General features: G+C 41.9%; 6 protein-coding genes across 8 annotated transcripts in view; 2 read left to right on the top strand and 4 right to left on the bottom strand.

The window, feature by feature from the left end:
* The first annotated feature begins 429 nt into the window (after positions 1 to 429).
* Positions 430 to 7,258, top strand: LOC117445713 (mitochondrial import inner membrane translocase subunit TIM44-like). The gene is made up of 6 exons (XM_034081535.2): positions 430 to 578; positions 1,991 to 2,115; positions 2,303 to 2,353; positions 2,478 to 2,567; positions 4,565 to 4,675; positions 6,636 to 7,258. Exons 1-6 carry the CDS (start codon positions 497 to 499, stop codon positions 6,753 to 6,755), a joined length of 579 nt encoding a protein of 192 aa, XP_033937426.1. The 5' UTR covers positions 430 to 496; the 3' UTR covers positions 6,756 to 7,258.
* Positions 7,259 to 22,602: 15,344 nt separating this feature from the next.
* LOC139432830 (uncharacterized) lies at positions 22,603 to 24,527 on the bottom strand. The gene is made up of 3 exons (XM_034081739.1): positions 24,419 to 24,527; positions 24,134 to 24,220; positions 22,603 to 23,118 (listed from the first exon to the last, which is right to left on the bottom strand). Exons 1-3 carry the CDS (start codon positions 24,468 to 24,470, stop codon positions 22,637 to 22,639), a joined length of 621 nt encoding a protein of 206 aa, XP_033937630.1. The 5' UTR covers positions 24,471 to 24,527; the 3' UTR covers positions 22,603 to 22,636.
* Positions 24,528 to 27,213: 2,686 nt separating this feature from the next.
* Positions 27,214 to 30,835, bottom strand: LOC117445147 (uncharacterized). Its single transcript, XM_034080588.1, has 3 exons — positions 30,727 to 30,835; positions 30,442 to 30,528; positions 27,214 to 27,758 (listed from the first exon to the last, which is right to left on the bottom strand). Exons 1-3 carry the CDS (start codon positions 30,776 to 30,778, stop codon positions 27,526 to 27,528), a joined length of 372 nt encoding a protein of 123 aa, XP_033936479.1. The 5' UTR covers positions 30,779 to 30,835; the 3' UTR covers positions 27,214 to 27,525.
* Positions 30,836 to 33,217: 2,382 nt separating this feature from the next.
* Positions 33,218 to 35,089, bottom strand: LOC117445145 (ribosome-binding protein 1-like). The gene is made up of 3 exons (XM_034080584.2): positions 34,981 to 35,089; positions 34,696 to 34,782; positions 33,218 to 34,352 (listed from the first exon to the last, which is right to left on the bottom strand). Exons 1-3 carry the CDS (start codon positions 35,030 to 35,032, stop codon positions 33,559 to 33,561), a joined length of 933 nt encoding a protein of 310 aa, XP_033936475.1. The 5' UTR covers positions 35,033 to 35,089; the 3' UTR covers positions 33,218 to 33,558.
* A 2,336-nt stretch (positions 35,090 to 37,425) lies between these two features.
* Positions 37,426 to 39,034, bottom strand: LOC117445146 (trophinin-like). The gene is made up of 3 exons (XM_034080586.2): positions 38,939 to 39,034; positions 38,654 to 38,740; positions 37,426 to 38,310 (listed from the first exon to the last, which is right to left on the bottom strand). The coding sequence occupies exons 1-3, from the start codon at positions 38,988 to 38,990 to the stop codon at positions 37,817 to 37,819; spliced, it is 633 nt and encodes a 210-aa protein (XP_033936477.1). The 5' UTR covers positions 38,991 to 39,034; the 3' UTR covers positions 37,426 to 37,816.
* A 30,770-nt stretch (positions 39,035 to 69,804) lies between these two features.
* Positions 69,805 to 71,546, top strand: part of LOC117445148 (cortexin-1-like) — a 36,378-nt gene continuing 34,636 nt past the window's right edge. Inside the window, exons 1-2 of one of the 3 annotated variants that reach the window (XM_034080590.2) lie at positions 69,863 to 69,891; positions 70,962 to 71,048. The gene's annotated coding sequence lies outside the window, so the exon portion shown is untranslated. Of the gene's footprint in view, positions 69,892 to 70,961; positions 71,049 to 71,546 lie in introns of all 3 variants that reach the window. The other 2 variants (XM_034080589.2, XM_034080591.2) reach the window with 2 other exon arrangements.

Below are 71,546 nucleotides of genomic sequence, written 5' to 3'. Positions count from 1 at the left end.
GGTGGCTACGCCACTGACCCAAACATTGATGCATTAACTTATAAAGACATGCACGTGGTTTGTTTTAGCTCATATACACATTATTAACTTGCCATTACTGCGTTTCAAATTAAATCATACATTTCCCAGATTTCAGATTTTACACCACTTTTATGCGACACATACTGTTGTCTTTTTGGCCTTTAGAGCTCACCTTTGCCAGCGTCTCGCTCCAACATGGACTCCATCGACTGGAGAAGTGCAATGGCTTTCTTTAAGGCGACCTCATCGGGAGACAGATCTGTAGGACACATTATTATTAAAGGTTAGTGTCAGACAGAGAAAAGAAACACTGCATACAATCAAATGTTTTCAACTCTCAGTCTCCTGCTTTCCATTCGTTCAACTCCGCTGTTCAACGTCTGCGAGCCAACAACGCAATAATCCTGCTGTGAAGGGAAACCAGAGTTGTGTGTTAACGTGCTCTCATTCTGTGTCCTCCGCAGGGTTCTTTGAGATGAAGATGAAGTACGTTGAGAGTGAGAACGCGCTCGTCAGAGCCTCTCGAGCCGTCGCCGAGAAGATGACTGATGTTCTGGGTGAGATACCTCGGTTTGTTAGTCTGCATTAATCACTGGGAGTCCAGCCTTACCGACAGATCACAGTCGGGAGCGAATCTTCTCGGGGAGATGTTTCTAAGGCAATTCCTATACAGACGTAAAGAGTAACAATTTGTCCAATTCTGAGGTTTTCCACTTTTTCTTTGTTGTTTTTTATTCCCTTTTTGTGCCGAGGAAGCAAATAAATCGTCATCATAGCAAAACATTGAACTGTTTTCAGCCCTTCATTACCCTAACTTTAAAGTAGGGATGGGAGTTTGAAAGCAAATGTATATTCGAATATTCGACCCCCCAAAAAACGGTTAACCGAAATGTACATATCCTATTTGTGCCGCATTTGGGCCTAAGGTGAGGTTTGAGTCTGCGTGGTCTGCGTGTGGGGAGGGGCAGCAGCCGTACCATCGGCTAGCTAGATCTGATGGTTTTGGACACGAACGCGAGGGAAGTATAACCGGACGCGAGAGAGAGATCAGCTGCAGCTCTGCCCGCTGTGAGGGACCGGTGAGCGGAGCAAAACACACCTTTAGACCTACACATTTAGCTATGGCTCTGTCGTATACATTGAATTATTCCATTTGATAATATGTAATCAACTTAGGCACCCCTCCCAAAAATAAATAAAATATATATTAATAACCATATTCGACCTGAATAATTTCGAATATTCGATGAATCGTTCCCATCCCTACTTTAAAGGAGTTCAAATAGAATGAAACAAAGTATAACACTTCCTTTAATCGATCATTCTCTCACAAAGTAACTGTAACTATACACTTACTTGATCAATGACAATCCTTTCAAAGTAGTAACAGGTGCTGGATCCGCTAAAAAAAAGTTTCTAAAACTCAACTTGTTCAAACAAAGGCGTCCAAAGCACATCTCTAGTCTCCTCCTGAAATGCCTCCTTAAGTGCATTAACAAAAAGGTGAGAAAGGAAGCCATATTTACAAATGACTGATATTGATATTTTCCTAACATACTAAGTTAAAGGTGGGGTAGGTAATTCACTTCAGAAACACGTGTTATATTCCATGGAATGCTCTTAACATCCCGATAGCAATGAATACATGAAATGCTTTGACAATAAATACATAAAAAAACATGATCTGTAGAAGCCGTGGCGCTGTAAAAAGCACGACCAATCATCTGAGCCGGCCCGGCTAAAGTACCTGGATGGCCTACCTGCCTGTCAGCCTTCCATCGGGGCACAAACTTATCTCGTGCCCTCATTGGTCATTGCTCAGGGGCTCTGTGAGGAAGTCTGAAGGAAGGGGCAGATTTTTTCCGGCTGCATACTTTCAAATTCTAGCACTCAAGCTGCTTCCTCCATTGTTACCTAGCCCACCTTTAAGCACACTAAAACTCCCCCTGTGTTTCCTGTCTGTGTTCAGGTGGGCTGTTCTCTAAGACGGAGATGTCTGAAGTTCTAACGGAGATTTTAAAAGCTGACCCATCCTTTGACAAGGACACTTTCCTCAAGCAGTGTGAAGGGGATATCATCCCTAATGTACTGGAGGTATGTCAGACTCAAGACAACGCTGGTACTCGTGTCTTTGAAGAGAAATGAGATGAGCTTCGGACAAGAAATATTAACATTTTTCTAACAGTCAGGATAGACAAAGACTTCACATAGGTTGCCCTCTATTATCAAGTCTTTATATACCCTTGAACAGGTTTTTAAACTCAGATCTGTCTCCATGCAGGCGATGATCCGAGGGGAGCTGGAGCTGCTGAAGGACTGGTGTTATGAAGCGGTGCGACTTTATCACACCTGAGCTTAAGTGTCGATGCACACTTACTATACGCCTGTTCTTACTGATTTGTTAGAGGATGTTAGTCATGCTTTTATTGAAAGTCCTTCTCTCCTTATCGATTCAGACCTACAGTCAGCTGGCACACCCAATCCAGCAAGCCAAAGCCATGGGACTCCATTTCCACTCGAAGATCCTGGACATCGACAATATTGATGTGAGTTCCTCCAGACTTCACTCCGCACTGCTCTAATGAAGCCTGGATCCCATTGACTCACTCGTGATGCAAATATAGTTTATCGTGCGTTCAAAACACCTGAAATAAAAGTTGTGTGTGTCAGAGGTCGCGTTAACCGAATATTTCCACCTATGATGGATTTTTTTTAACAACGACGGACAAATCTGAAAGCAGTCCGTCATTTTGACAGATCAGAACAAACTCGGAACAGCGCCAACGTGTCCCCACGCGAGGCTCCGGTGTTCTGCCGTGTTGTGCATGCCCTCCCAGACTAGCAGTTTTTTAAATTGTTTCGTTTATCAACGCGACAACATAGCGTTTCGTGAGGCGGTTGTTGTTGGGTGAAAAGCAAACGGCTGTTTTTGCTGCGGAGCCCAGCGCGAGCAGGCTCCTTCACGACAGACTATCGCGCCACCTAACCATTCGCCAAAAATGTTTTTAATACCAGCGGTAACCGGCCAAGCGCCGGGCAAAAAACTATCTTCAAATAAAAGAAAGTCACCGGAGGAGTTAAAGGAGAGTGAGAGGGAGAGGAGAAGAAGAGGGAGAGAACGTTTCAGCTTGATCGATGGAGTTGGCTTCAATATGATGATATAAACAAGGTCTTCAGTCGGCTCCGTACATCAATGCCGACCTATGCTGACAAGTAAGTGAAGAGTAGAACAAATAAAAGCTATTCGCTATCGGGAAATGTCCCGGCAGTTTAGGAGAATGAAGGTTCTAATCTAATCTACAGCCATTACATTTCCAACTCCTGATGACAGGACGGCAGAAAGCGCATTATACAAATAATAATACTCATAGCAGAAAATGTCACCCTCCTTTTTTTCTTTTAACAATGAACACAATATAATTACCGTACTTTTCGGACTATAAGCCGCGACTTTTTTCCCCATTTTCTTTGTACAGCTAACGGCCACGAGGGAACCTCCTAAATCTATGGATTGTACAGGTAAAATTAACCACCTTTAACGCTATGGGCTCTAGGACCGGTCCGCGCCCGCCACCTTTAAGCTGGAGGCCGGAAAAGAGTGAGACTAGTAGCGCGCCAAAGTAAAAGTGGAACCGAGAGACAGAACGAGAGCAAGACAGACGGACAATTTAGCTGCTGCGGCTTATATGCAGGTGCGCTTTATAGTCCGAAAAGAAAATATGAACAATTGAGGGAAATGAGGAAGAACTGATGAATCAAATGTTGTAGTACAAGTAGTAATGTAAAGGACTATTGCAACAAATGTGTTTATTTCCTTCATTATTAGTAGATTTTTTGAACGAATGCTCCGGGCCGGTGGAATTTTACCGCGAGTGCAGCAGCCATGCATAACACGGCGCATGTGAACTGTCTCCCCCCCCCCCCCCCCCCCCGTTGACAGTTCACCAGCATGCTCCCCCCGTCGTCCCCCGTCGTCAGTGTGTAAAGGCCGACGGGTGATTCTGGATTTTGACAGAAGTTTTACGATCCTGTCCGTCTAGCAAAAAGTCTAGCGCAACCTCGTGTGTGTTGGTGTGTGTGTGTGTGTGTGTGTGGTGTGTGTGTGTGTGTGTGTGTTGTGTGTGTGTGTGTGTGTGTGTGTGTAAAGCTAATGGCTGGTTGCAGTGTTTTAACAAACCAAACATAGTCTTAGAAGTTAAGAATACTTCTGAGTATTAAAAGATGCTGCTTATTTGACGCTTCCTCTTTGTATCTTTGAATTCCTTTTTATGCACAACAATTGTTTTGCGCTGGTTTGAAGAGCTTGTTTTTAGAGTGTATATAGTATTCTCCAAAATCAAAACGTACAAGTATATGTATGTATAAGTCAGGCAAACGTCTTAAAGTCACGAGCAAGTTTTCACTGCTTTCACTTGTCCATATTTTGTGTCTGGCAGAAACCGGTCCCAGACTTTGACACTGTCTTATCTTTGTCTCGATCAGCCAGAACTGAAATGCAGAATGCGTGTTTGTCAGTAATGTCTCTGCGTGTCCGTCACTGCAGCTGGCCATGGGGAAGATGATGGACCAGGGCCCGGTGCTGATCATCACCTTCCAGGCCCAGCTGGTGATGGTGATCCGAAACACCAAAGGAGAGCTGGTGGAGGGGGACCCTGTAAGTCACACACACACACACACACACACACACACACACACACCACACACACACACACACACACCACACACACACACCCACACACACACACACACACACACCAATTGTATTTGATGAGTATAAAGTCAAAGGATATTTTGAATAGAACAAATGAATTGCATTTGTGGCATGTCGTGTTCTAGGAATTATAAAAGTGTCATAATTGGAGATGTTTTGTCGCTACTTATAAATAGTGCACACAAAGAAGGTAATGAGGAAAACTTTGAATTTGGGCTTTATTTAGATCCACAACCGAGACGAAAGCTTGATTTGTTATAAATCAAGCGTAGAGGACTCTCAGCTCCAGGGACAGTGTGATGGTACAAGGTGAAGACACACAGTGTTCAGACTAAAGGCTGCTGCAGAGGATTAATGGAGGGTGTAGTGATTTATCATCCGGATCCAAATGTCTGGACGTCCTGTGGCTCTGCCCTGATGGACTAAAGTATTGAATGTCTCCTGCAGTTAGACCTCTAAATCTTTTCCTACTTTAAAACGTTGTTGGTTTGTAGAGAAATGGGCCATCTGGGTATTGACCAGGCGTGGCAGAAATAATGCCAACCCGGTCGCTAACAGCTTATGTTACCAGCTCTGCTGCCGATTTGAACACAGATTTGTTTTTGACAAAGTGGCCTACGGCTTTGATAACATCTTCATACTGTAGAAAAGCTGCGTTCCCTTTCCTGTGGTGTGTAATATAGGTTTTAGTTTAGTGCACGTAAATGGTCTGCAAAGGCTACCATCCCTGTGTTCCTCCAGAGGGAGTTTCTCTCTCTTTTAATTATTTGATTTGATTTATTTCGAATGTGTAAAACAATAATAACAAATTTAAAAACTAATAATGAAATGAAACATGAGAATGATTATACTATACAAACGGTGTCAAATTGATAATCAAAAATATTACTGATTACAAATTATGTATAAACAAATGAACTATCTAATTACACATCCGAAAAGGGGGTGGAGACGTTTACACTTATTTAATCCCACCCCCTTCTCCCAAAAACTGAATTATTAAACAACATTTTTGATTAAAAAACAAAATAATTGTTATTGAAAAACAAACATACATCACACGTTACTTGTTAGACGCTTTTATCCAAAGCGACTTACATACTCAGTACTCAGGGTGAAGTGTCTGCAGGGACACAACGACATGCTGACTGCAGTGGGACTCAAACTTGCTATCCCCTTTTCAAAGTCTAGCACACTATCCACTGAGCCACAGCCGCCCCAGGGACAAAACAAAAACAACAAATAAACTCTAGATTAAGTGTACCGTCTATTTAATCCAGGGGTGTCAAACTCAATTTCATCGCGGGCCACATTCGCATAAAGGTTGCACTCAAAGGGCCGGTTGTAACTATATAAATATACAATATATATAAAATAATGTATTATATTACATTATTGCCTCTGAATTTCATTATTATCGGATAGGATAATAACTTAGTAATTAACTACGTCTGAAAGCAGAAGTGCAGGGCAAATAATTGCTAGTCAGTGGGCATGTCACAAAAACAAGATGCATTGTGGGACATGTAGTTTATGGGCAACCTGCTTCTGTAAAGTGGCATGTAACCTATAATAAACGTATTATATTCTTTGCAAGCTCTTGCGGGGCCACATAAAATGAAGTCGCGGGCTGGATTTGGTCCCCGGGCCTTGAGTTTGAGACCTCTGATTTAATCCCACCCCTTCTCCCAAAAACTAAATTATTAACATGTATATGGAGGCGTGTGGTGCAGTGGGTTGTGCGTTGGTGTTGGGATCAGGAGAGCACAGGTTCAAACCCCACTGCAGTCAGCATGTCGTTTGCTTAAAAAAATACATTTGTTACAAAGCCAAACCATAAAAACAACAAATAGATAATAAACTCTAGATTAAGTATACCGTCTGTTCCCCCCCCCCCCTTCAGGAGAAGGTGATCAGGATGATGTACGTGTGGGCTCTGTGTCGGGACCAGGAGGAGCTGAACCCGTACGCCGCCTGGAGACTTCTGGACATCTCCGCCTCCAGCACCGAGCAGATCCTCTGAGACTCTCTGAAACACTCTGAGAGAGAACACTCTGTACCCGAAGAAGCCCTGGAGCATGCTGGGAAGGATCGAGATGAGAAGTGATGCGAAACACTTTTTTACATCACTGGTTTATGGTGTTTTCTTTGAAAGCCTGGCAGTGATTTCTCTGGCTCACACTAGGCGGCGACACACCCCCAACAACTCTATCCGTATTCCTGCAAGGCCTCGATGGCTGTCCCTGTGACGCAGGGAAGTTATTTACCTCTGTTTTATCACGAGTGTTATAAATTAGGTAGAAACCTACGGGGCTGATTTGAAGCTTAATCTTCAGGTTGAAAAAATGGCTGCCATACTTCTGTCCCTCACACTTTCTCTTCCTCTCTGAGGCGTTGTTGTCGTGGTGATGGCCAATCAGTGCTTTCCTGGATCCATGTCTGTATGATAATTGTCCACTGTAATTGTTGAAATGTGAAAAAAGTCTATATTTATTATGAAAAAATAAAGATGACCCTGATACTTTTCACACTTCCTGCCGATAGCTAAGCTTCTTCTCGTCCTAGTTGCTGATTGTTTATTAATTAAAGCGCGACTTCTGATTGAATTCATACACTCGTATATCCAAAGCGGAGTTAGGGCTCTCGTTTGTTTTGAGTGACATTCAGCTTCCTTTGACGTGAACAGGATCACATACCTCATTCACACCAACGGTGTTTCGGGGCCGGTTCGGAGCTTGAAAAGCACCGGGTTTTCCTGTTCACACTGCAGCGGAGCCGCCACTTAGCTCCGGAATCCGGTTCATAGGCTAGACCGAAAGCACCACATACGTCACGCTTACGTCGAGGCGGGGGCAGGGGCGGGATCAACTCCTGAACAACAACAAAAAGCCGGCGTTGTATCCAGTTTGTACACAACGATGGAGAAACGTAACAAGCAGCAGTCCACAGAAGACACCAGCTACCTGCTCGGAATCTGGTCTTCCGAAGAGGTACAGAGGAAGCTGGAGCGCAATCGGCCATTGTTGTTGTTGTCGGTGTGAGCTGTGAGGGGTTTCCGCGCGGTTTGGCTTTATGAAGCAGGCACGCAAACGGTTACGTCATGACGCAAACAATGACGCAGCACCAGTCGGACTCTGGGCGGTGTGAAAAGAGCCGGAGCTAAACCGAAGAACCGGTTCTGAACCTGAAAAGCTCTAGCACGGAGAGTGAACCGGAGTTGCGTTGGTGTGAATGAGGTATTTGACAGCTTTCAGTCCTGACATTAACACCATGTGGTTCAGTTCAGATGACGTGCTTTGACCTTCAGTGTTGTGGAGGATATACATCTGCTTCATGTGTTCAATGGGTCATGTCATGTCGCCATAAACACCAACGACAAAGAAGTCCACTCTGGGACGAATCCATCCGACTAAATGGCAATCATTACTCCAAATCTGACCAATAATCTCTTAGGTTTATCATCACATGTCCATTATGTCTTTAACACATCCTCTTTTCTCTCAATAGCTTCATGGATTCATCAAAAGGTCAATTACACCACAGGAAAGCAACCTTTTAAAAAAATTGTATTAATTCATCTGTCAAATACTTTAATTATTAAATGAATAATTTAATCTATAAAATGTCAGAAAATAGTGAAAAATGTCCAAGGTGTCTTTCAAATGTCCTGACCCAAAGATATTCATTATAATATGATAAACAGAAAACAGCAGGAAATCTTCATACTTGAAAGCCTGACAACTGCATAAAATAAGTATTTTTCAGTTGTCCAACTAATATTCGTAGATAAAAAAATACATTTTTTTCTGCATTTAGACTTTTTCTACTGTGAAGCCCAAAGGGGATTGTGTAGCTGTGTTTTGCTCAGGTTCACTCTAAGATGATCATGTCACTGCCTCAATCAAAATGTCTGAACTTTTATTTTTACATTGTTCAGTTGTATCATGTTTTCTATTGGATCCCCGCTGGAGGGTCTTCTGTCTCCCCTGCTGTGTGTGTGTGAGGGGCTTCAGGCTGCAGGTGGTCATGCAGAGCAGCAAGCAGCGCTCTCACTCAGCAGGATGGATTACAGCAGCCTTGGGTATGACGAAGGGGGGGGGGGGTATGTTGTGTATTCATGCATGTGTATGTGCTGTACGTCAGTCTTTCTTCTTGTTCTCGTATTATTTTCATGTGGAGAAATAGGAAAACTGGAATAAATACAGAATAATAAAAAAGTACCCTAACTAAGAAGAAATCGTGCCTTTTGAAGTTTGCTGCTTCAATGCCCAAGTGGATGTTAAGGACATAAAATATGCAAAGAAGCAAAACGCGTAGGCTCCTATAAACTACCATCCTTCCATATTATACCTGATTTAAACTGAAATGTAAAGCTAAAGCCTGACCTGAATACTAAGTCAAGCATTCTAACAAATCAAGTTTTAGCCCAAAGACTAAACCCAGAAATAACCTTTACTGGAACAGATGTCCTCTCTTTGTAGGTTGACCTCATCTGACTGACTAACATTTGGTCCTCAAACAAAAGTGGATACACTCACACACGTGTCCACACTTTTAAAAAAAAGACTGAACAATTAGCAAACACAAAGACACACACAGACACATGGGGGCAGGGTCACATTTCAGTACACATTTTCGGCTCAGTTGAGGCCCCCTCGCGAGGTGAGGCCCCGCAGTCTGCATGATCGGCCTGTAGGGAGTAGCATGAAGCTGCAGCGTCGGAGACAGCAGTTTAACAGTGTTGTTTCGTCACCCAAAACTAAATTAACAGTGTTTGTTTAATATACATATAAAATACATAAAAGACTATCTTTTTTAAATTCCGTCACGTGCTCATTCATGTGAACGTCCGTTGACCGTCACGTGCTCCGTCGGACCTGTGTGTGCGGTTCTACACGTGCGGTCCTGTAACTGCTGTCTCCGACGCTGCAGCTTCATACTATTGCCTGTAGGGAGGGACGCCCCTGCATGGGTGGGTAAGAGTTTCCTGCAGGGAACTCAAAAGGGGTATTTTCACTTACTGTCTGGAGAGTGAAGAAGGTAAGAGTCATGCAGCTGGCCACTGGGGGCTACTCTTACATGTACAGCAGGGGTGCCCAACACGTCGATCGCAAAGGTAGTGTGGGTAGATTGCATGGCATTTAAAAAAATAAATGTTTTTAAGTTATCCTTACTATGGCATTTGCCACTTGATTAACGTACAGGTAAGCCAGTCTGAGATCTCGTCTTTTCGAACACGCAGTTCACCACACATGGGCTGCAAATCACCGACGAGCTGATTACCTAGTTAGCCTTCCAATTTATACAATACTAAAGAAAGGGTTTAACAATTACCAAAAATGTACTGAGTTGTATTGTGCCACACGGGTTCATGCAGTGATGAGGGGGCCTCACCTCCTCATCTGAAGCCATTATGCGCTAATGCGGGGCAATTAGTGTAAGCACACCACATTTTATCCGCTGCTGCGACACGGATTGCGCCCAAGCTGAAAAAGTGTGGACACCCCTGGTCTAGCATGTAGAAGTGCATATGGACTTCAGACTATAAAGGCTGTATTTGGAAGGATGGCAAGGTTTTCTAATGAACATTTCTCAAAACAGTGCACGTTTAATCTTCTCCCTTTTACTGACATGGCCAATGTATGCTAATCCTATGTAGCGAGAGTTTTTTTAAAGACTTCTCAAGTCCAGACGAGCTTTGATTGGACTGTTAAGGGAGGATGTATGCATGATAAGAGCCAAGCATTGCAAACATTGGATTGACACGCTGTTATTTAAGAAATGTATACACGTTTTATTATATTGCTACCAAGATAACATCTCAGATATCAAGCGCTTCAAGGCACTGAAAATAGACGAGATCATTCTATTATATGCAGTAACGAAAGTCTCCTCGCTCATCGTCCCGTTCAACTTGTGCTCGTCGCTCATCGTCCCGTTGAACTTTGCCTCTGCGCTCATCGTCCCGTTCAACTTTTCCTCGTCGCTCATCGTCCCGTTCAACTTTTCCTCGTCGCTCATCGTCCCGTTCAACTTTTCCTCGTCGCTCATCGTCCCGTTGAACTTGTGCTCGTCGCTCATCGTCCCGTTGAACTTTTCCTCGTCGCTCATCGTCCCGTTCCACAACTGCTCGTCTACTTCATGGAGTACTGAAAAAACATTCGAGTCATAAATGATGGACGTCAAGACAATCAATGATGTTTTCTAGACTGAAATCACAGCATGAATTATTCTGTAATAGTTCCTCAAGGGCTTGGTTACTTAATAAATCCTGTTTTTGTAAAAAATTAGCGACGTTGGCAGCAAATTCAGCACCCAAACCAGTAGCGTAGGCAGAAATGTACTTTAGGGTGGGCCTGTAAAATAATAGGGTGGGCCAGATTTTTCTTCTGCGCATCAGAAGCTAACAACAATCCCCGCTGGTACCGGTGGCAGATTACTTTTAGAATACTTTCTTTTTCCATAACAGATGGGTATGTTTTAGTGAACAGGAGACACGTATTTTACCGTTTTAATGGCTTATCAAGAACTCAAACGCAACATCCTGGTGTCATTCTGGACAGCTCTCTCATCTGCACCCCACATAAAAAACATCACCCGGACTGCATTCTTTGTATAAAACATTTCCTTAGAATATGTTATGAATTGTAAGGTGTCCTTGGGTGCTTTGAAAGGTGCCTCTAAATAGAATGAATTATCATTATTATTATTATTATTATCTGAAACGATGTAATAACTTTTAAAACTGTTTCCAGTCACTTGCCCCATGCATTCAGCAGCAGCAGGCCATTCACTTTTAGCCCGTTATAAATGTCATCATTTACGACAATAAAGAAATGCTACATAAACGTTATCTTGCACATTTTATCTAACCATCTCCGTTTCTAACTTTCAATATATTTTAAAAGAGATCTCTCTCTCTCTCATCTGCGTGCGGGGGCGGGGCCTCACAGACACGCTGCATCTCTCTCTCGCTCACAGACATGCTCGTATAGATCGCTGCTAGATGAGGGCAGTGGGGGCTCTTCTTGGAGTCTGGCTTTTTTTTTTTTTTTTTTTAAACCAAAGTTCATCAGTGAACTTTGAGCCATCATTTATTTTGCAGGCAGCTCTCTGCCTCTCACGTTATTATGGCGCACGCCGGAACCAACAATCAGTTTTTACTGCAAATGAGTTCGGTTCAGAGGATAAAGCACATACAACATTAATTTAACTCGACATTTGTTCACTTGGATATTCTCAATGGGTCACCCTGGCCGTATGGTGGCTACGCCACTGACCCAAACATTGATGCATTAACTTATAAAGACATGCACGTGGTTTGTTTTAGCTCATATACACATTATTAACTTGCCATTACTGCGTTTCAAATTAAATCATACATTTCCCAGATTTCAGATCTTTTACACCACTTTTATGCGACACATACTGTTGTCTTTTTGGCCTTTAGAGCTCACCTTTGCCAGCGTCTCGCTCCAACATGGACTCCATCGACTGGAGAAGTGCAATGGCTTTCTTTAAGGCGACCTCATCGGGAGACAGATCTGTAGGACACATTATTATTAAAGGTTAGTGTCAGACAGAGAAAAGAAACACTGCATACAATCAAATGTTTTCAACTCTCAGTCTCCTCTGCATTATATCCGTTAGCGCAGCTAGCTAGCACCAGATGCTAACAGCAACAATACACGTAACCGGTGCGCACGCTTTATCTCACTCGCTCGCTGGAGCCACACATACACACACCCTCCCGAGCTTGAATGACACACAGAGATCAATCGAGGGCATTAGTGTATGGTCTGTATGAAAGTGGCCATGTCGGCAGGCCACATCATGGAGACAGCCAGTCACCTTCTGTGAGGCAGAGTCAGACCCACATTTGCGCAGCGTTGCGTTCACAATACATACATAAAAAAATCCTCAGGCCAGCAGGCCAGGCCATCGGGAAACCTCCCGGTCCTCCCGATGGCCAGTCCGGGCCTGGCCTATAATATTATCTCCTTATCTGAGTCAGCTGAGCCGTATCTGGCCGTGCAACACTCAGTGTCACATACTGTATGCAGAAGTATTATTTTAAGCAACACATTAAGTTGACGAAACACTCAACTCAAATGTAATTAAAATCAGATCCACTCGTGTCTTAGATGGGGCAGTGATATCATAAAACTGTTACGCTTTCAAACACTCGGTAGTTTATTTATTTTTTAACCAGTTGTTCTGTATCAGCAAAAACACGTGGGTTTGCTATCCTGGCTCCAAAATGGTGGAATGAGCTCCCCATTGACATCAGGACAGCAGAAAGCTTACACACCTTCCGGCGCAGACTGAAAACTCATCTCTTTCGACTCCACCTCGAGCGATAGAATGACTAACAAAGAACTGCTAACAGAGCACTTATATACTAATAAAGGACTGGCTTATCTAAAGCCAGTTGAGGAGCACTTGAAATACTTGGCTCTATGAAACCTGATGGACTTTATGATTCTGTTTTCTTCAAGGTTGTGTCTTCCTGGTCGAATGTACTTATTGTAAGTCGCTTTGGATAAAAGCGTCAGCTAAATGCAATGTATTCACCTTGCAGGTGGCTTGTATCCTGGATTATTATGTTTAAGTCATGGATGACTAATATTAGACAAATATGAACTTTAAAGTTCATATTTGTCTAATATTAGTTTACTTTTCATTAATGAAGTATGACGCTGCGCTGTCAGTACACTTGTCCCTGTTTGTGATTGGTCAAATGTTGCTAACCCCACCCCTTTCACATGAACGCGCTCTCAGCGGGTGAGAGAAGCCCTGGCTTGATTTACCGAGTTGATATTAACCAGTCGAGATCTCGTTTGTTAGGGTTAGTTTAGATAACTCCAACATATCCAGGGTTTGAACTGGCTTCGTAGTACAGGGCACACCTGGCTGCATAGCAGTGCTAATGTCAAAGACACAAACATTATATTTTTATTTTACCAGGATGCAGTGACAAATATTTGGGAAGGCTTAGCCTTCCCTAGCCTACAGCACCCGCCGCCCCTGGTTACAACCCAACCCTGTGTATATCTCTCCGGACTGTCCACCAGCAGATGAAAAACACCCACCAGAGGGAGACGTGGGGAGAGGGAGGCGGGGCCATTTCATCGTTATCAGAAAATGATCGTATAGATCGCTGCTAGATGAGGGCAGTGGGGGCTCTTCTTGGAGTCTGGCTTTTTTTTTTAAACCAAAGTTCATCAGTGAACTTTGAGCCATCATTTATTTTGCAGGCAGCTCTCTGCCTCTCTCACGTTATGATGGCGCGCGCCGGAACCAACAATCAGTTTTTACCGTAAATGAGTTCGGTTCAGAGGATAAAGCACATACAACATTAATTTAACTCGACATTTGTTCACTTGGATATTCTCAATGGGTCACCCTGGCCGTATGGTGGCTACGCCACTGACCCAAACATTGATGCATTAACTTATAAAGACATGCACGTGGTTTGTTTTAGCTCATACACACATTATTAACTTGCCATTACTGCGTTTCAAATTAAATCATACATTTCCCAGATTTCAGATCTTTTACACCACTTTTATGCGACACATACTGGTGTCTTTTTGGCCTTTAGAGCTCACTTTTGCCAGCGTCTCGCTCCACCATGGACTCCATCGACTGGAGAAGTGCAACGGCTTTCTTTAAGGAGACCTCATCGGGAGACAGATCTGTAGGACACATTATTATGAAAGGTTAGTGTCAGACAGAGAAAAGAAACACTGCATACAATCTAATGTTTTCAACTCTCAGTCTCCTCTGCAGCTCATATTCACCAGCTGGAAAACCAGAGACTGTAGACAGGAAACATGCTGTCAAACCAAACATTATTCCTTCATCTTCAACACAATGATCAAACAGGTAAATACCTCTGGCCAGACAAACAGTCAGCACACAGACGAGCATCCAAACAGCTGCCATCTCTGCAGTTTCCCAAGAGAGTGTTGCCTGAGCACCAGCCGGCTTTAAAGAGGGAAACCTCCAGCAGCTGCTGCTGATCAGACTGATTGTCTCTCTGCAGAGGAACACGCCATTTATCTGAGATTAAACTCTGAGGATGAGGAGTTTTTCATGGAGCTTGTTGTGCATTTATGATTAGTAGAGACCATCATTTTAAATTCACATGTAAAAGAATATTGCATTTGAGAGGGTATAGCAACTACAACAACTAACAAGCCCTCCCCCGACACACAAAGATCTTTATTAACATTTTATATTGTTAGCTAAAAACAATTAGAAATTATATAAATGATCCCAAATATCCCTCCTCTTCAGAAAACTAAAAATTCAATTGAAACCTTTCACAACCCCCTTCCCAAAACACATATTTTGTAGAAGAAGAAAAACAGGGTTATTCTGCTTTACAGCACTTTCAATGTTTTTCCTGCACTATAAGTTATTTTTGCCGATTTTATTTTTAATATTTTGCAAGGAATAAGCAAATGGACATGTTGTGTTTTACAGCAGTGTGTGGTTCTCAAATGGGGGTACGTGGACCCCTAGGGGTACGTTGGAGTACTGCAGTGAGATTTATTTTATGTTAATGAAAAAAACAACACAAGTAATGCATTTTTAAAAAACTGCTAATAGGAGATGAACTACTTTATTCAAAGGTTTTCAGTAACTCTGGATAATAAAATGGGGAAAAGAAATGGGGTGCTCTCTTTTCCTCTCCCTCTCCCGACAGCCCGTCAGGCTCAGCAGCTCGCTGAACCTGTAATAAGTGACCCGACAGTAAATAAACATATTTATAACTAGTTTAGCTAGTTCCAGTCAGAGTACATCAAATAGCTAAGTGTGATGTTCTAACGGCCCCTACACACGGCGGCGTGCGTTACCGCTTGGCGGTGGGCGTGTCTTGAGCTTGGGGAATCAACGCGAGCAGCCCGACCAACAACCAATCACATGAATTTCCCGCCCCGGACATACAAAGCAAAGCATTCATGCTACATCCATGCTGGCTAAATATACTGTCTATGCTTGCTAGCTGTCCATTCAAACGAAATACACTGGATATAAACTCCCCAAACAAGCGAAAACCTACCAGTTTCCCCCACTGTCTTTGCCACCTCCCCCCATGCCTGGCTCCTCCGGTTTGTATCCCTGTAGGTAAAGAGGGACTGGTCATAGAGTACCGGGTGATTCCCTACCGCCACGATCATTTTCTCCCCCTTTTGTTGACATATGGGAAATAACTGCGGTCTGGCTCTCCCAACATACACCCGGTTTGATTGGCTACTGCTTGTACTGTCAGATTTACATACGAGGGATTTGATTGGCTGACGCCTCCGTCGAGGCGGCAAAAGTAGAACATTGCTCTACTTTTGCAGCGAGCACCGCGAGAGAAGCTACGCTTTGCTCCCGCAATGCAGTTCGGCGAATCGTGACGTCACCCCATTCAAAGTGAATGGGCAGAAGCGTTGAAGCGGCAACGCACGCCGCCGTGTGTAGGGGCCGTAACTCTTACGGAGCGTCCACACTACAACTCCAAAAATAGCTTGGAGCTGGGCGTGTCTGGAGCTTGGGGATTTTATTCAAGCAACACGACCAACAACCAATCACATGAATCTCCCGCCCCCGACATACAAAGCAAAAACCCCCGGGGATTTTATGCGAGCAATATATATATAAACTCCCCAAACAGGCGAAAACCTACCAGTTTCCCCCACTGTCTCTGCCCCCTCCCTCCATGCCTGGTTCCTCCGGTTTGTATCCCGGTAGGTGAAGATGGTCTGGTCATACAAAACCGGGTGATTCGCTACGGCGATAGTTAGTTTCTCCTCCGACTTTTTTTGAAATATAGAAATGAACGGCGGGATATCTCTCCCAGCTTAGACGCGGTTTGATTGGCTACGGCTTGAGCTGTCAGATTTTGGGAAACGGGATTTGATTGGCTGGCGCTGGCTACTCCGGCGTCTCAGGCGACAGAAGTTGAACATTGTTCAACTTCTGTCGCCCACATCACCCCACATGTTTCAAATGGGGGGTGATGTGGGGATGACACCAGGGCTGGTTCTGAGCAATGTGCTGCCCTATAGGCAAGGTTTGAGCTGGCAATGAAAAACCTACAAAAGACCAATACACTACAAACAGAGAGACATATTGACATGGTGGACAGCTTATATAAAACGGCTTCACATTTATTTAGTATTATAACATGTTTTAATTGGGGGGTGGACTTCACATCCTCTAGGCGGGTCCGGGGCGTCCCCCGGGAAGATTTTTTAAACATTTTATAGTAAAATGCTTCAATCTGGTGCAATTTGAGTGCCCAATTACTAAGAGACTGATCTGGGGGTACAACTCTAAACACCCATATGAAAAAGATCGGTTTGCATTTTATGAATCAAATAAGTATGTGAACATTTCCAATAACCCACCATAGCCAATAACAAATAAATGTAACTTATTTTATTTTTGTTGTTCATTCATATCTTATTTTACCAGTTAACATTTATTTATTTATGCATATTTTTAAATCTCTCCAGTTGTAAACGATATTTTTGGTTTACTGTCCTATAGTACACATTGGAATGATTTCAAACCTGTTTTTATTTATCCTAATAATTATAAAGGAGTGCCTTGGAAATATTTGTTTACATAAATTGTGATCAAAACGTTTGAGACCCACTGAGATAACTTAGACTAAAGTGAACTATCTAAACCAGTGTTTCTCAAACTTTTTCATACCAAGGACCACTTAACCAATCAAAAAACACTCGCGGACCACCTAACTCCACAAATATCCAAAAACATATCGTTTTTTACAACTCGCCTGAAAATGGTACAAACAAGTGGCAACATGTGTGATTAAGGTGTTTATCTGGGCTATTTCATGCAATCGAAAGTGAAACTTAAGCTCGTTCCATTGCGGAGATATTGCCGCGAGAGTGGGAAAAACTTAAATAAATGTATTTATTTCAAATGTGAAATGTTACCAATATACTCACGGACCTCTAGGGGGCGCTCACGGACCACCAGTGGTCCGCGGACCACACTTTGAGAAGCACTGATCTCAACCCTCAGAGTCCTTTCTTTTCTTTCTTTCTTTCAGTCTTTATTTCGAACAGATTAAAAAATAACAAATAACAAATGTGAAAAACAGAATACCGTATTGTTATAATATAGTATTTATCGACATTCATTTTTATATTTGTATATTCAACAAAAAAAACAAAAACAAGTCTTCATATTAATAATAATAATAAATCACATGTGTCCGAAAGGGAGTAGGAGGAAGCAAATGCTTATTAATTCCCACCCCTTACTTGATCAATGATTGTCCTTTAAATCATTATGCAAGTTATTCCTACATACATTTATACATACAATAATTTCTCATCTTCAATCACCTTTCTTCATTCTCATATTTTTCAAAAAAGTGTTTCTGTACATCCTTTTAAACTGAATTATGTTTCTGCTTTGTTTTAACTCCTGCTCACCCCACAAATCACCCCACAGATTGTTAAACTCATACTTCTCAGAGATGTTCTGACCTTGAGTTGTTTAAAATGTAGATTTCCTCTCAAATTATACCCACCCTCTCTGTCTATGTACAATGTTTTTAATTTCCTAGGAAGTAGATTATGTCTGGTGGCTCTGTACATGATTTGTGCCGTTTTAAATGTAACCAGATCAATGTGTGTGACTTCAAAAATAATACATTAGTGTGTTCAAGATATCCAACATTATTGATAACTCTTATAGTGCTTTACCTCACTGAGCCTCTCAGTCTGACAGGAGAGAGCTCTCCCTCCACATTATTGTAGAAACAGCTTCTTATATCCGTTAGCGCATCAGAAGCTAACAACAATCCCCGCCGGTACCGGTGCACCCCCCCCCTCTCTCTCTCTCTCTCTCTCTCTCTCACGCTGGCTGTGAGCTGCGGGCGCCTGATAAGCCAACATCCCCCACTTTCATCACTACAGCGCCCATCGTACAGGGCAGATGGAAAATGTAACCGGGGTGAAAAGGGTGTTATCTTTACTTAATTATGAATGTTGTGTTGCAGTTTCTTTTGTATTATATTTGTATTATATCTTGTGGAACTGCAGATCCCCTGTCCTCCACCAGGGGGTGCTGCAGCACCCTCAGCACCCCTACTTCCCACGGCCCTGGATCTAGCTAATGATATGACTGCCTGCTTATCAAAGGACACCTAAACAATAAGCGTTGCTTGGCAACAGGGTGTGGCCGCAAAGTATAGCATTATGCATTATGCATTATGCATATGCATTATGCATTTGTTTATATGAGCGGTTATAGGTATAAATGCTCCTATGTTTTTTCTCTTCATTCCACACGCCCCAAAATTAATAAATAAATATACCAATTTTAGGAAAAGTTACGAAGTTTGAGCAGTGTGGGTTTTATATGAACAGAGTTACACATATTTCAAAACGCCAAGTGTAATAACTGCAGTTTGCCTCCCTGTCAGAATGACAAAGCTCCTCAGTGAAGCTCAAGCCCATGTTTCACTACATTATACAACTTATTAAAAAGATCAGTTCAATGCAACTAATGTCGTCTTAGTGTTATTGCATGATGTTAACATTGGTTTGCCATGAATTTAGTGATGGATTGTAAACCTTTGAAATGTAGCATTTAAGTTTTTCTCATGTTGTTGTTTTAATAAATCAGACACTGATGGTGCAGCGCTGTACGTCTTTATATAGGCTTTTTTTAAATTGTGTTTGCGCTGATCAGGGGGTACTTGGCTGAATCTTTTTTTCAAAGGGGGTACATTATTGAAAAAAGTTTGAGAACCACTGTGTTAACAGGTATATAAACAACCTCTGAAATGTTCGAATCGACCAATCAGAATCAAGTATTACAGGAGGGAGTTGTTCATTTAATTTTAATTTTTTATTTAATTTTTTGTTTTCTGAAGAGGAAGGATGTTTTCAAAACATATTTAATCGAGTTTTTACCTAGTGTCAGATTGTATATGTGTGTCTAGAGCAGTGCTTCTCAAAGTGTGGTCCGCGGACCACTGGTGGTCCGTGAGCGCCCCCTAATGGTCTGTGAGTATATTGGTAAAATTTCACATTTGAAATAAATAAATAAATGTAAGTTTTCCGCACTCTCGCGGAAATATCTCCGCAATGGAGCGAGGTTCAGTTTCACTTTCAATTGCATGATATAGCCCAGCGCAACACCTTCATCACACATGTTGCCACTTGTTTGTACCATTTTCAGGCGATTTATAATCTGTTCAAGAAAAACGATGTGTTTTTTTTGTTATATTTGTGGAGTTAGGTGGTCGGCGAGTGTTTTTTTATTGGTTAAGTGGTCCTTGGTATGAAAAAGTTTGAGAAACCCTGGTCTAGAGATATATATGTCTAGAGAGGTATGGCCCTAACCATGCAACATTTAATACCGTCCTGTCGGGGATCAATGATAGAAATAATCACATTATAAAGCACTTAAATTATACGTAATAAAAGCTATTAGGTACTGCAGTTTACCCGTTAAAGATTTTAGTTTGCATTCAACTTCCAATCAATCCAAAGCACTGAACAACTAAGTTTCCTGATGTGCCAACATTGCAGACAATTCTCTATTAGATGCTATACATACTCAACTCCACTGTAATATAATGTATGTATTTTAAAAGAGAAACTTCATTATTTGTCAACCCCAAATGTATAATTGGTTCATTATTGAGTGAGAGTTACCGTTCAAATGTTTATTTCAGGGTGTCTTTGCTCTAAAGGGCCCCTCTTATGCTTTTTGTTGCGTACATAATACTGGACTCATTTCAAAAACTGGCGGGTGGGGGTGGGGCAGTCCATGTAAACATTTATAAATAAAGCACATACTTTTAAAAGACTTAAAATGGTCAAAACTCAAGAAATTGTGTTTTTCAAGGACGGTACAGTGGTGGTATGAATGTGGCTTTCTGTCAAACACCTTGATGGCTCTCTTCTTGAACAGCTGTTCTATCGGTTTCAGGTTTGTGGCTCAAGCAAACGACCGGTTTGTCAAACAGTATTCAATGTGGGATAGAATCACACAGTGGAGGCATGACTTTGCAGCATTGACAGTTAAAGGTGGGGTAGGTAAGTTTGGACAAACCAGCTCGAGTGCGCTAGAATTTGGAAATACACAGCCGGAAGAAATCTGCCCCTTCCTCACAGAGCCCCTCCTCCAACACACACGAACGCGCACATGACCAACGAGGGCACGAGATAAGTGTGTGACCCGATGGAAGGCTGACAGGCAGCTAGGCCGTCCAGTTACTTTAGCCGGCTCAGATGATTGGTCGTGCTTTTTACAGCGCCACGGCTTCCACAGATGACGTTTTTTATGGATTTTGTGTGAAAGCACTTCAGATATTCATTGCTATCGGGATGTTAAGAGCATTCCATGGAATATAACAAGTGTATCTCGAGCCGGTTTCTCAAACTTACCTACCCCACCTTTTAAAAAGAGTCTAATTTGTTTAAAATGTTGCAAGTTGAATTGAATTGATATTTTCTTAATATGTTTCTTAAAAGTCGAGTTTGAGTCCATTCAGACTCCAAGATACTTGAACTGGGAGACTAGTTCTATTTCTGCTCCGTTTAGAAACACATTAGATCCTTCGCTTTTGACTGGTCGTTTACTGAACGTCATGCATACTGGTTTTTACATTTAACTGTAAGCACATGTTGTTCAGCCAGTGTTGAACCTTGTCCAAGATGAGATCATTTCAGTGTTTTCCCCGTGTATAAAGATGACCGCATCATCGGCATACGTTTGCACATTCAACTCAGGACATACATTAGGCGAGTCATTCATGTACAGTGAAAACAGTGACAGTCCAATGGAACCTTGTGGAACCGCAACAGGGTTGACAACGTAGGGCGATGTTGCACCGTTGACCAGAACACACTATTTTGCCGATGCAAACGTTGCTGCGATTATCAACCTGCAGTCCTCCAATCTTCCAACTGAGCTGTGGAGATTGATGCGGAAAGTAATCCTCAAACAACAGTTCACTCTACTCTACTCTACTGACTGACTGAAGAGCTCTTTGAGTAACTCGAGGAGCCAAAACAACACATCTTGGGCCGCAGCCAGGTTTAGGAGAGGTGTGGTCTGTTGAGCACAAAATGGCCTCTACTCATTTCAAAGGAAATTGTTCCGTTTGTTTCAACCAACGATGACCTTGGCGCATACTGGTGCAGTTTTCAGTTGAAGGTGAAGCGGCAGAGAGATGAGACTTACGTGTCTGAGTCTCTGTGTAAAGATAGCATCTCTTTGTATCAGGGCCAGAAGATTAATGACTACGTGGGGAATTACATGTTTCAAATGTTTGTTCTCCAACTTTTATATATAAATCATGATTTATATCCTTTTATTCCCCGACTTGAAGGAGCATTACTTTCTGCTGCTTTGCAAATATTTAAGTCCACTTTTAAAGTGCTACAAGCTGCATTTAAGACAATTATTCATGTACACAATTATTACACTTCGTGCCATTCATATTTTAGACAGACCTTTACAACTAAATGGAGAGGTGTTTTTGCAAAAATCTTAAATTTCAACCTTGGAGATTTGTTAAGCTGGTAAAAATGTAAACATCTTAGCACGTAGAAGTGCATATGGACTTCAGACTAACCTGCAATAAAGGCTGCATTTGGAAAGATGGCAAGGTTTTCTAATGAACATTTCTCAAAACAGTGCACGTTTAATCTTCTCCCTTTTACTGACATGGCCAATGTACGCTAATCCTATGTAGCATGAGAGTTTTTGAAAGACTTCTCTAGTCCAGACGAGCTTTTATTGGACTGTTAAGGGAGGATGTATGCATGATAAGAGCCAAGCATTGCAATGCAAACATTGGATTGACACGCTGCTATTTAAGAAATGTATACACGTTTTATTATATTGCTACCAAGATAACATCTCAGATATCAAGCGCTCCAAGGCACTGAAAATAGACGAGACCATTCTATTATATGCAGTAACGAAAGTCTCCTCGCTCATCGTCCCGTTGAACTTTTCCTCTGCGCTCATCGTCCCGTTGAACTTTTCCTCGTCGCTCATCGTCCCGTTGAACTTTTCTTCTGCGCTCATTGTCCCGTTGAACTTTTCCTCGTCGCTCATCGTCCCGTTCAACTTTTCGCTCATCGTCCCGTTCAACTTTTCGCTCATCGTCCCGTTCAACTTTTCCTCCTCGCTCATCGTCCCGTTCAACTTGTGCTCGTCGCTCATCGTCCCGTTCAACTTGTGCTCGTCGCTCATCGTCCCGTTCAACTTGTGCTCGTCGCTCATCGTCCCGTTCAACTTGTGCTCGTCGCTCATCGTCCCGTTCAACTTTTCCTCTGCACTCATCGTCCCGTTCCACAACTGCTCGTCTACTTCATGGAGTACTGAAAAAACATTAGAGTCATAAATGATGGACGTCAAGACAATAAATGATGTTCTCTAGACTGAAATCACAGCATGAATTATTCTGTAATAGTTCCTCAAGGGCTTGGTTATTTAATAAATCCTGTTTTTGTAAAAAATGAGCGACGTTGGCAGCAAATTCAGCACCCACACATTGATGCATTAACTTATAAAGACATGCAAGTGGTTTGTTTTAGCTCATATACACACATTAACTTTCCATTACAAATTAAATCATACAGATCTTTTACACCACTTTTATGCGACACAAGAGCCGCGTTCACACTGCGGTACTTTTCCCACAAAGGTTCATGTGAACTTAGTTCATGCGAACTCTTTAGTTCGCATGAACTAAGTACAGATCGCGTTCACACCGGAAAAAGTCCCTGAGGGAGGATTAGGAAAATGAAGCCGCTGACGTCACTTCTTCTTCTTCTGCTTTGGGTTTACTGGCAGGCCGCAAACCACTTCACGTCGTATACTGCCGCCCAAAGTCCCCGGCCGGAGGTCCCCGGAGTTGGGGAAGGCTTCAGTAGAAGCTGCTGGGACTCCCAGCAGCTTCTACTGAAGCCTTCCGAGTAAATCACCAGAACGCCGACACCTCCTCATCTCCACCGCTCCCATGTTTTATGTTGTGTTGCCATAAGTTAGTCTCTCTGCGTTTCTGCGCTGGGCTAATGCTAATGCTAATAATGCTAATGCGAGGATAATAAAATGGCGGCTTCACAAAACTTTTTGGGAGTTTTACGGGGCGTGGTTTGCAATCCGCCCAGCCAATCAGAAATATAGATCTTTTCTCACAAAAGAGCCGCTCGAAAGTCCCTGCTCTCTAGCAGGGACTTTCGAGCGGGTAAAAAGGTTCGCATGAACTACTTTTAGTACCGGCTCTTTTTGGTGTGAACGCGATCATGAACTAAGTTCGCATGAACCTTTGTGGGAAAAGTACCGCAGTGTGAACGCGGCTTTACTGTTGTCTTTTTGGCCTTTAGAGCTCACCTTTGCCAGCGTCTTGCTCCAACCTGGACTCTATCGACTGGAAACGTGCAACGGCTTTCTTTAAGGAGACCTCATCGGGAGACAGATCTGTAGGACACATTATTATTAAAGGTTAGTGTCAGACAGAGAAAAGAAACACTGCATACAATCAAATGTTTTCAACTCTCAGTCTCCTCTGCAGCTCATATTCACCAGCTGGAAAACCAGAGACTGTGGACAGGAGACATGCTGTCAAATCAAACATTATTCCTTCATCTTCAACACAATGATCAAACAGGTAAATACCTCTGGCCAGACAAACAGTCAGCACACAGGTGAGCATCCAAACAGCTGCCATCTCTGCAGTTTCCAAGAGAGTGTTGCCTGAGCACCAGCCGGCTTTAAAGAGGGAAACCTCCAGCAGCTGCTGCTGATCAGACTGATTGTCTCTCTGCAGAGGAACACGCCGTTTATCTGAGATTAAACTCTGAGGATGAGGAGTTTTTCATGGAGCTTGTTGTGCATTTATGATTAGTAGAGACCATCATTTTAAATTCACATGTAAAAGAATATTGCATTTGAGAGGGTATAGCAACTACAACAAATAACAAGCCCTCCCCCGACACACAAAGATCTTTATTAACATTTTATATTGTTAGCTAAAAACAATTAGAAATTATATAAATTATCCCAGCGGTCTCGTAGTTAATAAAAAACAATAATATCAAAACAAAATATTACTAACTTTATTGTGAAATTCAAACTGAACGGTAAAAGAATAGTTTCCGGTCTATTTTGAGCCCGATCTCTGTAGATAAATAAAAATAAAGAACTACGACAGATGTGTAATATATTTAATGCAGCCGAAACATTTATTACAATGCATTCATGTGATGACTTTCAAAGAGTAAAGCAAGCACTGCTGAATAAAGTATGATTTTATCTTTTAGGAAACGTTTTTTTTTTATATGGAATGCAGTTGGAGGTCAACCAATCACAGAGCTTGAGAACTAATCACGGGGTTTGTCAAACAGAGCACATGGTGTAGTCCTAAACGATAGCTGGGGATTCTGGGTAGTGTAGTGTCTTCTGCCATCCTTTACTCCGAAAAAATATTTATTTCTCCGAATCGAAGGGGAAAAATACAAAAGCATTGCACACAATTTAAACCAATCAATGTTGTGTAATTAACAAGGATAATCTGGTGTTTTTTAGTCGATGAGTAGTGCAGATATCACTGTAAAATCAATCGACAGTAAGGGGAATACTTACATCCGGGTGTACAATTCTCCGTTCTCCAATGAGAATGGACGCTCACATTGCCTTTAAGGGCAGCCGACACAAACGAATGCCGTGCTTCCATGAGCGTCAAATCCCGCCGCAGATGGGAATACATTGCAATCAGTTGAAAGCTATTTGCTAAAGGAAAAATGTATATGAATTTGATAGGGGCAGCTCAGTCAAACAGCTCTAATTGGCGGCCACTCGGCAACTTAAGCCCGGCCTTGTTCACATTACATTACATTACATTACATTTAGCTGACGCTTTTATCCAAAGCGACTTACAATAAGTGCGTTCGACCAACAAAATACAAACTTGAAGAAAACAGAATCATAAAGTACATCAGGCTTCATAGAGCCAAAACATTTCAAGTGCTCCTCAACTGGCTTTAGATAAGCCAGTCCTTTGTTAGTATTTAAGTGCTTTGTTAATAGTTCTATCGCTCGAAGTGGAGTCGAAAGAGATGAGTTTTCAGTCTGCGCCGGAAGGTGTGTAAGCTATCTGCTGTCACACATCTTGGGCCGCAGCCAGGTACAGGAGAGGTGTGTCTGTTGAGCACAAAATGGCCTCTCTACTCATTTCAAAGGAAATTGTTCTGTTTGTTTCAACCAACGATGACCTTGGCGCATACTGGTGCAGTTTTCAGTTGAAGGTGAAGCGGCAGAGAGATGAGATTTACGTGTCTGAGTCTCTGTGTAAAGATAGCATCTCTTTGTATTCATTGTGGACCATTTATACGGTGTAATGGTTAGCACTCTGAATCCAGCGGTCCGAGTTCAAACCTCGTGGAACCTTTCCTTGAGTACCCTGAAAAAAGCCAGCTTCTCCATCTCAGGAGGATCTTGTAGCAGGATAGTGGTTGCAATTTGGAAGATGAAGACTGACTTGAGAATAAGTCTATCAAGTCAAGGGAGTGGCGTTAGGACAACAACCTGCTCCTTAACACCTCCAAAACCAAGGAGTTGACGATTGACTGCAGGAGAACAAAGAAGGAAGTCCACCATATGTACGGAGAAGTGGAAGGCGTGGAGAACTTCAAGTTTCTTGAAGTCGATATGTCAAAACATCTTACCTCTGACCTCCAACACACCGGGTTAAAAAGGCCCAGCAAAGACTCTACCTCCTCGAGAAATTAAAACAAGCCAGGCTCCCACAGAAACTTTGTGAAGAAACGAGGGGACGAGTGGTAACTTGCTCACTCTGTCCTTTACCTCCTCACAATATGTAAGTTTCCCCTCAGAAGATCAATGACTACGTGGGGAATTACATGTTTCAAATGTTTGTTCTCCAACTTTTATATATAAATCATGATTTATATCCTTTTATTCCCCTACTTGAAGGAGCATTACTTTCTGCTGCTTTGTAAATATTTAAGTCCACTTTTAAAGTGCTACAAGCTGCATTTTAAGACAATTATTCATGTACACAATTACACTTCGTGCCATTCATATTTTAAACAGACCTTTATAACTAAATGATGACGGGTGTTTATTTGCAAAAATCTTATATTTCAACCTTGGAGATTTGTTAAGCTGGTAAAAATGTAAACATCTTAGCACGTAGAAGTGCATATGGACTTCAGACTAACCTGCAATAAAGGCTGCACTTGGAAGGATGGCAAGGTTTTCTAATGAACATTTCTCAAAACGGTGCACGTTTATTCTTCTCCCTTTTACTGACATGGCCAATGTACGCTAATCCTATGTAGCGAGAGTTTTTGAAAGACTTCTCAAGTCCAGACGAGCTTTTATTGGACTGTTAAGGGAGGATGTATGCATGATAAGAGCCAAGCATTGCAAACATTGGATTGACACGCTGCTATTTAAGAAATGTATACACGTTTTATTATATTGCTACCAAGATAACATCTCAGATATCAAGCGCTCCAAGGCACTGAAAATAGACGAGACCATTCTATTATATGCAGTAACGAAAGTCTCCTCGCTCATCGTCCCGTTGAACTTTTCCTCTGCGCTCATCGTCCCGTTGAACTTTTCCTCGTCGCTCATCGTCCCGTTGAACTTTTCCTCGTCGCTCATCGTCCCGTTGAACTTTTCCTCGTCGCTCATCGTCCCGTTCAACTTTTCTTCTGCGCTCATCGTCCCGTTCAACTTTTCGCTAATCGTCCCGTTCAACTTGTGCTCGTCGCCCCATTCAACTTATCCTCGTCGCTCATCGTCCCGTTCAACTTGTGCTCGTCGCTCATCGTCCCATTCAACTTGTGCTCGTCGCTCATCGTCCCATTCAACTTGTGCTCGTCGCTCATCGTCCCGTTCAACTTTTCCCCGTCGCTCATCGTCCCGTTCAACTTTTCCCCGTCGCTCATCGTCCCGTTCCACAACTGCTCGTCTACTTCATGGAGTACTGAAAAAACATTTGAGTCATAAATGATGGACGTCAAGACAATAAATGATGTTCTCTAGACTGAAATCACAGCATGAATTATTCTGTAATAGTTCCTCAAGGGCTTGGTTATTTAATAAATCCTGTTTTTGTAAAAAATGAGCGACGTTGGCAGCAAATTCAGCACCCACACATTGATGCATTAACTTATAAAGACATGCAAGTGGTTTGTTTTAGCTCATATACACACATTATTAACTTTCCATTACAAATTAAATCATACAGATCTTTTACACCACTTTTATGCGACACAAGAGCCGCGTTCACACTGCGGTACTTTTCCCACAAAGGTTCATGAGAACTCTTTAGTTCGCATGAACTAAGTACAGATCGCGTTCACACCGGAAAAAGTCCCTGAGGGTGGATTAGGAAAATGAAGCCGCTGACGTCACTTCTTCTTCTGCTTTGGGTTTACTGGCAGGCCGCAAACCACTTCACGTCGTATACTGCCGCCCAAAGTCCCCGGCCGGAAGTCCCCGGAGTTGGGGACTGGCTTCAGTAGAAGCTGCTGGAAGTCCCAGCAGCTTCTACTGAAGCCTTCCGAGTAAATCGCCAGAACGCCCACACCTCCTCATCTCCACCGCTCCCATGTTTTATTTTGTGTTGCCATAAGTTAGTCTCTCTGCGTTTCTGCGCGGGGCTAATGCTAATAATTGTTGTGCCAGTCCACAAATCCGGGGACACAACTGATGCAAACAACTATAGGCCCATTAGTATTTTACCTGTCATGTCTAAGATCTCTGAGAAATGTGTAGCTGAGCAATTGACTGGACATCTTAACAGTAGTCCTTTCACACTACACCCCATGCAATTCGGCTTCCGAGCCAATCATTCCACTGAGACCGCAAATTGTTTCCTTGTGGAAAATATTAAATTAAAAATGGACAAAGGAGGCATTGTTGGAACAATCTTCTTAGATCTTAAGAAAGCTTTTGATACAGTCAATCATCAAGTACTCATTCACAACATGTCCTATTTTAATTTCTCACCCAGTGCAATAGACTGGATGAGCTCCTATCTGTCAGACAGAGTTCAGTGTGTAAGGGTAAGTGGCGAGACATCACCACCCCTGAGGAATGAACTGGGTGTACCCCAAGGATCTATCCTGGGCCCAATACTATTCAGCCTTTATATAAATGACTTGCCCTCAGTGTGCACTGGATGTGAGGTGCAAATGTACGCTGATGACACTGTCATTTATGTCCATGCAAAAACCAAGGCCCAAGCTGCGGCCAAATTAAATGATGCAATGGTTCATGTAAATCAATGGCTTACTGACTCACAGCTATATCTGAATGTTCAGAAGACAGTCTGTATGTTTTTTAGCAAGACCAACACTGTATCACACGGTGAACCCAAGGTCTATGTGTCTGGGGAGGTCATTCAAACAGTTACACATTTCAAATATCTAGGCATTATCCTTGACACTACTCTATCCTTCAATAAACAAGTGAGAAAGGTAATGCAAATAACTAAATACAATCTAGCAAATTTTAGATATATAAGGAACTGTTTGACGACACCTGTTGCAAAACTATATATGACTGCCATGATCCTTCCCCACCTAACATACTGTATGACCAGCTGGACCCAGGCGAATAGCACAACATTAAGGCCTATCCTGTCACTTTACAAGCAAGCTCTCAAAGTTTTTGACAAAAAACCAAAGCTATACCACCATTGCAAAATCCTGGACAAACATAACCTGCTCAGCTGGGAAAATATTAAAACACACTGATGCATGTCTCATTTTTAAAATTCTAAACGGCAAGGCACCCCCACCACTCTGCACTTTTATACAACAGAAACATTCAAACAGCAGAACCACAAGGTCTGCCCTAAGAGGGGACTGTGGAGCCCCTCTTAGGTCCAGTTCCTTTGGCAAACACTGTTTCTCTGTGAGGGCATCTACACTCTGGAACACAATACCAATACAGATCAGGAATAACACCTCTTATCATACATTTACCCACAATCATAAGAACTGGCTTTTAAACAATCAAAAATGTGAACACTTTTAACTGAATCAAGGTATGATGATATTTCATCTGTTTGCATGTGTGTTTCTTCCTCTCTATTGTTGTACTACTGTTCCTATTTATTGTTGTACTGCTATTTATTTATTCTTGTACTGCTATTTATTTATTGGTGTACTGATGTTGTCTGCTGTACTCTATCTAATTATGTTTTTATTTTCTAGTCTTGTTGTGGTCAGTTAACATCTTGCCAAGGACAACAGTTGAAAATTAGCCTGCTGGCTAATACTGGCTCATTTACAGCAATGTGAATTAATGTGCACTGTCCTTTAAATAAAATAAACAAATGAAATGAAAAAAAATAATGCTAATGCGAGGATAATAAAATGGCGGCTTCACAAAACTTTTTGGGAGTTTTACGGGGCGTGGTTTGCAATCCGCCCAGCCAATCAGAAATATAGCTCTTTTCTCACAAGAGAGCCGCTCGAAAGTCCCTGCTCTCTAGCAGGGACTTTCGAGGGGGTAAAAAGGTTCGCATGAACTACTTTTAGTACCGGCTCTTTTTGGTGTGAACGCGATCATGAACTAAGTTCGCATGAACCTTTGGGGGAAAAGTACCGCAGTGTGAACGCGGCTTTATTGTTGTCTTTTTGGCCTTTAGAGCTCACCTTTGCCAGCGTCTTGCTCCAACATGGACTCTATCGACTGGAAAAGTGCAACGGCTTTCTTTAAGGAGACCTTATCGGGAGACAGATCTGTAGGACACATTATTATTAAAGGTTAGTGTCAGACAGAGAAAAGAAACACTGCATACAATCAAATGTTTTCAACTCTCGGTCTCCTCTGCAGCTCATATTCACCAGCTGGAAAACCAGAGACTGTGGACAGGAAACATGCTGTCAAACCAAACATTATTCCTTCATCTTCAACACAATGATCAAACAGGTAAATACCTCTGGCCAGACAAACAGTCAGCACACAGGTGAGCATCCAAACAGCTGCCATCTCTGCAGTTTCCAAGAGAGTGTTGCCTGAGCACCAGCCGGCTTTAAAGAGGGAAACCTCCAGCAGCTGCTGCTGATCAGACTGATTGTCTCTCTGCAGAGGAACACGCCGTTTATCTGAGATTAAACTCTGAGGATGAGGAGTTTTTCATGGAGCTTGTTGTGCATTTATGATTAGTAGAGACCATCATTTTAAATTCACATGTAAAAGAATATTGCATTTGAGAGGGTATAGCAACTACAACAAATAACAAGCCCTCCCCCGACACACAAAGATCTTTATTAACATTTTATATTGTTAGCTAAAAACAATTAGAAATTATATAAATTATCCCAGCGGTCTCGTAGTTAATAAAAAACAATAATATCAAAACAAAATATTACTAACTTTATTGTGAAATTCAAACTGAACGGTAAAAGAATAGTTTCCGGTCTATTTTGAGCCCGATCTCTGTAGATAAATAAAAATAAAGAACTACGACAGATGTGTAATATATTTAATGCAGCCGAAACATTTATTACAATGCATTCATGTGATGACTTTCAAAGAGTAAAGCAAGCACTGCTGAATAAAGTATGATTTTATCTTTTACGAAACGTTTTTTTTTTTATATGGAATGCAGTTGGAGGTCAACCAATCACAGAGCTTGAGAACTAATCACGGGGTTTGTCAAACAGAGCACATGGTGTAGTCCTAAACGATAGCTGGGGATTCTGGGTACTGTAGTATCTTCTGCCATCCTTTACTCCGAAAAAATATTTATTTCTCCGAATCGAAGGGGAAAAATACAAAAGCATTGCACACAATTTAAACCAATCAATGTTGTGTAATTAACAAGGATAATCTGGTGTTTTTTAGTCGATGAGTAGTGCAGATATCACTGTAAAATCAATCGACAGTAAGGGGAATACTTACATCCGGGTGTACAATTCTCCGTTCTCCAATGAGAATGGACGCTCACATTGCCTTTAAGGGCAGCCGACACAAACGAATGCCGTGCTTCCATGAGCGTCAAATCCCGCCGCAGATGGGAATACATTGCAATCAGTTGAAAGCTATTTGCTAAAGGAAAAATGTATATGAATTTGATAGGGGCAGCTCAGTCAAACAGCTCTAATTGGCGGCCACTCGGCAACTTAAGCCCGGCCTTGTTCACATTACATTACATTGCATTTAGCTGGCGCTTTTATCCAAAGCGACTTACAATAAGTGCGTTCGACCAACAAAATACAAACTTGAAGAAAACAGAATCATATAAGTACATCAGGCTTCATAGAGCCAAAACATTTCAAGTGCTCCTCAACTGGCTTTAGATAAGCCAGTCCTTTGTTAGTATTTAAGTGCTTTGTTAATAGTTCTATCGCTCGAAGTGGAGTCGAAAGAGATGAGTTTTCAGTCTGCGCCGGAAGGTGTGTAAGCTATCTGCTGTCACACATCTTGGGCCGCAGCCAGGTTTAGGAGAGGTGTGTCTGTTGAGCACAAAATGGCCTCTCTACTCATTTCAAAGGAAATTGTTCTGTTTGTTTCAACCAACGATGACCTTGGCGCATACTGGTGCAGTTTTCAGTTGAAGGTGAAGCGGCAGAGAGATGAGACTTACGTGTCTGAGTCTCTGTGTAAAGATAGCATCTCTTTGTATACATTGTGGACCATTTATACGGTGTAATGGTTAGCACTCTGAATCCAGCGGTCCGAGTTCAAACCTCGTGGAACCTTTCCTTGAGTACCCTGAAAAAAGCCAGCTTCTCCATCTCAGGAGGATCTTGTAGCAGGATAGTGGTTGCAATTTGGAAGATGAAGACTGACTTGAGAATAAGTCTATCAAGTCAAGGGAGTGGCGTTAGGACAACAACCTGCTCCTTAACACCTCCAAAACCAAGGAGTTGACGATTGACTGCAGGAGAACAAAGAAGGAAGTCCACCATATGTACGGAGAAGTGGAAGGCGTGGAGAACTTCAAGTTTCTTGAAGTCGATATGTCAAAACATCTTACCTCTGACCTCCAACACACCGGGTTAAAAAGGCCCAGCAAAGACTCTACCTCCTCGAGAAATTAAAACAAGCCAGGCTCCCACAGAAACTTTGTGAAGAAACGAGGGGACGAGTGGTAACTTGCTCACTCTGTCCTTTACCTCCTCACAATATGTAAGTTTCCCCTCAGAAGATCAATGACTACGTGCGGAATTACACGTTTCAAATGTTTGTTCTCCAACTTTTATATATAAATCATGATTTATATCCTTTTATTCCCCGACTTGAAGGAGCATTACTTTCTGCGGCTTTGTAAATATTTAAGTCCACTTTTAAAGTGCTACAAGCTGCATTTTAAGACAATTATTCATGTACACAATTACACTTCGTGCCATTCATATTTTAAACAGACCTTTATAACTAAATGATGACGGGTGTTTATTTGCAAAAATCTTATATTTCAACCTTGGAGATTTGTGAAGCTGGTAAAAATGTAAACATCTTAGCACGTAGAAGTGCATATGGACTTCAGACTAACCTGCAATAAAGGCTGCACTTGGAAGGATGGCAAGGTTTTCTAATGAACATTTCTCAAAACAGTGCACGTTTAATCTTCTCCCTTTTACTGACATGGCCAATGTATGCTAATCCTATGTAGCGAGAGTTTTTTTAAAGACTTCTCTAGTCCAGACGAGCTTTTATTGGACTGTTAAGGGAGGATGTATGCATGATAAGAGCCAAGCATTGCAATGCAAACATTGGATAGACACGCTGTTATTTAAGAAATGTATACACGTTTTATTATATTGCTACCAAGATAACATCTCAGATATCAAGCGCTCCAAGGCACTGAAAATAGACGAGATCATTCTATTATATGCAGTAATGAAAGTCTCCTTGCTCATCGTCCCGTTGAACTTTTCCTCCTCGCTCATCGTCCCGTTCAACTTTTCCTCCTCGCTCATCGTCCCGTTCAACTTGTCCTCTGCGCTCATCGTCCCGTTGAACTTTTCCTCTGCGCTCATCGTCCCGTTGAACTTTTCCTCGTCGCTCATCGTCCCGTTCAACTTATCCTCGTCGCTCATCGTCCCGTTCAACTTATCCTCGTCGCTCATCGTCCCGTTCAACTTTTCCTCGTCGCTCATCGTCCCGTTCAACTTGTGCTCGTCGCTCATCGTCCCGTTGAACTTTTCCTCGTCGCTCATCGTCCCGTTCAACTTATCCTCGTCGCTCATCGTCCCGTTGAACTTTTCCTCTGCACTCATCGTCCCGTTCAACTTGTGCTCGTCGCTCATCGTCCCGTTCAACTTATCCTCGTCGCTCATCGTCCCGTTCAACTTTTCCTCTGCACTCATCGTCCCGTTCAACTTGTGCTCGTCGCTCATCGTCCCGTTGAACTTTTCCTCTGCACTCATCGTCCCGTTCAACTTGTGCTCGTCGCTCATCGTCCCGTTCAACTTATCCTCGTCGCTCATCGTCCCGTTGAACTTTTCCTCTGCGCTCATCGTCCCGTTGAACTTTTCCTCTGCGCTCATCGTCCCGTTCAACTTTTCCCCATCGCTCATCGTCCCGTTCCACAACTGCTCGTCTACTTCATGGAGTACTGAAAAAACATTAGAGTCATAAATGATGGACGTCAAGACAATAAATGATGTTCTCTAGACTGAAATCACAGCATGAATTATTCTGTAATAGTTCCTCAAGGGCTTGGTTACTTAATAAATCCTGTTTTTGTAAAAAATGAGCGACGTTGGCAGCAAATTCAGCACCCACACATTGATGCATTAACTTATAAAGACATGCAAGTGGTTTGTTTTAGCTCATACACACATTATTAACTTGCCATTACTGCGTTTCAAATTAAATCATACATTTCCCAGATTTCAGATCTTTTACACCACTGTTATGCGACACATACTGTTGTCTTTTTGGCCTTTAGAGCTCACCTTTGCCAGCGTCTCGCTCCAACATGGACTCCATCGACTGGAGAAGTGCAACGGCTTTCTTTAAGGAGACCTCATCGGGAGACAGATCTGTAGGACACATTATTATTAAAGGTTAGTGTCAGACAGAGAAAAGAAACACTGCATACAATCAAATGTTTTCAACTCTCGGTCTCCTCTGCAGCTCATATTCACCAGCTGGAAAACCAGAGACTGTGGACAGGAAACATGCTGTCAAACCAAACATTATTCCTTCATCTTCAACACAATGATCAAACAGGTAAATACCTCTGGCCAGACAAACAGTCAGCACACAGGTGAGCATCCAAACAGCTGCCATCTCTGCAGTTTCCAAGAGAGTGTTGCCTGAGCACCAGCCGGCTTTAAAGAGGGAAACCTCCAGCAGCTGCTGCTGATCAGACTGATTGTCTCTCTGCAGAGGAACACGCCGTTTATCTGAGATTAAACTCTGAGGATGAGGAGTTTTTCATGGAGCTTGTTGTGCATTTATGATTAGTAGAGACCATCATTTTAAATTCACATGTAAAAGAATATTGCATTTGAGAGGGTATAGCAACTACAACAAATAACAAGCCCTCCCCCGACACACAAAGATCTTTATTAACATTTTATATTGTTAGCTAAAAACAATTAGAAATTATATAAATTATCCCAGCGGTCTCGTAGTTAATAAAAAACAATAATATCAAAACAAAATATTACTAACTTTATTGTGAAATTCAAACTGAACGGTAAAAGAATAGTTTCCGGTCTATTTTGAGCCCGATCTCTGTAGATAAATAAAAATAAAGAACTACGACAGATGTGTAATATATTTAATGCAGCCGAAACATTTATTACAATGCATTCATGTGATGACTTTCAAAGAGTAAAGCAAGCACTGCTGAATAAAGTATGATTTTATCTTTTACGAAACGTTTTTTTTTTTATATGGAATGCAGTTGGAGGTCAACCAATCACAGAGCTTGAGAACTAATCACGGGGTTTGTCAAACAGAGCACATGGTGTAGTCCTAAACGATAGCTGGGGATTCTGGGTACTGTAGTATCTTCTGCCATCCTTTACTCCGAAAAAATATTTATTTCTCCGAATCGAAGGGGAAAAATACAAAAGCATTGCACACAATTTAAACCAATCAATGTTGTGTAATTAACAAGGATAATCTGGTGTTTTTTAGTCGATGAGTAGTGCAGATATCACTGTAAAATCAATCGACAGTAAGGGGAATACTTACATCCGGGTGTACAATTCTCCGTTCTCCAATGAGAATGGACGCTCACATTGCCTTTAAGGGCAGCCGACACAAACGAATGCCGTGCTTCCATGAGCGTCAAATCCCGCCGCAGATGGGAATACATTGCAATCAGTTGAAAGCTATTTGCTAAAGGAAAAATGTATATGAATTTGATAGGGGCAGCTCAGTCAAACAGCTCTAATTGGCGGCCACTCGGCAACTTAAGCCCGGCCTTGTTCACATTACATTACATTACATTACATTTAGCTGACGCTTTTATCCAAAGCGACTTACAATAAGTGCGTTCGACCAACAAAATACAAACTTGAAGAAAACAGAATCATAAAGTACATCAGGCTTCATAGAGCCAAAACATTTCAAGTGCTCCTCAACTGGCTTTAGATAAGCCAGTCCTTTGTTAGTATTTAAGTGCTTTGTTAATAGTTCTATCGCTCGAAGTGGAGTCGAAAGAGATGAGTTTTCAGTCTGCGCCGGAAGGTGTGTAAGCTATCTGCTGTCACACATCTTGGGCCGCAGCCAGGTATAGGAGAGGTGTGTCTGTTGAGCACAAAATGGCCTCTCTACTCATTTCAAAGGAAATTGTTCTGTTTGTTTCAACCAACGATGACCTTGGCGCATACTGGTGCAGTTTTCAGTTGAAGGTGAAGCGGCAGAGAGATGAGACTTACGTGTCTGAGTCTCTGTGTAAAGATAGCATCTCTTTGTATACATTGTGGACCATTTATACGGTGTAATGGTTAGCACTCTGAATCCAGCGGTCCGAGTTCAAACCTCGTGGAACCTTTCCTTGAGTACCCTGAAAAAAGCCAGCTTCTCCATCTCAGGAGGATCTTGTAGCAGGATAGTGGTTGCAATTTGGAAGATGAAGACTGACTTGAGAATAAGTCTATCAAGTCAAGGGAGTGGCGTTAGGACAACAACCTGCTCCTTAACACCTCCAAAACCAAGGAGTTGACGATTGACTGCAGGAGAACAAAGAAGGAAGTCCACCATATGTACGGAGAAGTGGAAGGCGTGGAGAACTTCAAGTTTCTTGAAGTCGATATGTCAAAACATCTTACCTCTGACCTCCAACACACCGGGTTAAAAAGGCCCAGCAAAGACTCTACCTCCTCGAGAAATTAAAACAAGCCAGGCTCCCACAGAAACTTTGTGAAGAAACGAGGGGACGAGTGGTAACTTGCTCACTCTGTCCTTTACCTCCTCACAATATGTAAGTTTCCCCTCAGAAGATCAATGACTACGTGCGGAATTACACGTTTCAAATGTTTGTTCTCCAACTTTTATATATAAATCATGATTTATATCCTTTTATTCCCCGACTTGAAGGAGCATTACTTTCTGCGGCTTTGTAAATATTTAAGTCCACTTTTAAAGTGCTACAAGCTGCATTTTAAGACAATTATTCATGTACACAATTACACTTCGTGCCATTCATATTTTAAACAGACCTTTATAACTAAATGATGACGGGTGTTTATTTGCAAAAATCTTATATTTCAACCTTGGAGATTTGTTAAGCTGGTAAAAATGTAAACATCTTAGCACGTAGAAGTGCATATGGACTTCAGACTAACCTGCAATAAAGGCTGCACTTGGAAGGATGGCAAGGTTTTCTAATGAACATTTCTCAAAACAGTGCACGTTTAATCTTCTCCCTTTTACTGACATGGCCAATGTACGCTAATCCTATGTAGCGAGAGTTTTTTTAAAGACTTCTCTAGTCCAGACGAGCTTTTATTGGACTGTTAAGGGAGGATGTATGCATGATAAGAGCCAAGCATTGCAATGCAAACATTGGATTGACACGCTGCTATTTAAGAAATGTATACACGTTTTATTATATTGCTACCAAGATAACATCTCAGATATCAAGCGCTCCAAGGCACTGAAAATAGACGAGATCATTCTATTATATGCAGTAACGAAAGTCTCCTTGCTCATCGTCCCGTTGAACTTTTCCTCCTCGCTCATCGTCCCGTTGAACTTTTCCTCCTCGCTCATCGTCCCGTTGAACTTTTCCTCCTCGCTCATCGTCCCGTTGAACTTTTCCTCCTCGCTCATCGTCCCGTTGAACTTTTCCTCCTCGCTCATCGTCCCGTTCAACTTTTCCTCGTCGCTCATCGTCCCGTTGAACTTTTCCTCTGCGCTCATCGTCCCGTTGAACTTTTCCTCTGCGCTCATCGTCCCGTTGAACTTTTCCTCTGCGCTCATCGTCCCGTTGAACTTTTCCTCTGCGCTCATCGTCCCGTTGAACTTTTCCTCTGCACTCATCGTCCCGTTCAACTTGTGCTCGTCGCTCATCGTCCCGTTCCACAACTGCTCGTCTACTTCATGGAGTACTGAAAAAACATTAGAGTCATAAATGATGGACGTCAAGACAATAAATGATGTTCTCTAGACTGAAATCACAGCATGAATTATTCTGTAATAGTTCCTCAAGGGCTTGGTTACTTAATAAATCCTGTTTTTGTAAAAAATGAGCGACGTTGGCAGCAAATTCAGCACCCACACATTGATGCATTAACTTATAAAGACATGCAAGTGGTTTGTTTTAGCTCATACACACATTATTAACTTGCCATTACTGCGTTTCAAATTAAATCATACATTTCCCAGATTTCAGATCTTTTACACCACTGTTATGCGACACATACTGTTGTCTTTTTGGCCTTTAGAGCTCACCTTTGCCAGCGTCTCGCTCCAACATGGACTCCATCGACTGGAGAAGTGCAACGGCTTTCTTTAAGGAGACCTCATCGGGAGACAGATCTGTAGGACACATTATTATTAAAGGTTAGTGTCAGACAGAGAAAAGAAACACTGCATACAATCAAATGTTTTCAACTCTCGGTCTCCTCTGCAGCTCATATTCACCAGCTGGAAAACCAGAGACTGTGGACAGGAAACATGCTGTCAAATCAAACATTATTCCTTCATCTTCAACACAATGATCAAACAGGTAAATACCTCTGGCCAGACAAACAGTCAGCACACAGACGAGCATCCAAACAGCTGCCATCTCTGCAGTTTCCAAGAGAGTGTTGCCTGAGCACCAGCCGGCTTTAAAGAGGGAAACCTCCAGCAGCTGCTGCTGATCAGACTGATTGTCTCTCTGCAGAGGAACACGCCATTTATCTGAGATTAAACTCTGAGGATGAGGAGTTTTTCATGGAGCTTGTTGTGCATTTATGATTAGTAGAGACCATCATTTTAAATTCACATGTAAAAGAATATTGCATTTGAGAGGGTATAGCAACAAATAACAAGCCCTCCCCCGACACACAAAGATCTTTATTAACATTTTATATTGTTAGCTAAAAACAATTAGAAATGATATAAATTATCCCAGCGGTCTAGTAGTTCATAAAAAACAATAATATCAAAACAAAATATTACTAAGTTTATTGTGAAATTCAAACTGAACGGTAAAAGAATAGTTTCCGGTCTATTTTGAGCCCGATCTCTGTAGATAAATAAAAATAAAGAACTACGACAGATGTGTAATATATTTAATGCAGCCGAAACATTTATTACAATGCATTCATGTGATGACTTTCAAAGAGTAAAGCAAGCACTGCTGAATAAAGTATGATTTTATCTTTTACGAAACGTTTGTTTTTTCATATGGAATGCAGTTGGAGGTCAACCAATCACAGAGCTTGAGAACTAATCACGGGGTTTGTCAAACAGAGCACATGGTGTAGTCCTAAACGATAGCTGGGGATTCTGGGTAGTGTAGTGTCTTCTGCCATCCTTTACTCCGAAAACATATTTGTTTCTCCGAATCGAAGGGGAAAAATACAAAAGCATTGCACACAATTTAAACCAATCAATGCTGTGGAATTAACAAGGATAATCTGGTGTTTTTTAGTCGATGAGTAGTGCAGATATCACTGTAAAATCAATCGACAGTAAGGGGAATACTTACTTCCGGGTGTACACTTCTCCGTTCTCCAATGGGAATGGACGCTCACATTGCCTTTAAGGGCAGCCGACACAAACGAATGCCGTGCTTCCATGAGCGTCAAATCCCGCCGCAGATGGGAATACATTGCAATCAGTTGAAAGCTATTTGCTAAAGGAAAAATGTATATGAATTTTATAGGGCCAGCTCAGTCAAACAGCTCTAATTGGCGGCCACTCGGCAACATAAGCCCGGCCTTGTTCACATTACATTACATTACATTACATTGCATTTAGCTGACGCTTTTATCCAAAGCGACTTACAATAAGTGCGTTCGACCAACAAAATACAAACTTGAAGAAAACAGAATCATATAAGTACATCAGGCTTCATAGAGCCAAAACATTTCAAGTGCTACTCAACTGGCTTTAGATAAGCCAGTCCTTTATTAGTGTATAAGTGCTTTGTTAATAGTTCTATCGCTCGAAGTGGAGTCGAAAGAGATGAGTTTTCAGTCTGCGCCGGAAGGTGTGTAAGCTTTCTGCTGTCCTGATGTCAATGGGAGCTCATTCCACCATTTTGGAGCCAGGATAGCAAACCCACGTGTTTTTGCTGATGGGAACTTGGGTTCCCCTCGCAGTGAGGGTGCAGCGAGTCGTTTGGCTGATGCAGAGCGGAGTGCACGTGCTGGGGTGTACGGTTTAACCATGTCCTGGATGTAGGAAGGGCCAGATCCATTCGCAGCATGGTACGCAAGCACCAGTGTCTTGAAGTGGATCTAGCAGTTACCGGAAGCCAGTGGAGGGAGCGGAGGAGCGGCGTGGTGTGGGAGAATTTAGGAAGGTTGAAGACCAGACGAGCCGCTGCATTCTGGATGAGCTGCAGAGGTCGGATGGCACATGCAGGTAGACCAGCCAGGAGGGAGCTGCAGTAGTCTAGGCGTGAGATGACGAGAGCCTGGACCAGAACCTGCGTTGCTTTCTGGGTCAGCTGGGGACGCATCCTCCTGATGCTGTAAAGCGTGTATCTGCAGCAGCGGGTTGTAGCAGCGATGTTTGCAGTGAAGGACAGTTTGTTATCTAGGATCACACCCAGATTCCTTGCAGTCTGAATCGGGAAACAACAGAGGTGCAGATGTTGATAGTCAGGTCAAGAGTGGGACAATCTTTTCCCGGAAGGAAAAGCAGTTCAGTTTTGTCAAGGTTGAGCTTGAGGTGGTGAGCGGACATCCACTGAGAGATGTCAGCTCGACAAGCAGAGGTGCGTGCGACGACCTGGGTCTCTGAGCGGGGAAAGGTTCACGTGCTTAGTTACATTTCATCTTTACATCACAAATTGAAATATTTCGACACTTGTCAAGTGTCTCTCGCCTGTCAGCCATCCTTTTATTTAACATCCGCCCCATTTCCTTTTTTCACCGTCATCTGTCTGATGCCCCATTAACTATGCTGTCCTTGAGCTCCCCTGGCACCGGGTCTCCTTTAAGGCGAATTAACCAGCGACATCCTCTTTGTCGAGTCCTCCTCCTGTGGTTATAAATCCATACAGCTTAACCTCATCCTCTACTGTATCTGGTATGGTGAAAATAACCATCTTACCTCTCTGAACAGCAAATAATTTAACTATTTAATGTGTCCGATCTTTCCAGATGGGCCTAATGCAACATGACATTGTTCTTGATCTAAAATAGAGCGATGACCACTGCAAAAACGGAAGTGCCCGATGCACGGTATGTCTTTTGGAATAAACTCAAATGAAGGTCACCAAAGTCTGTGTGTGTCTGTGTGTTTGTGTATAAAAGAGTTGAGGGGGTGCATGCTGAGCGATGAGCGTTACATTGGGGAGCTGCAGCCTCAGCGCTACTCGGCATCAGGGAGGTGGAGTGCTTGAGGAGGTAGATTACTGTCGCAGAAGAAGAGAGATTGAGGCGACAAACCAGAGCTGCGGTTGAATAGTCAAAACAAATTACGTCCTTTGTCTTTTCCTTACCACTTTACCTTCACTTTGAATGAAAAATTCATGAGGTCAAGGAAGGATGTGAGGGAGAATAAATACATATTTAAGAAAACAACCTAATATATAATTCCAATCACTTGCACTTTCACTATTTCACTTTTTTTTATACCATTTTTCCTTTTGTATTTACTTAGTACTTGCACTATTTTTTTGTGGTTATCTGTTTAATTGTGTTGCACTGTTGGAGGACCCTGTGACCTAAGATTTTCATCGTCATAACTACACTGTAGCTATGCACGTATGGTATGACCAATAACAACCTTGAACCTAGCAATAAAGACATTGTACTTGTTGCTCTTGCTTAGCATTTGTAGCTGCTATGTTTTTAACAGTGTTTTAACAGAACAAGTGATGTGCAGGACGAAATGCAACCATGCTCTTTTGTTCAAATGCACTTAAAAACATCAAGCAGGGAGTAAGAAAAAACCTATTTGATAAAGACTTAATTTATCAAGCTAGGAGCAGAGGATAAGTACGCTAGCTGCCTTGATCATTTATGCTAGGTAAATTACTTATGCTAACGTATTTAGCATTAGCTAATAAAGATAGCATATATAATTATTTCATTTGTGAAACTCGTGAGCAGTATTTTATACTTTTGTTATTTATTTGTTTTTTATAGTTTCCTGAATACTGCATTTCTTATTTACTCAAGCATTTGATAAAAGGTAGGCTATTAGTATGCTAGCTGCTTTGCTAATTTATGCTAGGTAAATTACAAATGCTAATGTTTCAGCATAAGCTCATAAAGTTAGCATATGGTGCTTGAGCAGTAAACAACAATAGGCTACTTGAGTAATAAAAGAGCCTTACATTATAACTGTATACAATATTGGGACTATTAAGTTATTTCATCCTTTGCAGTGATTGAATACAATAGTATTTTATTCTATTTCCTTTTCCCCTCACTCATAGTAGAGTAGCTCATGTATCTTTGTATAAGGGCGGTTTAATAATAGCCTACATCTTTGAGGCTTTTGTTTGGGGATATTGCCTCCCATTAAAATGTTCTTCTAAAGGTTATCCTCTTCATCTTTTCATAAAGCATGTTATTGCAACTCTAACACTGTTTCAAATCTAATATTGAGGAAGGTTTTTTTGTCCTCCTGTTAAAGTCAGTGGTCAATATATTCTTATCTCATTTTCATAGATTGCTCCAGTCCCAGAAGATTAAAGAGCGGTATCTAACTGAAAGTGGGAGCCAAATATGGACGTGTTTGATGAAAAGATTACTTTAGTTTTAATAAAAATGGGAGGAAGGAGGTAGAGAAGTGCAGTCAGTGAGAAAGAGTGAGACATAAAGGGGAGTGAGGTTAAAGGACTAATGGTTAACAGATAGCAGTGATGGAAAGTAACTAATTTACTCAAGTCCTGTGCTTCAGTACCAATTTGAGATTGAAAATTGAATATTTCCAATTTCTCCGATTTTATACGTTTACTACATTTCAGAGATAAAATGTTTACTTCTCCGCTACATTTATTACCTTTTAGATACTTTGCAGATTCATATAACTGATATGAAATATAATCAACACATACCTTCAGTTATACCTGGAGGAACAACACAGTCTGACGGCACGAGTTCACCAACACGATTTTTGCATTGTTTTCGTGTCACACAGAACGTGCGTTGGTGCTGATAAATACTCACTCTGCGTGGGCAGAAAAGGGTTACCCGAGGCCATAAAACAGAGTCCTCTTTTTCTTATATTCCCTTCAGTTCCCCTGATGCACAATGCTTCATATATGTCTTTCCGTCTCTATAACAATCTTCAAATCAAATGTCCAATTATTTCATTTATTTACCACATTCATCTTTCTCTTTCTTTCTCTTTGGTGCCAACTCCGGTGAAAAGCAATAATTTAAGTTCTACTTTCTAGATCTCCTTTCCCATAGAGGCAGCCTGCGATTTTTGCCTGGGAATGTTGTTACAGACACCCAGTTTGTAATCAATCACCATTGTTTGACATAATTCGGCCAGTGACTTAATAGATATTGATTTGCAGAAAGTCGTCAAGCTCATTATTTCAATAGACTCCTTCTTGGCTCAAATCACTTCATATATTTAAAGATTACGAGCATTACATGCCGATCCTTTATCAGCATGTTCTTTATTCACCAAATGTTCTGCATGTGTAGTGCACTGCATGCTGTCTCAGGACTTTTTTCACAGTGATGATGACCAAAACAAATGGTGTAATTGCTGTTTAAAAATATTGAACGCTATGCTGCTAAATCCGTCAAAACCGTGAAACTATGGTCAACAGACTATAGTCAACAATGCTATGTGCACCCAGGTTGAATTGTGCCACATTGTTTTTTGAAACCCTGGGTGAATATGTACACATGCACCCAGGTATCCATAATAGACAGTGCTATTTACCCCCAGGCATACATTGTAATATCTTCTGAATGTATTATGTTTGTTGTAGGGAATTGGGGAAATGTATTGTATAATTAAGTGAAGATTATGCTCAATTTGAATCAACTTGTCCTTTTATTAAATGTAATGTTGTAAAAGTACAAATGTAGAGAGATGCACCACTTTTCACAGTCCATACACTGTAATAAATCCACACACACCAATGCCAATATTCACATTTCCTCCATCTAAGGCAGTGCTTCTCAAAGTGTGGTCCGCGGACTACTGGTGGTCCGTGAGCGCCCCCTAGTGGTCCGTGAGTATATTGGTAACATTTCACAATTGAAATAAATAAATACATTTCAGTTTTCCGCACTCTCGCGAGAATATCTCCGCAATGGAGCGAGGTTAAGTTTCACTTTCGATTGCATGATATAGCCCAGCGCAACACCTTCATCACACATGTTGCCACTTGTTTGTACCATTTTCAGGCGATTTGTAATCTGTTCTAGAAAAACGATGTGTCTTTTGATATTTATGGAGTTAGGTGGTCCGCGAGTGTTTTTTTATTGGTTAAGTGGTCCTTGGTATGAAAAACTTTGAGAAACACTGATCTAAGGTAAGGTAAATTAGCATTAAATCAGTGCTTTTTCTTTCAACATTGTTCCCACGCCTGAATCATTTCTTGCTCATCGTTTTTCATCCTTTTCAATCTCATGCACTCAGGAGCGCCGTAAGGGGGTGAAAAGTTAGGAGGATTCTAAGGGCCCGTGACTGACAGGGGCCCAAACTATTTTAGAACATTAAGAAAAAAAAATGTAAGTAACCAATGTGATTATCTTTTCATGGGGCACAAAATCCCTGGCGGCGCCCATGCATAGCCAGTTTTCTAACTGTTTCAATTCCATTACCACCTTTTCTCCCTCCCCCTCACCCTCTTATTCTAAATCTAATCCCCTGTCCACGCACGACACCATCAGCAGACCCACCCTAATTGCGGACAGCAGATTCTTTATGAGAATGGAGATTCTGCTGAGAGGTGGAAAAACAATGGAAGCAAATGCTGTTTCTATTGATCAGACTCTGTCCTCCCTCCAGCCGGCTGCGTTTACTGTTGCTCAGAGGTCTGATAAGTCATGAGATTTAGGGGCCTGTGTGCCCATATTAGCCTCTGAAGGGAGACATTTCAGTCGAGGAGCAGAGGGAAAGCAGGGCTGTAAATACAGGCGGCTCTTCTTACCAGATGCTTTATAAGTTGTCTTCAGGAGCATGGCCATTAACTTCTGACCCAGAGACAACAGTGCAGACAACACATCAGAGGGCGGGACATTAATCACTCCAAACCTCTGAGGGCAATACCACAGGACATGATATCATAGGACTCGAATTATGGTGACAAAGGATAAATCTACAAGTGGAAGAGAAGAGGAGAGGAGAGTAGAGGTGCTGACCGTCAAGCCAATTGTCGACCCTATGGCGCTTTGTGTAATCGACGTGTACTGTCTCGGGATGACTTCACAGATGTTACGTCCACATTTTATACATTGTAGGGCGGCTATAAATGGACTGTACTTTTATTGTGCTTTATCTGGTCTTTATGACCCCTCAAAGTGCGTTTACATACTACAAGACACTCACCAATTCTTACACATTCATACAGAGCAGTGCTCGAGGACAGCGCTTCTCAAACCTTTTTCAGTAGTGTACCCCCTTTGAAACATTTTCTCAGCCAAGTACCCCCTGACCGATCCCGAACATTTTTGATCGAAAAAGCCTATATGAATAATTACAATATAGTGATGTTCCCTCAGTGTGTGATTTATTAACTCCTTCGTGGAAAGCATTACAACAAACTAAGGATATTTTCATTTTATGCATGAAAAAAAACAACATAACACAGTAATATGTTATTGTGAAAAACTATAAAATACAATACACACATTTGACATGTTTATATGAGGACCCCCTTGGTGGTTCTAGGAATGTTTTATATAAAATTGTGTTTTCTATTTAACTTATTTTACTAAGATTATTTTTTTAATTAACCTTTTTTTTTTTTTTATAAATCTCACGTACCCCCTGCAGTACCCCAACGTACCCCCAGGGGTCCGCGTACCCCCATTTGAGAATCACTGCTCTAGGAAACCAGGCTTTAAAGGTAGGGTAGGTAAGAATGGAGAAACCAGCTCGAGTGCGCTAGAATTTGAAAATACACAACCGAAAAAAATATGCCCCTTCCTTACAGAGCCCCTCCTCCAACACACACAAACGCGCACATGACCAATGAGGGCAGAGATAAGTTTATGCATGAGATGGAAGGCTGACAGGCAGGTAGGCCATCCAATTATCTGCCGCGGGCCGAGGCAGATAATTGGACGTGCTTTTTACAGCGCCACGGCTTCCACAGATGAAATATTTGTATATATTTATTGTCAAAGCATTTGATTTTTTCATTGCTATCGGGATGTTAAGAGCATTCCATGGAATATAACAAAAAGTGTTTCTGAAGTGAATTACCTACCCCACCTTTCAGTCATAGTTCACAAGACACACAAATACTAATTGCTTTTTAAAGAAATATGCTCTCTCAAGTTTTCTGATGTGGACAGGAAGGCCTCTTCTGCTGACTTTGAGGAAGTGGCAAACACTAGAAAAGCGATTTATAATTGCTCTGTGTGCAAGAACGTCGTTGGCAAGTGCTGCTGTTTTGCCAACAATCCTTGCGACACACCAGTCAGCGATTGCCACTCCTAGTTCTTTGACATGTTGGTACGGTGGGCTTGGGCTTCAAATTACAGCTCACAAGTGTGTTTTTTGGTTGAAAATGCTGACTCTGCGCTGACGTTCATGTTAAAGTGCTTTGAGGGGTTGCAACACAAATGGAACAGGGCTATATAATTGCTATGTATGCAAGAATGTATGTGCAAGTTGGCAAGTGCACATTTTTGGCCAAGACACCTGCAATGTAACAGTCCGCCCTCATCGCTGCTAGTTCTTTGATGTTGGTTTGGTTTTATCTGGGCCTTGAGCCAGTTCATAAGACGCACTCGTTTTCAGTGAGTATACCATGACTCATATATGTTTTCCTTTTTACCCACTCATTTCCATGGGGCCTGTGACAGATCGCCTCGCCTCCAGTGACAGCTAATCTATAGGTAAGTAAATCAGGCTGGGGCTGAGGCCAGAGGCCAGCTGGAGTGGGAACAGTACTGCTGTTCTGCGAGCCCTCGATGCTCTCCACAGTCTATCAACAACTGTAATGATGATGGAGGAACGCTTACATTAACTCTCCACACTGGAACCATGTCCTATCAGTCACCAGGCCAGTGGGCTGCAGAGACTAATGCTAGCTTGTCAAAGGATTTCATTTGCATACGATAAAATACTCACTGCTTATCGCTTAAATAAAAGGATCTGCTGGACTTTCTCAAATGGAAAGGAGGTTAATTCCACAAGAGTGAAGTTGTGTATAACTCTGCATCTCTTCCTTTACTCTCGGCCTCACTCTTTCTGGGTGTGTGTCCGCGCGTCATGGTTCGTTTGCTTTTCTCTTTCCATCAGCGCGACGGGCGGGTGAGGTTGTGAATAAAGAGTTTCATCGTCTCATCAAAAGTTATCAAGGTCAGGGTCAGAGAGACGGACAGGTGCAGTGATTTATTACTGGAGGCAGGATGTGGGGAAAGACGAGAGGAGAGAAAAAGCTGAATGGAGATCACACAATGTGACGGACAAAGTGCAGTGACGTACTAAAGCCAGGTGTAAACCTCAAAGGAAAGTCCTGCATGGTCTTAGATATCAAGCCGGGGCGAAACAGATTGCTTAGAAGTAAGAAAATTACCCTCCTCCTCACTTGATTTTTTATCTCAGTTACAGTAACATCTCCTAAACGGTTCTTTATTTCAATTGCTAGTATAACGTTTTCTTCAATGAAGCGTGATGTTTATAAAATGCCTTTGTTCCCATTTAGAGTGAAATAAACGATAATGTATGATTGACAGGTTTTGTCTGGTCTTAGGGTTATCTATTGTCCATATTTTAACTTCACAGTTAAAGGTCCACTATCATACTGTTTTTCATCTATATATTACAGCTCTCAGATATATACAGAACATGTCTCTGATTGGCTCCAAACACCAAACAGATCATTGCAGCATTACCCATAATCCCCTCTGTTTCAGCCCTGTTTCCAAAGTGCTGATTCTCTGTCTGTTACTTTAGATGAAAATAAGGAGCCCCTCCCCACGCCCCTCTGAGAGACATTTGGTTACAAAGAACTCAATGGTGCTCTAGAGGAGATTCAGGGGATAAGGTGGGGGGGGGGGGGGGGGGCAACACATCGTTATGACATCACAAAGTGGCCAAAATCTGATCAGCTCATTTTCAGACAGGTTTTTATAGAAATGGATCAAAAAGAGAGAGAATCTTTGTTCCTGAAACTTTCAGAGTCTCTTTCCACAGAGGGGACACATGTTGATGTAGAAGAGACATGAAGAAGAGGGGACACATGTTGATGTAGAAGAGACATGAAGAAGAGGGGACACATGTTGATGTAGAGGAGACATGAAGAAGAGGGGACACATGTTGATGTAGAGGAGACATGAAGAAGAGGGGACACATGGTGATGTAGAAGAGACATGAAGAAGAGGGGACACATGTTGATGTAGAAGAGACATGAAGAAGAGGGGACACATGGTGATGTAGAAGAGACATGAAGAAGAGGGGACACATGTTGATGTAGAAGAGACATGAAGAAGAGGGGACACATGCTGATGTAGAGGAGACATGAAGAAGAGGGGACACATGGTGATGTAGAAGAGACATGAAGAAGAGGGGACACATGTTGATGTAGAAGAGACATGAAGAAGAGGGGACACATGTTGATGTAGAAGAGACATGAAGAAGAGGGGACACATGTTGATGTAGAAGAGACATGAAGAAGAGGGGACACATGTTGATGTAGAAGAGACATGAAGAAGAGGGGACACATGGTGATGTAGAAGAGACATGAAGAAGAGGGGACACATGTTGATGTAGAAGAGACATGAAGAAGAGGGGACACATGGTGATGTAGAAGAGACATGAAGAAGAGGGAACACATGCTGATGTAGAAGAGACATGAAGAAGAGGGGACACATGTTGATGTAGAAGAGACATGAAGAAGAGGGGACACATGGTGATGTAGAAGAGACATGAAGAAGAGGGGACACATGCTGATGTAGAAGAGACATGAAGAAGAGGGGACACATGTTGATGTAGAAGAGACATGAAGAAGAGGGGACACATGTTGATGTAGAAGAGACATGAAGAAGAGGGGACACATGTTGATGTAGAAGAGACATGGAGAAGAGGGGACACATGTTGATGTAGAAGAGACATGGAGAAGAGGGGACACATGTTGATGAAGAAGAGACATGGAGAAGAGGGGACACATGTTGATGTAGAAGAGACATGAAGAAGAGGGGACACATGTTGATGTAGAAGAGACATGAAGAAGAGGGGACACATGTTGATGTAGAAGAGACATGAAGAAGAGGGGACACATGTTGATGTAGAAAAGTGGATTTTGAATAATAGGGGACCTTTAAGTTTTCAGTTCAAGTATTGCAACATGTTGGTTGCCTTATTGTGATTTGGTCACCATTAGTTTCTATTTAGATTCACCCTCTAGTGTAACAATGCTTCAAACTTTAGTCTTAACACCAATGCTGACTTTATATATGGTCCATGCATGGTTAAAGTAGTTCAAATGTAAAGGTATAGAGCAGTTTGATGTTCTTCCAAGCACTTCAGCTGTAAGCCAGATGTGCATAAAGGTAGATAGATCACTTGTTTGGAGTTTGTGGAGTCCACTCATCAAGTATGTTTGACATGTCCACCTAGCACAAATGAACACAACTTTTAAAAGGTTTCTCATTAAGGATTAGTGATGTTAGATAATGTAAGGGATGACCTTTGATGACCTGTGATAAATCTTGGGTCAGAACTTCTATTTAGCCCATAGGTCTGTTCTTTGTCATATGGCTTTCTTTTTTGCATGACTGTGTGATTAACTTTTATCACTACATGTATTGGCTGAATACTTTACAGTGCAGTTATTTGTAGGGTGACCAGATGTCCCGCTTTGCGCGGGACTGCACAGCATTTTCACGACTTTTGGTGCGTCCCGCAAATTGAGACGATGTCCCGCATATTTCATTTTGATTGGCTAAAATGCTTTTCTTTAAAATCAGATTCATCCAATGGCTGTTGAGAAAGCAGGGAAGGCTATCATCAGGGGGCTGTGTTTGCTGTCAATCAAACTGTAACACACGGCGGGTGCTGGTCAAGTGTTAACCAATGAGAGTAACTCACTCACACACCCCAACCCCCACCCCGCCAAACAACAACAACGAACGCAGGCGACGCAGCAGGTTATGGAAAATGGAGGAAACTGAAACTACAGCTAAGAAGACTGGGAAGACACTTGAAGCCAGTGCAGGGCGACTCTCAGAGAGTTTTTTGCAATCTTTGCAAGAGTACCTTGTGTGTTCCTCATCTCCCAGAGTTTCCTTTGCAATCCCCTGTCAAATTACACAAGTGTCAGGCTGACATAGTTAATCCACCACACTTTTCTCCAGGGAATCATCCACAGGCTAATCGTGCTTCAAAGAATAATTGCACTCATCTAAAAGGCAAGGCAAGGCAAGTTTATTTATATAGCACTTTTCAACACAAGGCAATTCAAAGTGCTTTACAAAAAACGAAAGACATTAAGAAAATGGCATTTAAAATCAGTCATTAAAAAGAAAAGCTAATAAAATAAACATAAAAAGAAAAAATACATGGATAAAAGTTACAGTGCAGTCTAAGATATGAATAGTTCAATTAAAAGCAGCGACAAAAATAAAAGTCTTCAGCCTGGATTTAAAAGTAGTCAGAGTTGCAGCGGACCTGCAGGTTTAGTTCTGACTCTGGGGACAGAAAGCTGACCAGTCCCTGAAGACCTGAGAGATCTGGATGGTTCATCATTTAGCAGGAGGTCAGAAATGTATTTTGGGCCTAAACCATTCAAAGCTTTATAAACCAGCAGCAGTATTTAGAAATCTATTCTTTGATACACAGGAAGCCAGTGTAAAGACTTCAGAACAGGAGTGATGTGATCCACTTTCTTAGTGTCAGTGAGGACTCGAGCAGCGGCGTTCTGAATCAGCTGCAGCTTTCTAATAGATTTTTTAGTGAGACCTGTGAAGACACCATTGCAGTAGTCGAGTCTACTGAAGATAAAAGCATGGACAAGTTTTTCCAAATCCTGCTGTGACATTAGTCTTTTAATCCTAGATATGTTCTTTAGGTGATAGTAGGCTGATTTAGTAACTGTTTTAATGTGACTGTTGAAACTCAGGTCAGACTCCATGACTACACCTAGATTTCTGGCTTTCTGTTGTTTTGAACATTGCAGACTGAAGCTCAGCGCTAACTTTTATACATTCTGCCTTGTCTCCAAAAACCATTACCTCAGTTTTATCTTTGTTTAATTGGAGAAAGTTCTGACACATCCAGTCATTGATATGTTCAATGCACTTACTCAGTGTTTGAATTGGAGCATAGTCTCCTGGTGAAATTGTTACGTAAATGTGTGTGTCATCTGCATAGCTATGGTAACTTATTTTGTTGTTTTTTATTATCTGAGCCAGTGGTAGCATGTAGACGTTAAAGAGAAGAGGCCCCAAGATGGAGCCTTGAGGAACGCCACATGTCATATTTGTCAACTCAGATGTGTATTTACCGATAGAAACAACGTTGTTTCTGTCCTTTAAGTAGGATTCAAACCAATTTAGAACTGTTTCCGAAAGTCCCACCCAGTTTTCCAGTCGGTCTAGTAATATGCTGTGGTCAACAGTGTCAAACGCAGCACTGAGATCTAATAATACTAACACTGAAGTTCTGCCACTGTCTGTGTTTAAGTGGATGTCATTAAAGACCTTTACAAGAGCAGTCTCAGTGCTGTGGTTTGGACGAAAGCCTGACTGGAACACATCGAAACAACTATTTAAATGCAAGAAGTTACTCAACTGTTGAAAAACAACTTTTTCAATGATTTTACCTAGAAATGGCAGGTTTGATATGGGCCTGTAATTGTTCATTACTGAAGCATCTAGATTATTCTTTTTTAAGAGCGGTTTAATGACTGCAGTTTTCAGGGCCTGTGGAAAAATACCTGAGTGAAGAGATGTGTTTACTATATGAAGTAGTTCTGAGGCCATGCAAGGCAAAACATCTTTGAAAAATCCTGTTGGAATAATATCAAGGCAGCAGGAGGAGGACTTCAGAAGTTGTATAATGTCCTCTAGGTTTTTATCATTAATCTGATGGAATTGTGTCATGGTGTTTGAATTGATGTTAAGTGGACACAGAGACAACACATTTGCTGTTCCTGATGCAGAGGCACTGACTGCTTGTCTGATTTTCTGAATTTTGTCAGTGAAGAAGGAGGCAAAATCATTGCACGCCCTGGTGGATAGAAATTCAGAGGCTACTGACACTGGGGGGTTAGTTAGTCTGTCGACGGTAGCAAACAAGGCACGTGCGTTGTTTTTGTTTTTGGTAATGATGTCAGAGAAGAACGATTGTTGTGCGTTTTTCAATTCCAAATTATAAAGGCCAAGTCTCTCTTTATAGATTTCAAAGTGAACCTGTTTTTCGCCACCTGCGTTCCGCTTTTCGACATTCTCTTTTTTCGACATTCTCTTTTTTCTGTTTTCACGGTCATGGCCTTTCTCCATGGAGATATTTTCTTCCCAGTCACTTCCTTTACCTTAGTTGGAGCAATGGCATCTATACAAATTTTAATTTTTGAATTAAAATGTTCTACTAGCTCATTTACTGAGATGTTAGCAGGGGCAAGTGTGGAAGAAAAATTCTGAGTAAACATTTCCCTAGTATTGTCAGTTAAATATCACTTTGTGGTTATCTCTTTTTGAACATTTTTGTGAACAGAAATAGAGCTCTCAAAGAACACACAGGAATGATCAGAGAGTGCAACATCAGTCACCACAACCTTAGAGATATTCAGACCCTTTGAGATAATTAAGTCCAGAGTGTGGCCCTTATTGTGCGTGGGCTCCGTCACATGCTGAGTCAATCCATAGTTATCAAGAACACAAAACAGTTCTTTAGCCCTTAAAAGCAATGCATACATTTGATTGTATGAGTTCATTTCCCCTGAAGACTCCTATTTCCCTGAGATGTTCCACAACCTACTTTTTGTCAGTGGCGAGGACTCTGTGTGCTGTGTGGGCGGCTGATTGCTGTGAATGTTTATACGACTGAGAATGGGGTCCTGTCCCTTAGTGTCCCACCTATATGGAGATTTTTATTTCCTTGTTCTTTTCTTCAGGGACCATGGGAATAATCGGCCTGAACTGTTCCTAAAAAGACATTATAGCTCAGGTACGCAGTTCTCAAAAAACATAGCCACATTAACCAATGATGTCTCATTTGGAATTTGAGGTAAAACAGAATCTATGACACTCAAGAGCACACTAACATGAATTTCAACATGTTGGTGCAAAATAATAATTGTTTAAAACAGGCTGCCGGGATGTCGGTTTTGTTGTTGATCGACCTGTAGCATTGCACGGTTTCCTTAAAGGTCCCACGTCATGGCCATTTCCACTGATCATAATTCCATTGTTGAGGTCTACTAGAATAGATTTATACTTTGCAATTTTCCAAACTCACATTGGTTTCGCATACAGCATCTCTGTAAAGTATGTGTATTCACTCTCTCCACTAAACGGCTCGTTGCAGTCTCCCCCCTCCCTGTGAGCACAGTGTGCTCCGATTGGTCGGGACGTTGTGAATCGAGCTAAGCTCCGTGGAGGTGTGATTTCCTTGTTTAGCGAAACACAGCCAAACTCACCCTGAGCACACACAAAGTCACAGCCGAAGTAAAAACAATAAGTGTGGCTTGATATTGAGTAAGAAAAAGGTTGATGAACGCTGTGAGAATGAGTCTGCAGAGAGAATTTCGCCGCAATCCCAACTGTCTGTTATCAGCAGCAGCCAGGGAGGAGAAATCAGCAGAGCTGCCTGCACTGAGTGTGTGAGGAAGTCCGTGGATTGGTCAATTTGGACCAATCAGCGGGGGCTTAACGTAACGGCTCCGCGGACGTAACGTAACGGCTCCACGGATTGGTCCATTTCGTTCCGGGGACGACATGACATCATGATGTCCCCGGAAGAATCAAATGGACAGTGACATATCTCCAACGAGGCGTTTTGGGGAGGTATTTTCTGTTTTAGAGTTTTACTCGCTACATGGTGTACTTTGAGGGTTTTGACTCTGCAGACCATTAACATGCATACAAACCTTCATAACACACAAGGGGACGGGCAATAACCGGAAAAGCATGACATGTCACCTTTAAACAAAAAGCCAATGGGATTTTATGATTACATTTTTTCCAATTGCAGAAATTAGCACTTCGCTAGCAATCACCAGAAGTAAAGCTAACATTAGGCAAAAAGACAACTACACTGTCCTATCAAATGAGAGTCCCATTGTGAGATAGTTGTATTCCATCTCTACCATCATATTTTAACTAAACCTATGTAGCTGGTTATGTTAAATCAATCAATCAATCAATCAATCAATCAATCAATCAATCAATCAATCAATCAATCAATGTTTATTTATACATCCCAATATCACAAATGTTACATTTGTCTCAGTGGACTTCACAGTTTGTACAGAATATCAGTATGACAATACGACACCCTCCGTCCTTAGACCCTCTGTCCTTAGACCCTCTGTCCTCAGACCCTCTGTCCTTAGACCCTCTGTCCTTAGACCCTCACATCGTACAAGGAAAAACTTCCAGAGAAAACCCACAGTTTAAAGGGAACATGGGAGAAACCTCAGGGAGAGCAACAGAGGAGGGATCCCTCTCCCAGGACGGACAGACGTGCAATAGATGCCGTGTGTAAATTGAAAAGATAATACATTTGCAACATAGGTAGACCAAATGTTTGGAAATGCATGTGTGTATAATAATAAGATGAATCCACGAGGATGTCAACAATCCTGTGGGAGCCATCAGGGAAGTAGTATGGTGAAAGTCAGACGGGACCGCAGAGACTGGTTCAGCCACGACTCGAAGTCCCAGGACTCAGATCAGGACTCAGGATCATGTTGAATATCAGGTTAAAAAATGAAGGTATTGTGGTCTTCACTTCCCCAAGTTCTCCCACACTACACCTCTCCTTCGCTCCCTTCAGTGGCTGCCAGTGGCAACAAAAAATTAAATATATATTTTAACTTATGCGCCAGCAATTACAATGATATTGCTTGTTTGAAGAGCACTGTTCTTGTTGTCCTTGGCTTGAATCTTTATGGTTTATCACACTTATTGTAAGTAGCTAAGGATAAAAGCGTCAGCTAAATGCAATTTACTGTAATGTAATGTTCAACAACGCGAGCCCCTCTGCAAGACTGCACAACGGTACTTTGAGATAATGCTATCATCAACATGCTAACATTCTCACATTTGCGGGTAAGCACGGTCATATTTGCTAAAATGCACGTGCTGAAGCGTGTTGAAGTGTACTTCGTTTTTTATACCAGATCCACATGTACGACTGTTAACTTAACGATGAAGCTATGACAAAATAGGGGATTCAAGTTATTACAATACATCCTGAGGGAAACATGACTGTCGGAACCACATTTCCTAGTAATTAAATCCATTGGTTGTCATTTTATTTAAAACTACAGACACCTGTTTGATTGTTACCAGCCAAATAAATAGACACTGCTGCTACAGAAGATGAACATGTAATGGCTCAAGCTGCGAGGGGTAATTCTGTGGGGACCATGAATATCGGTCGCAAATTTTAAAGCAATTGTTAAAGCAATTGTTAAAGTGCCCATGTCATGCTTTTCTGGTTATCACCCATCCCCTTGTGTTATGAAGGTTTCTCTGCATGTAAACGGTCTGCAGTCACAAACCCTCAAAGTGCACCCTGTAGCGAGTAAAGCTCTAACACAGAGAAGACCAGTCTGCTGCCCCAGAACGCCTCGTTGGACATTTCTCTTTTTCCATTGTTTGCTTCCTGGGTTCTGTGACGTGTGAACACCCAGATCAACAACAAATGACCGGATTGGCCCAAATGGACCAATCCGTGGAGCCCCTCACTCACCAGGACCCCTTGGCTAACTAGCAGGGAGTCCCATTGACTTGCATAGAGCTCCCTGGCTGGTAATAGACGAGTTGGGATGGCGGAGAAACGCTCTCTGCAGACCCATTCTCACAGCGTTATAAACCTTCTTCTTTCTCAATATCAAGCCACACTTATTGTTTTTACTTCGGCTGTGAGTGTGTGTGTGCTCAGGATGAGTTTCGCTTGTTCTCGCTGTATCGCCGACCCGGAAACCTGTCCGCTCCTCGCAGCAACGAGCGTCGCAACGTCCCGACCAATCAGAGCACACTGGGCTCACAGGGAGGGGGGGGCAGGAGCTCCAACAAGCCGTTTAGGACAGAGAGTGAATACACATACTTTACAGAGATGCTGTGAGAAACCAATGTGAGTTTGGAACATTGAACAATTTAAATCTATTCTAGTCGACCTCAACAATGGAAATATGATCAGTAGAAATGGCCATGACATGGGGCCTTTAACGTCTTTGTTATTCTATTCTGGACCAAAGTGGTGGCTCGATTCATTTTGCCATAGTGTGATGCTATAGATAGAAGTTTGCTAACTCCTAAAAGTTAAGGAAAAGTTGTATTTGTCGCTTGTACTTCTTTTACTTATTTACTCTGTCGCACACCCCTGCATATGTGTAACTCTCTGCATCCATCTATCACACCATCCATCCTTACAAAGGCCAATCAGGTGTCTGGAGAGATGTTTACTAAGGAGCTGCCTAAACGGTGTGACAGTTCAGTCTGGAGTGACGGACATACTTGCTGTTGCGTGAGACATTATATTCAGCAGAAGTCTCCACGTTTGCAGTCAACCAAAGTAGCTCGTAAGTATGCTAACGGACAAGAAATATGCGGGAGAAATATGACCCCGGGAGGAAACCGGGAGAGGGCTATGACATCGGGAGTCTCCCGCGAAAATCGGGAGGGTTGGCAAGTATGGTGACGGATGTTTCCGGACTGCCTGGCGGAATAAATAGAGGCATTGGCAGCTCTGAGGCTCACTCTCCGAAACTTGTTGCATGGCAGAGTCCTGGGCCTCACTGCAGTCTGACTTAGATTCCTCCGTAAAGCATATTAGAGTCACATCACATGATGGATAGCACGCAGAAGACAGCAGGAAAGGTGGAAGAGGGAGAATTAAGGATGTGGGTGAGAGGCTTTTTATAAAATATGCAAAAGGAGGAAATTAAAACCCAGACCAAAATATAAAAAGACCTCATCACTTCTTCCTCCTACCCTCCACTTCTAGTGACTGATGAAGAAAAGGAGCAATTTATATTTTTCAATAAGTCCCCTTTAGTCACGATGTCTGGTCTCTTATGTCCTCAGTCTCAGCAGAAAGGTGCTGCTCGTGCTCTTGCTTCACTTCACGGCATTAAGGTGGGCTCCCAAAGGAAATTCCAATAATTTACCCATGAACCATAAATCTCTGAATGATTGCCTCGGATTCACAGGTCAGGTCAGGGGACTTTATATGCACCTGGAGAGAGGAGAAATACAAGTTATCTATTGTGTACTTACTTATACTTGTGTACTTACTTGTACTTTTTTAACCTCGATAAAAAAACGCAAGAACTGCTTTGTCACTTGACAGGCTTCAAGATTAACAACGTTTTTTCTTCAAAAAGGTACTTTTTCGAAGGCGTTTTCCTAAATGTTTACAAAAGAAAATGACGTCCCAGGACTGTAAGGCATATAATTGAGAGCCTTGCCTTCTGGTAGATATGGATAGATGGATAGATAGATAGATAGATAGATAGATAGATGGATAGATGGATAGATGGATAGATGGATAGATGGATAGATAGATAGATAGATAGATAGATAGATAGATGGATAGATGGATAGATATATAAATAGATAGATATATGGATAGATAGATAGATAGATGGATAGATGGATAGATGGATGGGTAGATGGATAGATAGATAGATAGATAGATAGATAGATAGATAGATAGATAGATAGATAGATAGATGGATAGATGGATAGATATATAAATAGATAGATATATGGATAGATAGATAGATAGATGGATAGATGGATAGATAGATAGATAGATAGATAGATAGATAGATGGATAGATGGATAGATATATAAATAGATAGATATATGGATAGATAGATAGATAGATGGATAGATGGATAGATGGATGGGTAGATGGATAGATGGATGGGTAGATGGATAGATAAATAGATAGATAGATGGATAGATATATAAATAGATAGATATATGGATAGATAGATATATAGATAGATGGATAGATGGATAGATGGATGGGTAGATGGATAGATAGATGGATAGATATATAAATAGATAGATGGATAGATAGATAGATAGATGGATAGATGGATAGATAGATGGATAGATATATAAATAGATAGATATATGGATAGATGGATAGATAGATGGATAGATATATAAATAGATAGATATATGGATAGATGGATAGATAGATAGATAGATAGATAGATAGATGGATATATGGATAGATGGATAGATAGATAGATAGATAGATATATAAATAGATATATGGATAGATAGATAGATAGATAGATAGATAGATAGATGGATAGATAGATAAATACTTTATTGATCTCAATTTTGTTACAGAAGAAGCATCAGATATAAAATAAATAATAGTTAGAAAGTGAAATTAACAACTGAAAATTAAAAAATTAAATAAAACATATTATATCAAATAATAAACAATATAAAAAGCATAACAATTCTGAAAGATTAAAATGTTCTAAAAAGGTCAAAAATACTGCAGTCTGGCTCAGCTCTCTGAAGGTAAAGTGATTGCAATGTTCCTAAATCTATTAGAACAAGAAAATACGACACATTAAAATCTGTGAAAAACAAAAATAAAGTGTGTCTTAAACCTTAAACCACATTATAACATCTTCTGGCATGCAACGCTGAGAGATGCTAACAGGGGATGTGTCTGACCAACCATGAACTGACCATTACCCATTTCATGTTGAGTAGCTGAAGGTTGCCGTGCTTCTGTCCCTTCCCTTCTTGCTGTCAATCACTTGAAGGCGTCACTGTAACTTAATACCACTGCCCACCCGTTCTTTTCATCACTCACTATGTGCTTTCCTCATCCTGTGCGAAAAAGATTTCTCCCCTGACATGAGTCACCACAGACACACGTGAGTCAGAGCACCCACACAGACTTTCAGATGATTCTTTCAAACTCCAAGTAATGTGACATATAATGAAATAAAACAGAATTAAGTTGTAAAATCAACAATCATGAATGAATTACCCATAATCCCCTCTGTTTCAGCCCTGTTTCCAAAGTGCTGATTCTCTGTCTGTTACTTTAGATGAAAACAAGGAGCCCCTCCCCACGCCCCTCTGAGAGACATCTGGTTAGAAAGAACACAAAGGTGCTCTAGAGGAGATTCAGGGGATAAGGGGGGGGGGGGGGGGGGTTACCTTGGTTACTGATTGGCTAATGGTTACACAAGACAACACATCGTTATGACATCATAAAGTGGCCAAAATCTGATCAGCTCATTTTCAGACAGGTTTTTATAGAAATGGATCAAAAAGAGAGAAAATCTTTGTTCCTGAAACTTTTAGAGTCTCTTTCCACAGAGGGGACACATGTTGATGTAGAAGAGACATGAAGAAGAGGGGACACATGTTGATGTAGAAGAGACATGAAGAAGAGGGGACACATGTTGATGTAGAAGAGACATGGAGAAGAGGGGACACATGTTGATGTAGAAGAGACATGGAGAAGAGAGGACACATGTTGATGTAGAAGAGACATGGAGAAGAGGGGACACATGTTGATGTAGAAGAGACATGAAGAAGAGGGGACACGTGTTGATGTAGAAGAGACGTGAAGAAGAGGGGACACGTGTTGATGTAGAAGAGACGTGAAGAAGAGGGGACACGTGTTGATGTAGAAGAGACGTGAAGAAGAGGGGACACGTGTTGATGTAGAAGAGACATGAAGAAGAGGGGACACGTGTTGATGTAGAAGAGACGTGAAGAAGAGGGGACACGTGTTGATGTAGAAGAGACATGAGGAAGAGGGGACACGTGTTGATGTAGAAGAGACGTGAAGAAGAGGGGACACGTGTTGATGTAGAAGAGACATGAGGAAGAGGGGACACATGTTGATGTAGAAGAGACATGAAGAAGAGGGGACACGTGTTGATGTAGAAGAGACATGAAGAAGAGGGGACACGTGTTGATGTAGAAGAGACATGAAGAAGAGGGGACACATGTTGATGTAGAAGAGACATGGAGAAGAGGGGACACATGTTGATGTAGAAGAGACGTGAAGAAGAGGGGACACGTGTTGATGTAGAAGAGACATGAGGAAGAGGGGACACATGTTGATGTAGAAGAGACATGAAGAAGAGGGGACACATGGTGATGTAGAAGAGACATGAAGAAGAGGGGACACATGCTGATGTAGAAGAGACAGGAAGAAGAGGGGACACATGTTGATGTAGAAGAGACATGAAGAAGAGGGGACACATGTTGATGTAGAAGAGACAGGAAGAAGAGGGGACACATGTTGATGTAGAAGAGACATGAAGAAGAGGGGACACATGTTGATGTAGAAGAGACATGAAGAAGAGGGGACACGTGTTGATGTAGAAGAGACATGAAGAAGAGAGGACACATGTTGATGGAGAAGAGACGTGAAGAAGAGGGGACACATGTTGATGTAGAAGAGACATGAAGAAGAGGGGACACATGTTGATGTAGAAGAGACATGAAGAAGAGGGGACACATGTTGATGTAGAAGAGACATGAAGAAGAGGGGACACATGTTGATGTAGAAGAGACGTGGAGAAGAGGGGACACATGTTAATGTAGAAGAGACATGAAGAAGAGGGGACACATGTTGATGTAGAAGAGACATGGAGAAGAGGGGACACATGTTAATGTAGAAGAGACATGAAGAAGAGGGGACACATGTTAATGTAGAAGAGACATGAAGAAGAGGGGACACATGGTGCCAGTTAGCTGTCACCACGAGCTGAGTCCAGTTATAGCTTTCCCCGCTGCATTGATGTGTGACATGTTTCGTGAAGCCGTACAGACGGTGTAATGTTCCTGACCTGCACATGTAGTATCCTGCTGAGCACTCTAATCCATCCATCGACTGTCCAATCACTCCGCTAATCAAAACCTGATATCTCGTGGCCTTTTACACCTTTAAATCTCAAGGTGTCCCATGGATCGACGGAGATCAATCCCTGGCCTCGTCTATTTAATCACAGGTGGACGGATAGTATTGACTTCTCAGTGGCTCTGAAGTGAAGAAGCGAACGGCTACACGGGCCACATCGACTTCAGAGTGTGGACCCAGGAGAGAAAGGCAGTCATGAGCCCAGACATCTACCCGCTCTCTCCGCTCCAGCCACGCTCCTCTTCTCTACATCCCCCGCACACGTCTCCGAACAATGGGAGACCGAGCCTTCTGCTCATTCGCCCCGCGCCTCTGGAACTCCCTCCCAGATCAGCTGAGATCTGCCCCTTCCACGAGGTCTTCAAAACCGGCCTTAAGACCCTCTTCTTTCGGCAGGCCTTCCAATAAACTTTGAGCACGGTACACCTGGAGTACTGCCATTTTTATCGCTATCTCCGACTTTTATTTTTGTACTCTATTTTATATTTTATTTTTTGATTTCTTATTATTATTACAATTATTTGTCTTTTATTATCTCAAAGCGTATCAGTATCCCTTGTTGTGAAGCACTTCGAGATTTGTCTTGGCAGATGAGAAGCGCTATATAAATTAAATATATTATTATTATATATTGAGTGTGATCAGCATTATCCAGTCAAAAGGTGACACGTTTGAAAGTGATGCATTTCAAGCAAGGATTATCTCTCATTCGTTCTTAATATATTTATTATTTGTTTCATTAATTTAAAGGAATTATCAATCACTTTAAATGCAGCCAGAATTAATCTAATCGTGTGGAAGCGGTGCATCGTCAGTCAACTGGCTCCATCAGACTCGGAACCGCGTGTCCTCTCCTTTTAATTGAATCCAGTACTCCCCCTCCTCCCAATCCTTCCCTCTTTCCCTCACACTCTCCCTTTCTTGTTCTCTGAGTAGGAAAATTACCCAGTGAGCAGCAGTGCAAATGAATTTGGCAGCCGCGCTCTGACGCTACATTTCCAGAGCGGATATCAAACGGTCATAAATCATTTTGCTTTGAGTCAAATGTCCGCATGTTCAGAATAAAACAGGATCTACTTTTCTTGCTCTACTCAAGGACTGTTTACTACTGTTGAACATCCATACATAATTAAAGTTCTAATGAATAACTAAAGGCCATGCATTTGCTCACTCACTCTCCTGCTGGGGACAGCAAATAAATCCTCGGAGTGCTAGCAAGGTCAGGTGTTGAGCTAATGTCTCATTACAAAGTCATCATTTCATCACGGGAGATCCGGGAGTGATGAGCAGCCTCGAAAGTATTGATCTGCAGTTGTTACACTTACAGGATAGATCCTTGTTGGTTTAAACATAAATGATTTTACGAATATCAAATGAAACGGACGAGCACAGGCACCGGCATCATTCTGTTAATTGTTTGTAAAAGCGTTTGAAATTCTGTGTTGATAGCGACATGTAATTAAACGTCTAATCCGTTGCTTGTTAAAAAGACGTGTCCATGCGTGCAGGGTGAAATGTGCTGATCCAGCAGTGTGTTTTAGCCGGTGAAGCATCTTTCCTGAATTTAATTTAAATATGCGCACCATAGAGGAAGCTGCTATTTACCTTGTTGAACAGCAGTGCTACAACTGATGCTATACGTCCAGCTTTTGTTTTTGGAGACCAAACTTGTGTCCTTCTGGTTTTAGTCCCTAAACTCAATTTAGCAAGGTTCCTCTGGGTATTCAAGCACGCACACACACACACACACACACACACACACACACACACACACACACACACACCACACACACACACACACACACACACACACACACACACACACACACACACACACACACACACACACACACACACACACACACACACACACACACACACACCATGTATACATCACTTCAGGGGACATTACATTGACTTACATGCATTTCCTGGAGACTTATCCTAACCATAACCAACACATGCCTAACCCTTAACTTTACCCTTACCCTTAACTTTACTCTTACCCTAACCAAGTCTTCACCCTAAAATGAATGATCCCCCTTATGGGGACCTCCAATTTGTCCCCATAAGGGAGGCCAGTCCCCACACGTGACTATGTAAATAGATGTAGGTCCCCACAAGTATAGTAATGCTAGACCACACACACACACACACACACACACACACACACACACACACACACACACACACACACACACACACACACACACACACACACACACACACACACACACACACACACACACACACACACACACACACACACACACACACACACACACACACACACACACACACACACACACACACACACACACACACACACACACACACACACACAGGGGAACCGACAGGGCCCTGAAGGTCACTGTGAACCAAACAGCTCTGATTCCCGGAGGTTTCGTTGACTTTCAGACACCCTTTTGACTTTTTCCACTTTCACTTTGAAAACATTGGCCTTTGATTTATCCACACATTACTGTGATAATCCATGTGTGTGTGCAACATGAGAGGGATTACTGCCACGAGGGACAGCTGACTAAAGGGAGGAGGGGGAAAGTGTCACGCCTGGTATGAATCCCCCCTCACACTTACTTTCTCATCACAGCTGTACACTTTGATTCTGCATACAGTGTAAAGCCTAATTGAGCTTCGACTGTACAAACAAGCTTAGTTAATTATAAATAAAGGTTTATTCTGGTTGGACGGTGGGTCAGAATGCTTGTGGGATATTTGCAGAAAGCAATTTTTGCTACTGTCAATCACAAAACGCCACACAGTAATATCAGACTGGTTGATTCTGCATGTATCACTTTAACCTTCAGCATTATGAAAACTGGTGAAATTACTGGAGGCCTTATTTTTGAAGACACGTTTTATTAGCTTTCACAGACCGAACATGTCCGGAAAAGGGAACGCCGTCTGGTCGATGTTCTGTCAGCTCAAAAGGTTAATGAGGTGCGTGTTCGCTCGCAGCAGAGGAGACAAGGATGCTCCGAACTGAAGAGGAGGCATTGTACGCCCGAGGGGCCGCCATAATGACACCCCTCAGATCTCATTATCAGGCTTATTGATTGGTCATGGCCACCGCCCCCCCCCCCACCCACACACACACACACACACACACACACACACACACACACACACACACACACACCCCACACACACACACCCAGACACAGAAAATTGTTTTTGTCTAAAATACGGGAACATTACGCATTCACAGAAGAAATTATTCACATTTCCCTTTCTGGCCGAGAGACTGTAGTCAACGCCATGCCAGATATGGGCTCCAATCAAAACCTCCTACACACACACACACCTGGGAAAGTGCCACTTTTCACATGCGTAATGTACTTGCTCACACCCACACAGCCACTCCACAGAGGAGGAACACACACATGCACGCACGCACACACACACACACACATGCACACACACACACGTACGCACACACACACACACGCACGCACTCACGCACGCACGCACACACACACACGCACGCACACACCCACCCACCCACCCACTTAAAAATGTTCAGCCCCTAATGTGAAGCTGACATTTTGTTCCAAGAGAAAATTGCTTTAATTTATACTAGCAGAGTGTTATGTGTGTCCAGCAGAGTTGTCCAAGGTTTAATCACGCCATCGTGTCAGCCCACACACTCTCAAGATCATGAGATGTGGGAAATATCTTACACTTGTTCGGTAACTACTCCTTCATGCACTTAGTTGGACTCGGCGCAGAAATTGGTGAAATTAAACCGAGGTAATGTTTATTGTGGTAAAACCACAGCCTAGGTTTGTATCGTCCGAATGGACACGTTTCACATTGATGAACTACATGAGGGAAAATCCAAGCAGTAAGTTCAGGTCCTTAAACCTGCAAGGTCTTCTTCAATACAGCATGATGTTCATTTAGTAACTTATAGTCCCATTTAAAGTACAATATTCAATGAAGCAGGGTCTGCTTTAGTGGGGTAATATCTGGATTACACAGGTTGCTGTCCGGTTTCCTCGTTAAAGAAGTTAATTGAAAAATGTTTCATTTCAAAACATTTCTTATTCAGCATTTAGTTGTTCTAACTGACTCCTATCTCCAAATTGTTTTAATGCAGACAGCCAAACACCAAGATTACATATATCAAAATCAGAATCTGAATTATTTTATTACTCAGCGTGGAAATGTACAGTGTTACAGCAAACCAAAAATATTGTTTAAAACTGGAGATATTAAAAAAAATGCATAAATAAATAAATGTTATGAGCAACAAAAATAAAATGCGTTACATTTATTTGTTATTGGCTATGGTAGGTTATTGGTTATGTTCACATACTTAATTGGTTATTAAAATGTAAACCGATCTTTTTCAGAAGGGTGTTTAGAGTTGTACCCCCTAGATCTTCTCTAGTAATTCTGCTCAAAGTGCACCAGATTGAAGCATTTTACTTTAAAATGTTAAAAAAATATCTTTTTACGGGGGGAAATACCCCCGAACCCCCCTAGAGGATGTGATGTCCATCCCCCAATTAAAACATGTTAATACACTAATGACTACATTTGAAACCTCCTTTATGTATATAACCAACATCTCAATACGTTTCAGTTTTTGTAGTTTATTGGTCTTTTGTAGAGATTTTTCATTTATTCTTTATATATTCTATTGTGTATTGCTTGTCATAATCATCATAATCTCGCCTAGGGCACCAAAATGTCTAGGACCGGCCCTGCAGACCACAATCCCATAACGTGACAGTGACTACATCCCCTATAAACAGCCTAAGGAAAATTCCTTTAGAATCATAGGTGGAGTGGTTTGATAAAGAAATGGCCTCGTTTCAGGCAGCAGTTTGGCTTGTTTGTGCGGGCGCCGTACATAATGGCAGCCCACTGCTCCTAACACTAGGATGGGTCAAATGCAGAGAAACCGTTTTGTTACATAGTGCTACTGTACGTAATGACAATAAGTTGAATCTTATCTTATCTTAAATGTCCCTATATCAATTACACAGCTGCTGTGCAGGTGAGTCTGTGAAGATCAGAACTACAGCAATACATCTGATTAGGGGCTCGCCTCAGGAGCCGCATCTGCCACTGCTCTCCTGCTCCCGTTCCACACCTGCACCGCCGCTCCAGTCCTGACTCGCTCCACTGGAGACACGCTGAAGAGAGTGGCACCAGGAGCACATGGCAGCGGGATGGAGGGATGGCAGCAGATGGCAGCAGATGGCACTGGTTCCCCCTGATGCACGCCACATGGACCGGAAAAGCAAGGAGAGGACAGAGCGGGACGGGAGGCGTTGGCAGTTCAAGAGATGGAGGGAGGAAGAGATCCAGGGAATGGCTGGGAAAGAATGAATGAGGAGAGAATTGATGGTGTGAAATGCTGTTGTGGGGAAGTCCTTTATACATTTTGATTTAGAGGTTGAAAAAAGTGGCATGAGTTCCCTTGAAAAGCTGCATACACTCATCAACAGTGTGCAGGTGCAGCATGGGTTGTTACTTTAACGAGGCCACAGAGGGTGGTGCTTTAACAAACAAGCTGCTTTCAAGAACTTAATGTTCTAGGACAAACAGAGAGGGGTCATTTGTGTGAAGTCACATTAGCACTCAGGTTTTAAGCTTTTCTTGCATAACATGACTGCTTATATTAACTACTTATCACAGAGACAGATACATGGTCAGTCATGCTTTCCCCTGCAGTATACAGGCATATTGAGTGATGTAAGTATTAGGTGGCAGGCCCAAGTTACACTATATGGTATCATCTGGTCACATGATCAAATAGAGACTTCACATTGGACTACATGTTATCTAGCATATCATCGTTGCATATCTGTATATGACCAAAATGAGTGTTAGAAATGATTTGAAAGTTTGATAATATAATTGGTATAATGACCTAATGCGGCACAATTAAATATTAGTTAGACAGTTTATGGGATCGTATTCACAACCTTAGATATGCATCCCTCCCTATGCACCTATCTTATTAATTACTTAATTACTGACAAGGATCCATTCTCCGCCCAACAGATTGTTAAAGGGCCCACGTGTGTTATGCCCCCATGGCACTCTAAGTGTACGCCCCATGTCATATATTTGCCTCTGCATCTTGATTTTAGCATAAGGGGTTAGGGTCCGGGTTTAAGTTTGCAGTACACAGTTTAAACAAAGACATGGACACAAGTACTGGACATAAAATACACACTGTTTTCACACATGCATGTAAATATATCTAATATGTATATCGGACCCAAATATGTATATATGTTCATTTTAAGTCATTTCTTATTTTAAAGTTACTTAAAGGTGGGGTAGGTGCTTTTGGAGAAACCAGCTCGAGTGCGCTAGAATTTGAAAATAGACAACCGGAAAAAATCTGTCCCTTCCTTCAGACTTCCTCACAGAGCCCCTCCTCCAACACACACAAACGCGCACATGACCAATGAGGGCACGAGATAAGTTTGTGCCCAGAAGGCTGACAGGCAGGTAGGCCATCCAGTTACTTTACCCGGGCCGGCTCAGATGATTGGTCGTGCTTTTTACAGCGCCACGGCTTCCACAGATGACATTTTTTTATGGATTTTTTGTCAAAGCACTTCAGATATTCATTGCTATCGGGATGTTAAGAGCATTCCATGGAATATAACAAAAAGTGTATCTCGAGCCAGTTTCTCAAACTTACCTACCACACCTTTAACTGTATATAATTTGTATTTTTATCTTTAATTGGATTAATCTCTAATCTTGTTTGAATCTGTGCTGTCCTGTTTTTCATTCTTACCCTGTTGCTGTTCAACTACTGAATTTCCCCTCGGGGATTAATAAAGGTCAATTTTATCTTATCTTCAGTGGCGACTGGTCATTCGGGGCAGGTGGGGCACAGCCTAGTGTCAGCAGAAAGTATTACAAATAATGATTACAAAAAAATGCAAAGAAAAATATTAAATATATTTTAAGATCATGTTTAATCATCTGATTCGTCTGTACTTTGCTGTTTTAGTCTGTGTTCTTCTAATTAGTGTCTACAGTGTGCCTATTGAGCTGTTTAGAGCCATGTGGGACAACCCGATCATGCCCCTCCCTCTCACTGTCTAAGTGAACGGTGACTGCAAAAACTACACTGCGCATGCTCAGAGTATTGTCCTATTTAATGTGTGTGGCAAAAAAATAATGACCATAGGGGCAAAGTGCTGCCATCTCCACCATACGTCATCTCACATCATTCAGAGCTGATTGGCTGTGAGTACGTGTGCCGCGAAAAGTGTGGTGTGTGAAGAGGAGACGAGACGCATCCTAAAACCAGGAAGTAAGCTGCGCATGGCTTCCCTCCACAAAAAAGCAATGAGATTTCTCCATAGGATTTCAGAAAATAGCTCAAAATAAGATCTGTGGGAAACGTACCTGTTAGATAAATGCACGTTTTGTTCAGCCGGATAATATCCACATGTCTACCCTACTTTTATTATTTTCGAATCATAAATCTATTCTACAAGAAGACAAGGAGGACTTTTACAAAAAAGTAATAGAGATTTTTGTCCAGAAGGATAGGCAAATGGACTTCATCTTCAAGTCAAGGTTCGACCGCAATTTTATTGAAAATGGGATCTTACTAAGAGAGAACAGTTCAATATTTAAATGATAAAATTACATTTGTTGGGTATCCTTTTGTTGAACTGTCTGTTTAAAATTAATCGAAGAATCAGACAAAAAAAGCTTTTGAAAATAATATTATATTTTGATTTAGGTCAAAATATAATATTTGTAAACCTGAAGAGTCAGTGCCAGAGCCTCACCAGCCATGAACCTCACTGCAGAAGCTTATACATCTAAGTTGTTTGTGCCCCGCCACTTTTGTACATATATAAAAACGCCACTGCTTATCTTATGTACATTTCATTGCAAAACATTATCAGTTTATGGTACCACAGGGAGCACTGACGCTGACATTCACAGGCATAAGGAAAGTGAATTGTGCAGTGTCAAATGTGTGTTAAACATCCTGCAAAATGGACCACAGATAGATGTTTCCTATCAGGACATGTATTCTATGTTTGACTAATTTACCATAGTTATTTACGCATGGTTGGGTTTCGAGAGCGCTCTGGAGGCCGGAGTGGGTGGAGCTTGCGTGCCTCGCGCCGGGTCCTCGCGCAGAGCCACGCTCAGCAGCAGCACTGGAGGAGGAGGAGAAAGAGAGGAGAGAGAGAGAGGAGAGAGAGGAGCACAAAGTTTCAGGCTGCAGCTGATCGGACACGGACGGAACCTCTGGTCAGGTTTGTGCAATATTATCACCACTTTTTGTAATCACGCTGCTAATAATACTTGCATATTTCGTTTTAATTAGTCAAATAATCGCTCGATCTGTATTGTGCATGGATTTATTACAGATTGCACTGCGTAATAGTGTGAAGATTGACGTGCATGTGTTTAATAGTAAGATTTTGCGGTGTATTATAAGTTTAAAGCTACGTTATCAATTCCGTTTTTTTTGTACAACTTTCCAAGTCATCCTTTCGCCACAAATGCTGTGTTGTAAACTAGTTTTCGGTGTCATTTTTATTTATTTATATACCTTTCAAATGACTTTAACTTGATAATAGGAGTCACCTTGGTCAAAGAGCAGCAGGAAATGCTTCTGTTGTTTTGTAAAAAGTCGAACCGAGAGAATTAACGGTCCAACAAAATTGACAGGAGACAAAAAAAGGCAATAAAACAGATGACTTATCTTATCTTTTGCAAATCTTATCATGAATATTATGGTGATTTTTTGGGTGATTTAAGGAGGTAAGAATATCTGCTGGGTCTCCTTTCACCAAACCGGCTGACTTTGATTTATTTGAGGGCACCATTTTTCCACATCATGGACCAATGTGCCATGAAATTACAATGACAAGTCCTGTGGCAAGACAGACTCCCTTCCCTCCCTTCAGCCCCGAGACAGGCTCCTTCAGCAGGAAAAGGGATGGATTGTCCTGCTGAGAGATGGGAGAATGAACTCCACGCAGGTCATTAGGATAGCACGGACGCACACATGTTTAATACATGTGAATTTAATTTTAAAATGTCACTCTGTAGCTGCTCTTTTAGAGTTGGAATTGATACTGATGGGGAAAAAGCACCATAGGCACTGCGTTGATCTGTTATCGATTATCTTTGGTTCTAATGTGTAATTTGATCCAGCTCTTGGCTACAGAGATGTATCCTTTGCTCTATCCACCTCATCATTTATCCACCAGGACTGAAATCTGTGTCAGGCATCACAGGCTTCCTGGCTTTATCCATCTATATTGTCTTATGTTACATGGACATGCTGAATAATTAACTAATTGCCTCTTGTCAACAGTAATGGGTCATCTGAGGTTTTGATATCTAACAATCTGGATTGAGGTCGTTGAGCAGAGGCAGAGGTCCGCTGCTGTTCTGAGGCCAGGTAAAGATTTCAGATTAAAGCGTAAGGGATACGAGAGATGGTCAACTCTCAGAATAAATGTATAGGAATAATACTTAGTTAAGATAAGATGGACTTTTATTAATCCCTCGTGGGGAAATTATTTCTCTGCATTTGACCCATCCTAGTGTTAGGAGCAGTGTGCTGCCATTTTGAACGGCGCCCGGGGAGCAGTGTGGGGAACGGTGCCTTGCTCAGGGACACCTCGGTAGCACTTGGTCTTGCCGGGACTTGAAGTGCGTGACCTTCCAGTTCCCAAGCCAAGTCCCTATCGACTTCACCACCACCGCCCCATACTCACCCAAGTACAGTATGGTTCAGAGGGCTACATTTCAATATGGTTGAATGACATCTCCGATAGGGCTAAAGCGTACTTTCTGTATGGATTGATCTGCAGATAATTGTTCTTTTCACCCAAAAAGTAAGACATGCTCAGATTTATAATTCCAAAACCCGAATATATTAACTTGACAATGAAAT

The sequence above is a fragment of the Pseudochaenichthys georgianus genome, chromosome 4 (genome assembly GCF_902827115.2).
Source record: "Pseudochaenichthys georgianus chromosome 4, fPseGeo1.2, whole genome shotgun sequence".
NCBI lineage: Eukaryota > Metazoa > Chordata > Actinopteri > Perciformes > Channichthyidae > Pseudochaenichthys > Pseudochaenichthys georgianus.
This window is presented reverse-complemented; position numbering and strand designations above follow the sequence as displayed.

Coding starts and splice junctions, on each gene's coding strand:
- LOC117445145 (XM_034080584.2), bottom strand. CDS start 35,032: ATGGCAGCTGTTTGGATGCTCACCTGTGTGCTGACTGTTTGTCTGGCC. Junction 34,783..34,980: donor GACTGTTTGTCTGGCCAGAG/GTATTTACCTGT, acceptor TGTGTCCTACAG/ATCTGTCTCCCGATGAGGTC. Junction 34,353..34,695: donor GGAGCGAGACGCTGGCAAAG/GTGAGCTCTAAA, acceptor ATGTTTTTTCAG/TACTCCATGAAGTAGACGAG.
- LOC117445147 (XM_034080588.1), bottom strand. CDS start 30,778: ATGGCAGCTGTTTGGATGCTCACCTGTGTGCTGACTGTTTGTCTGGCC. Junction 30,529..30,726: donor GACTGTTTGTCTGGCCAGAG/GTATTTACCTGT, acceptor TGTGTCCTACAG/ATCTGTCTCCCGATAAGGTC. Junction 27,759..30,441: donor GGAGCAAGACGCTGGCAAAG/GTGAGCTCTAAA, acceptor ATGTTTTTTCAG/TACTCCATGAAGTAGACGAG.
- LOC117445146 (XM_034080586.2), bottom strand. CDS start 38,990: ATGGCAGCTGTTTGGATGCTCGTCTGTGTGCTGACTGTTTGTCTGGCC. Junction 38,741..38,938: donor GACTGTTTGTCTGGCCAGAG/GTATTTACCTGT, acceptor TGTGTCCTACAG/ATCTGTCTCCCGATGAGGTC. Junction 38,311..38,653: donor GGAGCGAGACGCTGGCAAAG/GTGAGCTCTAAA, acceptor ATGTTTTTTCAG/TACTCCATGAAGTAGACGAG.
- LOC117445713 (XM_034081535.2), top strand. CDS start 497: ATGAAGATGAAGTACGTTGAGAGTGAGAACGCGCTCGTCAGAGCCTCT. Junction 2,354..2,477: donor AGGACTGGTGTTATGAAGCG/GTGCGACTTTAT, acceptor TTATCGATTCAG/ACCTACAGTCAGCTGGCACA. Junction 4,676..6,635: donor AGCTGGTGGAGGGGGACCCT/GTAAGTCACACA, acceptor CCCCCCCTTCAG/GAGAAGGTGATCAGGATGAT.
- LOC139432830 (XM_034081739.1), bottom strand. CDS start 24,470: ATGGCAGCTGTTTGGATGCTCACCTGTGTGCTGACTGTTTGTCTGGCC. Junction 24,221..24,418: donor GACTGTTTGTCTGGCCAGAG/GTATTTACCTGT, acceptor TGTGTCCTACAG/ATCTGTCTCCCGATGAGGTC. Junction 23,119..24,133: donor GGAGCAAGACGCTGGCAAAG/GTGAGCTCTAAA, acceptor ATGTTTTTTCAG/TACTCCATGAAGTAGACGAG.